Source organism: Cyprinus carpio, chromosome A12 (genome assembly GCF_018340385.1).
Source record: "Cyprinus carpio isolate SPL01 chromosome A12, ASM1834038v1, whole genome shotgun sequence".
NCBI lineage: Eukaryota > Metazoa > Chordata > Actinopteri > Cypriniformes > Cyprinidae > Cyprinus > Cyprinus carpio.
This window is the reverse complement of record NC_056583.1, coordinates 14,463,697-14,534,631: the sequence shown is the minus strand read 5'-3', so window position 1 is coordinate 14,534,631 and position 70,935 is coordinate 14,463,697. Positions and strand designations below refer to the sequence as shown.

The window sequence follows — 70,935 nt, the reverse complement described above, 5'->3', positions numbered from 1 at the left end:
GTTCCTCCTCAAGAGTGAGAGAACGAATCACAGTCTCACACACAAACTGGGTCCCACTGATGTCTTCATCTCCTTCCTCATTGCCGGGAACATCCAGAAGTTCATTCTGTCTCTGAGGCTGCAACACTAACAGAGCACAAGCCACAACAGTCTATGATTCAATTACAAAGGCTTTGATTTATAAAAAGATCATTTTAAATCTGTTTGTTAAATGTAAAAAACTAATTGGAGGTCATTTATCCTCCAGGTACATTGTTTGTGCTACTCTATGCAGTTTTAGTAGAAAAGTTAGAGAGAAAAAGTGTAGTGTCATTTATTGGCAAAAGCCACTTACAGTACAAGTACTTTTTTTTTTTTTCAAGAAATTAATACTTTTATTCAGCATGCATGCGTTAAATTGATCAAAAGCAACAGTTAAGACACTCATTTCTATTTCAAATAAATACTGTTCTTTTGTACTTATGAATTAAATAATTCAGAAAAATGCTTCACATTTTCACAGAAATATTAAGCAGCACAATTATTTTCACCATTGATAAGTAATGTTTCCTGCGCACCAAATTAGCATTTTAGAACAATTTCTGAAGCATCATGTGATAATTCAGCTTTGCATTCATATGAATAAATTACATTTTAAAATACATTAAAATGGAAAACATTTTAGACTGTAATATTTCACAATATTACTGTTTTACTGTATTTTTGATCAAATAAATGCAACCTTGAATGGGCATAAGAAACTTCTTTTGAAAATTAAAATCTTACCAACCCTAACTTTTGAATGATCTGTATGTCAAATATTGATTTCCAAGTTTATGAAAAACAAATGAGTAACTCTGCTTTAGTGCAGCTTTATAGGAACTCTCCTTCTATTTAGACATTATTTCGATATAATCTGTAGGGGTTGTTTGATGTAACTACAAATCAGTAATTCAAATTACATTTAAGATGCTCTAACCTTGACTTTTTTTCCTGCCTGAATGTCCAGCCTCGACTTTGCTTAGCCCTGTTCCATGCTTTCCAAACAAGGCTCCATGATGAAGAGGTGAAGATACGAAGGGGGTCATATCTGAGGAAATTACACAATTACTCTAAAAATGAGGCCAGACTAATTACGCACATGACGTTGAGGAACAGAGCATGAGGAAATATTACATAACTGAGACCAGAATGAGGCCTTACCAGCTGGAGTGTTGGCTGGGACTTTCTCCAATTCTTGCACAATGTTTATATCCAGCAACTCAAAGGACAAGAGATCCTGGAAAATAACAAGACTTTGGACATTAGTTATTAAGCACACATCACTAAACAAACATATAGTGTTGTCTTTGAGTCCATCAACGCCCATACCTGTGCCGTCAATAAGTCCACAGAGGGGATGTAGTATTCTCTCCGAGAGCTGGTAGACACTTCACAGTCTCTGGTGCCTGACCAGAACATGCCATCTTTCCTCATAAGACAAAGATCGGTCCTCTATAAGAGAAGATATTAAAGTATTTAATCTCTCGAAATACTGTTATAACATGCAGGTAACCCTTTAAATAGCGATATTTGAAAACCTTAAGGTACTGTGGTTATAAGTTGACTCACTAGTGATTTGCTGCAGTGGGTGGGTTTCCGCTCTGCACTTGCCACCACTATAATGCTGCACCACACTCTGGGCCCAAACTGCACCCCGCAGTGTGCCAGGCGCCAGTGAGACGTGTAGGTGCCCTCCAGCAGGGGTGCCACAAATGCCACGCTCACTACACCAACCTGACCTGGCTGCAGAAAGGGCACTGCGACTTCTTTTTGCTCCCGTGAGCCCAGGGTCAGGTTGCCCCACATAAACTTCAACTACAAAAGACACAAAACACATGCAAACGTAGCCCACAACGTGTGGAGACACATTCTTTTCAGCCTATAGTGAGTTTCAAAAAGTACCTTGGTATCCGAAGTCCAGCTGATGTTGCCAGTGTTCCTCATCTTCCAGTACTTGATGAACTTGGTGCCTGGCTCCAGACAAGTGCCATCTGGTAGATTCTCATCCAGAAACAAGGCAGTCATTGTGGGCACCAAGGTGGAGCAGGAGACCTTGGGACCCCTGGTTTGAGTGCACAGAGGATCGTCAGAACAGCTTTGTTTCAGTGTCTGTCTTTTCCTTGAAGCTCATATCAAAAAAAGTACAAAAAGGACGTAATACATAAAGGCAGCGGGTGCATTTTGAGGTAGTTCCATCCACTTGCCAGCGATAACTCAACTATAACAGACAATGTGATAATCTTGCTAATGATTGTTCTGGGCTGGGTAGTGAGGTCAACCCAGCCCTGACCCCTCTCAGTGTGGCCCTTACTCTGGACTGGATGTTTGAGGGTCTGGGCACAGGGCCGGAGCTGGAGCTGGTCCTGGGCCTAGAGATGTGGCGGGAGCGGGGGCAAGGCCCGAGCTGCCGGTCCCATTGGAGGCTCCACTCCACAGCAGACCTCTCTTCTCCAGCCTCAGCTTCTTCTTGATCTCCTTCACCTCGGCCTTCAGCTGCCTCCGCTCAGCTTTCAGCCGCTGTCTCTCCGCCTTACGCACCGTCCTGTCACCCCGCCTCAGAAACCTGAGAACGAGCCAAAGTTAATCAAATTAAATTAGTAAGTGGTGTTAAGAGATATAACTACATTCAGACTAAGTAGAAGATACTAGGGCTGGGAATCATTTCTCGATTCTGGGGTGCTGGAAATCGAGAATCAATTCCAAATCGATGGAATCGATTCCATCAAAAGGAACTGACTCCACCTTAATAGTCTTTTTAAGTTCAGATTAATTGAACGAACACGTTCCCAAACAACAGTGAGGAATCAATTCTAGAGTCAATCCCAGAAACAGGAATAGGAATCAGAGCCACTTCCTAAAATTTTGGATTCCAACAGCCCTAGAAGACACACAACATCTTGATTATTTTGGCTTGCCTGGGTTCTGGAGTGACTCCACGTTCAGGAACAGACAAAGGAGTCCTTGTTCTCTTTAGGTTGTGGCTGGGATCGTGTTTATGACTACATGGCTCACATAAGATGCAAGATGGACAAACGCTGCACATAGAAGGAAAATGTTTCATATTGAGCTTTACATTCAACATCCTGTAATTCAGTTTTGTTTTTTTGTTTTCAAAGAGTGTATGCTTATTAAATATTTATATATATAAGTTTTAGGACATTCTCACCTGCACTGATATCCTCCTCCAGTGGCTGGTCCTTTGCAACTACTGCAATTTGGAGTTGAACTAGAGGCCCTTAGCGTGGTGGAGCTTGTAGCTTTCTGAGTGCCAGAGGTGCTTGGTTCCTCTGCGGGAGGATCTGAGGCTCTGTGTGTGCAACACTGGCCAGAAAACTCACTACACATCCTGTCCACCACCTCCCTTACCACTTGGTCTTTGAACTGCAAAGATGATTGAGAACAATTTTGCAACAATTAGGACCAGATTCAACAGAAAGTAATGTGTTTATTAAGAGATGTTAGTTTCTCATGTTTTCTCAGGTGCAATTCTATTGTTATATGAAAAATAATAAAGGCAAAGATCTATACAATTATAAGCTTGACTTTGTTTAGGACACAGTACCCGGTCCATGTAGGATTTAAACCACGCTGGTACTGCTTCCTCATCGGTTTTCATCCCTTTGTTTTCTTTGGCCACAACCTGTTTAAGGAAAACAACTCAGTCTGTAATGATCTCAGCCTGTAATAAGTCCAGTCCATTATTATTCACAATGTCTTATTCAACAAGATATGCATGAACTAACAAGCAGCTCACACTATAATGATGGCATACAGTATGTTTTATTAAAAAAACTACAAACTGCTTACCGAGTCCCGCTCGGGGGTCACCTGGGTCTCCTTGTCTGCCATCTTGACCCTTGCTCGATACGGCGGAGCTGGTCTAGGATCAATCTTTAGTTCTTTCAGCTCTGCCTTCACTGCACCACCCTCTGCCTGACCCTTCATCTTATAGACATTCATGTGAAGCTGGTTGGCCTGCTTAAATGCAGTCTAAAAAAAAAAAAAAAAAAAATCATTTTTGGCATAACTTTTAACAGCATGGCTCAGATTTAGCTTTTGATTGAAAAAAGATTGGTGTTCATACCTTTAGAGCTTCTGTATATTCATCTGTGATAATAACAACATAAAATAAAAAAGAATATAAGCAATAATATTTTATATTTACTATGATTTCAATATTTGAACACTATACAGATAACATATTTGGTGACTGAATGTATTATATACCTTGACAGTTTATGCACACCTGTAAAAATAAGAAGACAATATCAATAAGTACTTTTGAAAATAGATTTTTCAAATCACAGATATATTAATATAATCTCATTATTTAACTGTTATTATTTACCTCCTCGTTGTCCTCGTCAAAATATTTCACTTGAAAATGGATCAGGCCGAATGTAGTTTTAATCTAGGAGTTATAAAAAGGCACTGAGTCAGCTAACAATGTAAACAAACACCACCAGGAGCTGCAGACTTTGTTAAAGGCATCCAATAGTTACAGGCAGATTAGAGTGAAAATCGCTGTTCTCCAACGTTACTCTTTATTTACAAGCTGTCATCTGATTTATGGCCAAGAGCAAGAAAGGTCAAGAGCAAACGACAGGTAGAGTTGCAATTTATATCACTGGGGTTTGTATAAAGGACTCAACTGTGATATATGTTAAGACCTATCTACTATAATAGGATTAAATATTTTGACTGAAGGTTAAACGTCTTATACGTTACCCCCCGGTTAAGGTTTGTTTATGTAGGCCTCGGCTACGGCCTTCCAGAACCAAGAAATGTAAACGTCTCCACATAAACGCCACCCAGCAAGGCTTAATGACTCCTTACCCAGGCCTCCACAGTCTCCCACTGTGCTTTGTTCGTGTCCAAGACTGGAAATTTCTTCACGTTGCCCCTAAAGTTCACTTTGACAGTGACGGGGAGGTTCATAGCTGTCAGCCAGAGTCAACTAATGCGTTTGATGCGGGATGCGACGCTCTATAAATGCCCGTGGTGCTGTCAACACTGTCAGACTTGTCTTTTGCGTTCTTGTTTACATCGCTAGATTTGTACACGCCCCCAACACACGTCAGAGGAAGTGTCTCGGATTTACTTTACGTCCTAAATAAACAATAACATTAAACATATTTGAGGGCCCGTGAAAGTATTTAACAGGTTCTTGTAAGTACTTATATTGTAATTCCATCAAATAATATTTTTACAGAGAAAAATATGACGCACGCATACACATCACGTCTTTCGAAGGCGTCCCGAGCATAGATGTAATAACAGGTAGACACCGTTTTTAGCATTAAAGCTACGCTGATTACAGCGATACGTTGGTGTGTACACTATATTGTATTGATTTGGTTTTGCAATGAATGTCAGATGACTCTGCATATTCCAGATGATATCAAATTCAAAATGAATGAAGAGTAGATATTTCCACACGGCAGAACAGATGTGAAAGCTATGTATTCACATCTATGGTCTCGAAGCGTTTACGTCATCTAGAAGCGCGCAAGTGCCTTGTGGCTGACAGCAGTTTAGTGAGCCACACGGTTAGTTAATGCTTTTAGGACAATCCATTATTTTTCTCCTCTATTGAATTAAGACGATGTCTTCGCTTCTTAAGGTGGACAATGAAATCAAAACAAAGGTAAATGTCTCGCCGCTTCTTTTATTTAAATAACCAGCACTCAGATGAGCTGATTGTAAATGTTAGCTTGCGGCTAGCCGGCTTGCGCGTGTCACCTCGTGAGCGTGTTAGCTAACTTTTACTCGCACATATGCCTGTGGAATCAGTTCTGTTTTAAGCAGAAAATGAATATTGTAATAAAGTATGTGTGGATTATACATATCAAATCTCCAGGGTGAAGCCAGAGCTCCCACATGCGCGTTAACCGCGAGTGTGTGGATGAAGCGTGTTTTTAGCACAGCAGCATGGCGCTGCGGGAGAAGTGCATTGTCGTTTCAGCACGATTTTAACATCAGTATGCTAAAAGTATATAATAGTCGGTGATTATGTTGGCAAGCGATTACGGTGAAGATCGCGAGGCTAACAAGTCACGGGAGAGCGGGAAACAGCTCGATTTCACGGTAACATTAACGTTAAGTGTTGTAAACATTCAGCGTCTTAAAATAAGGGCGGTTGTATTTATTTCTGAAAGATTGACTTTCAGATACACGACATTATAAACTCTGACAACAAAAATCAGATGTGCATTACATGTCTTGTGCTTTATAGTTAAATATGAATATTTCTTGTCTTGCTAGGTTGATGCTTTCAGGGAACGAATTACAGCAGAGGTAAACTAAGTTACTGCACTTACCCAGATATATATATATATATATATGTATATGTGTGTGTGTGTGTGTGTGTGTATATGTATGTATATAATGTGTGTGTATGAATATTTATGTGACTACTGGACAGCTTATTGTTTAATTATTCAAATTTAGGCTGAAGACTTGGTTGCAAACTTTTTCCCAAAGAAACTGTTAGAGCTGGACCAGTTTTTGAAGGTACGTTTAATAAAGAAAAAAAATATGCATTTTTGACATTTTCTTCTTCAGATGTGCTAATGTTCTTAACTCATCAATTTGTATGATAGCCTTGTGACTACAACTTGATTTTTTGTTTAAGGATCCCACAATTAATATTCGTGAGCTGAAAGAAATTCATTCAGAGATCAATCTGACAGTGCCAGACCCAATTCTACTTTCAGACATCCATGATGGACTGGAGGGGGTAAGAAGCCATTTTTCCTTTAATAGGATAGGTTTCTGCTGATTTGTGCAAAAGATTGTCTTTTTGGCATGGAACAAAAAGATCAGACAGTAACCTTGAATTATTTTCTCAATAGCAAAATGCTAAAAAGAGGAAACTCGAAGATGGTGCAGGAGATGACAAAGGTGAGTTTTCCTTCCTAATAAAATCAGTGTCTTGAATTTGCCAGGTGAATAAAATTAATTTGAAACCTATATTGATACCAAAACATCTTGCTCTCAACTCTTCCCTTCATTATCCTGTGGCCCTGTTTATGCCTGGTATTAAGATGCATTTTTGTCAATCCAATCCATAGCGGACAACACTAAATACAGGTGTAAACGGGGTCTAAAACATTTTTGAGCTTGTCTACTTTTGACCACTTTCAAAGGTAGCTGAAAACACATTAGGTTGGATTACTTTTGTAGTGTAGTTGTACCAAACCACACAAATTATGATCACATTCGATCTCATTCACTTGCTTTCCTCTTCACTTGTTGTACATTCAGTAATACTCATGTGTCACACCGAGTGCTCATGTGAAAGTCATGTTGAGTGTGAAATCTGAACACAAGTGGTCAGAAGAGCATTTGAATGCATATTGATTAGCAGGTGAAAAACTGTAATGCATTAGATAGAAACAGGGCCTATGATTTCTGTTTGTAGTTGGCGGGACCAAAGTCTTTGTCATGCCTGGTGGAATGATGAAAAGCAATGGCAAGCTGGTGGAGCTGATTGAAAAGGTCAAGCCTGAAATCAGAACTCTTATAGAAAAATGCAACACGGTAAGACCATGTAACCATAGTCTCAGACATGCTCTCACTCTTAATAGTGCGTTGGATAAATGTCATTTTCTTTGTTTTCTAGGTCAAGATGTGGGTTCAGTTGTTAATCCCAAGAATAGAAGATGGCAACAATTTTGGCGTCTCAATTCAGGTGCAGTGACAAATTTTCAGTTCTTCATTTGAAGGTCTTGCAACAACATAAGCTATATTTGTTGTAGGCAGACATAAAGGGACAAGCAGTGATTTTTCACAATTTACTGTATTTTTTTTTTTATTGTTGTTTAAAGAAAAATGATTTCTTATGTTTGGTACTGTCAGGGAATGTCAAATGAAAAAAGACTTTGTCAGCCATTTAGCTGGAGTTATGATTGTTTATCTTCACCATCCACAGGAGGAGACGGTGGCTGAACTCAGAACAGTGGAAGGGGAAGCAGCTTCTTACTTAGATCAGATTTCCAGGTACGAAATGCTAAAGGTGATGATACACGGGGCAACTTTTTGACCAATGTTGATTGGGCACTTTCCCATTGAGAATGGGCAACAAATTTCTAGATAGAATTTTTTGTATCATCATCTTAAGTCAATGTTAGTCAAAGATTTGCACACTTTATTTTACCTTCATATTTATAACAAAAAAAAAACAATCTTTTTTTTACAGGTACTACATCACAAGGGCAAAGCTGGTTTCCAAAATAGCAAAATACCCTCATGTTGTAAGTCATATCTAAAGTACATATAGCATTTAGATCAGGAATTCAGTCATTATTTTGTATATGTATAATATATATTTTGACTATTATAGGAGGATTATCGTCGCACGGTGACAGAGATTGATGAGAAAGAATACATCAGCCTCAAGATTATAGTGTCAGAACTGAGAAATCAATACGTAAGTATTGCTATAACAGTATTAATGCAAATGATCTTAAAGATTCTTTATTTTGATGTACAGAAAGAAGTCAGATTACTGTATGTATGTGCTGTCTGGGAGTTGTTGTGATAATTGATTTTAATATTATGTAATTGTACTGCAGGTAACATTACATGACATGATCCTGAAGAACATTGAGAAGATCAAGAGGCCGAGGAGCAGCAATACTGATGCTCTGTACTAAGATCCCCCCCTCCGCCCCTTTCATTCTTGGCCCATTGTTTCACCATTTGGAGCTAGCTTTAACCTTCAGGTGGTTCTAGAGCAGTCCTGTCACCCATTATACCCGGGCCAAGAGAAGGACCGCTCAATCTGGCCTGATAGTACATGCCACTTCAGATAGAATTGTAAAATATGGTCACTATTTTAAACCCTTTAAAATGAGCCCTTTTTTTTCTGAGAGGACAGAATAAATGGTTAAAGGCAGAGCCTGAACATGCGTCCCAAGGAAACTGTCTCAGATTTGTTTTTCTTTATTTAATTAAAGAAATGTTTCAACAGTGTATTTCATTTTTGTATCTCTTGAAAAGCCAAATTTCATGTAGTTCTGTTTTTGAATCCATTTCAAGTGTTTCTGAGCCTCCTTGGGGTTAAGTGATTATGGATCTACCCATGAGGGTCTGTTTCTCTGGTCGAGAAGCGGAGGAGCTCTTATTGATGCTGTATTTCACTTAGGCAGGTTATGTTGTTCATCTGAAATGTACATGTAGGCTGAAGTGAGAGCAAGGCAGTTATTGTGCGAGATTTTATTTGGAGTGTGTGCTGACAGTTATTACATGATGGAATATTATATTTTCATCTGAAATAACTGATTCATCAAATTCTGGAAGCTTTATGGTTTCATTTTGACCAGTTTTAAGAGTGATACATTTTGCTGAATAAACTATTGATTTTACAGTACATCTAAGGCACGTCATTTAGTGCTGATCTTGTGTTGTGCTTTTTCCTGAATATTGTTTTATTCGTTTTTATCTATATTATAGAAGTAATTTGATTTGCAGTCCCTATATGAATACAAGTAGTTAAATCTTACACAAAGTATACTTAAGTCCAAAGTGGCAAGGCTTTTTATTTTAATTAAACTGGTGTGACAGGTTATTTCCATGAAGTAATATCTGCTGAAATGGCTAGTATTACTCTGAACTAAGCAATTTTCAAATACAAATGCAGAGTTGAGAAGAAAATCAACACACTTAAGAATAACTGATAATTGTTCTTTGCAGTCATAGTCTTAATTGTACATTAAAAAAGGGTAGTTGTATTCAATATTTTGTGCTGTTGAAATAGAACACAGCCTTTAAATGATGATAAATGAGAAGTTCTTACACTACTAATGTTTTTCTTATGTACACCATTTGCATAAATGTGGCTTATGTTTGAACAAATCAGAAAACCATGAATAAGAAAAGTCTCTTAGTGTACACTAATCATGAAATATATAAAAAAGGCTTATATACAAATCTATTTGGTCTCAGATAGGGTTAAGGTTCTAGAAATGGACTAAAATGCCATTTTACTTGAATTCACAATCTAATCTAATCTAATCAGACACTTTTCAAACCATGACAGGTGTTCAAGTGTTATAACGCTGAACATTCTGTGATCTTCACAAAACGCAAACCTAGAAAAGAAAGCAGAAATATTTAACACCAGTTTGAAGAATGTACTCTAAATGTGTGAATCTAAAATAATGCTGTCATATAACTTTGTAGTTGCAATAATTTCCAGCAGGTGTCAGCATGGAGGGACTGGATTTAATGCTGACGTAATTTTGAAAACTTCTGAAACTTTAAAACAGTGGTAAAGTTCATTGATGGGTACATTATGACAATTACATAATTTCTCACTCTCAGTTTAAGTTGTGTTTCTTTGTTCTCGTTTATGTCATAAGCTAAGTAATCATGTAGAATGATTCTGTGAATGCAAGTACCTCATAGAATATAAGCAGGGTGTAAAAACTCCTTGGGGACTATGCCAATAGCTCCATCCAGCTCTCCAACCCACCATAAACCAACATCAAATTACTATATAATACAAATATAAACAAATACAAATACATAAACATTTGTTAAAATATCAGAAAACAACAATAAGACAACAATTAACAATTATTAGTCAACTGATTTAGTTCAAAGGTAATACATGGAATGAATTTCATTGTATTAGATACAAAATACAAAATCAATTCATCAGCAAAAAAAATTATAATAGACAAACTTTTCTTAGCCATTTTTGCATATTAATCGTCTCCAAATATGTTCAATCTATATTCATACGCAGTCTTCTATCACAGAAACATTGAGCTTAGCCACTTAGGAACTGGTGCATGTGTAATGAGGGATTTTATCTGCAGAATCATAGAAAATGAAATGCTGTGGCGAGAGATGGGTGTTTACTTAGTTGTTTGGATCATCAGGGCTTTAAAACCGCACATAAAAACAAAGTATCATGATGTTTATAATACAACCAAAATTTCATGCACCTGCATACAGCCATTCGAATGCAAATGTAAATGTTCATTTCAATCTTGAAACACAGATTTACTGATTTCTATGGTAATTAAAGAAGTGTGTGGTGAATCCGTTTGAAGTTAGAGACAATGATTGCCGCTACTGACATAAGTTAGGTGACTAATGTTTGGATAACACTGGTTATTGGATGCACAAAATTATAATATCAAGGTGCTGGAAATGTATAACAACATGTTATGCCTTGAGGGAAGCAGAATAAATCTTTATTATTTTCTTGAAGCTCTTTTGTTTTTCCACCATAACATTCTCTTGATTCACTCCTCTCCAAATTCAAATACCTTTAAGAGCTATTCCAGGCCAAAGCTCTTCAGAGTAAGACTGGAGAGAGCCCTAGATCTGGCCTTTAATGAATAAAGACAGATTCAGGTGGACAGGGGTTTATAAATGAGGAGATTAAAGAACGTGATACACTGATAGTGAAAGACTGAAGTGTTTTAAGAGCTTTAGTATTCTAGCAGCACACACTGTACATTTAGACATGATGAACATGTCATCCATCCGCTGCCTGCTGAGGAGAGTAGGAACTAATTACCTTCCCCTCTTTAAGCACACCCACAGTGCTGAGAGCCTAATGTAGTCCTCAGCCCATGCAGATGAGCTGCTTTAATGATGCTATATGGAATAAAATCCATCTGGACGGTGATCTGAATGCCGCTGTGGCATCAACGCCTCGGTAGCTGTATATCCAAGAAATTGAGCTCTTTGTCTGAGCATGCAGCTATGCAGATGGGGATTGTTGGAGGTGTAGATTGATGTTCTCATACGACAGTTCAGTAAACAAGAAGTTAATATTGAATAACTTACATTTTAGACCCAATATTGCCAGAAGGGTCCATTCATACAGAGCGCGTTTTGCATTTTAGTGCACAGCTTTTCCATTGTTTTACTATGCTATGATGCACTAGACAGACATGTATGACTGTTGCGCTCACATCATGCCTTTTCCATTGTCTTGTTCATGTCACAGTGTTCTAAAAATCTGGCACTTAAGTTGAATAAATCTTTGTTTTGAACAAATTGGTTGCATAAATGATTCAATGGTTTGTTCATGAAGATGGTCTGTGTCCAAAATCACCCTCTATACCCTGACGCAATGCACTATACGAAGGAACATTTGTAGTTTGTAGTGGTGTTCAAAAATCATTCATTCCCATAATGCACCTTAGTAATGCATGCACAATAAATGTACACTGAACAGCTAGCCACTATATTAGTGGAGTAAAATAAGGAATAATTAATGAGGGAAAAAGGGTGTTTTTGTATGCAGTCAGTAACTTTTTTTATTCCTAAATGAATCAGTGATTTGAACAAATTAGTTGAGGAAATTATTCAATGAATCAAAAAAGCCTCTTGTTTTGTTACAGAATGAATCAGTCGCTGCGTCCGAAATTGCATACTCTCATGAGTAGGTACTTATTTTGAATAAGTAATTACTTCATGACTGCTAAAAAAGCATGTTCTATATAGTATGAATGTGTGTAGTGTATAGTATAGTATCATAGTAAGTGTCAATTGTATACAAACTTGAGAATCTTGCTGGAGGTAGCAGGACATCCAGCCTACTCTTGCTTGAGTATTGTGAATTCAGACATACTATCTAGTAGGGAAGTTTGCATTTTTTTTTTGGATGCAGCCCTCATTTCAGAAAAAAATTGTTTGAGTAAATGATTCAATGACATACGCATATGGACCATTTAATGATTCATGTCACTTCATTAAGTGAGTCATTGAATCATTCAATCAACCGATTTCTTCAAAAACACTGCTTTATTCAGGGACAGACTGTTGTGTGTCGCCACCTACTGGTGTAACGAAGTAACCTGCAGAAACAGTCACTGAAAAATCCCTATACTAACACAGACTGACAGTGTTTCTGGAACACAGACAAGCAGAATGTTAAAACAGTGAAAAGTAACCTTCTGAATTATATTAGCAATCTTAGAATGGCAATCAGTGTCGAGGACTGGAACACACTGCTGTATAATACTCCTCGAAATCACAGGTGCGTCCATGGCTGATCAAGCCATTTTGAACATGCTGCACCTCCTCCCATCCAACACGCCTCCTCCGCCCTGCCTTCCTCACCCCCACACTCCCCAACATGTTGTAAATGTGGGTTCAAACAGAGTACACACACAGTACAAGAAAGAGAGTCAATACATTCCAGTGCAGTCTGTCCCATTTCGATGACTCGTGTCCTTTTCATTCCTGCCTCATTTTTCCTGCCTCCCAGTATTAGCAATCTGCTTTTCGGCAATGCATCTATCAGCTAGAGGCATTTTGGAGACATCCAATCTGTGCCTGACCGTAGAAAGGGTTGTTACAGAGATTTACCCGAAATAACTGCATGGGGCAGGGATAATGGGTGGCTTTTCGGGAAGCTTCTCTGTAACAGGACAGGGTCTGGTACATCTCAGTTTGGTCTAGGTCTGGTGGGCAGCTGCTGTGAAAGTGAAGTGCATCGCTACAATGGTGCTGACCTCCGCATGACCTTCTCCTGAGGAAGGCGGAGTTGGCACAGGGAGCTATCGGGAGTGTGCGTTGCCATGACAACACCTGCAGTGTGCCACTAATATCATTTATTTCACACTCAGGGGGGCAGCAGGCAATGGTATTCAGATGGGCCCATTGCTCTCCAGCGACCAGGGGACAGATTGACAGCTAATGATGCCTTAAAAAGGAGTGGCTTAACTTGAACAATATCATGACATGGATCAAAAGTGACTCTTGTCTATATTAGCACCAGAATACCAATCAACTTTTTTTCCCTCTCCCCTCTATAAATTTCCCTCTAAGACGACACACTTTGCATGCACGCCTCCTTCCTCAATTGTGTTTTAATCATTTCCCTTATTTGCAAACTCTCCCTCGGTGCCCATGTGCATTCATTTTTTTTCAGTTACGAGTAGAAACACACACACACCATGGAGGCAGTAGACATGGTAATAAGAATGAGACATGAGGCCTCTGCCCCTGGCCACCAGCTGACTGAGGTAGGCCTTGGGAGTGATGGAGCGCAGGAAGTCTCTCATTGCCCTGCTGCTGAACCCGGCACTCGGGTGCTACAACCCCCTCCTCCACTTTTCCTCTCCTGCTTCTCTTTCCTTAACTCGCATCGTAAAGCATCGGCTCCATACGCTCAGTGCTGCACAGGGACTCACTCATCCAGCCATCTTAAAAGACAAACACCGATACATCACGTTGTTTGCTAGTCCTAAGCAGCAGACACAGCAGGTGGCGAACAGGTATTGATCTGCTGCTCGAGCAAAGACAGCCGTCGTTCAATTTATCTCAATCAGTGCATTTCATTTGCATGTCATTTTCATCGTAGCTAGCCATTAAGAACTCGTAATATTAATATTTGTTTGGCGTAGTCAAATAAACCGGTGCGGAAACAGCACATGCCTTATTTAATCCCAAACCCTGGGCGTTCGAAGGTGTGACATAGAGTAAAAATGTGGATGACCAATAATCTGCCGTTGTAAAAGTACACTTGGGGATTACTGATGGCACTTAAACTTAATAGGCATTTAAAGTGGATTGTGTATGCTGCTGAGAGCCTGTAATGATGGCTGTTTATGTGGCCTCCCATTTATAATAATTATGCAGAGTGTGAGGGGGGTGGCCGCTGTGTAGTTCTGGACTATTGGCTTAGGCTGAATAATGACCTACTGTAGTTGACCGGGAGATGACCGTTGCCTTCTGCATGACCCCAGAACCCCAGACTCACCCCCTGATGCCTCTGCTGGTAAATAGAAAGCTCAATATGTCTATACAGCGCCTCTGTGCCTCTGTTGCCACAAAGAAGGCAGGTCCTTAGATGAGTGTGTGAGAATGAGTTAAAAAAGGAGTGTCTATTTCTACTGGATTTTCCTTTTCTTTATGACACTTTTTCCTTTTCTTTAGACATTTTGTAGGAGACTGACCCCCTGGGTGGGAGGCCAACTGGAGCAGTCATCTGTCTGAAGTTTACGAGGATGTGTCCCACAAGGGAGGAGATAACAGTCACAATCACCCAGTTTTGTCTGTGAGAACTGCACATTCATATGCAAATTCACATTTATGTCTACCTGTAAAAACCTGCGCAGTGGAACATGAGAAAATTACACATTTACATATTTTTATCAGATTAAATGGCAGTCTAAAACATATATAAACTATAAATAAACTATACATAAATATAAATAATGTATTTAAAATATGTTTATAAATATAAAATAAAATATATATATATATATATATATATATATATATATATATATATATATATATATATATATATATATATATATATATATATATATATATATATAATGCGAAATGAGCCAGATTTTCAACACAAACCATCAAGTATTTGTTTTAAAAACCACTCGCTTGAAAAACCTTCCAATCTTCAACCAGAAGGTGGCAGTAGTGTCCACAGCCATACTGATGGAGCATCTGGATGTTAAAAGTAGGTTGGACCTACTTGTCTAGACTGGCATCTAAGATTCCTGGTTTACAGCCCCTAATGGTGAGAGTGTAAAGCACATGCTGTAGAAAGGCCAAGACAAACTGAAAGAAAGGGATATCAGTGGGCTTGCATGTTAAAAGGGTCCTGGAGAAGTTTGCCTCCATCTTCAGTGCAATAAATCTCTTTGCTTCTCATTCCTGGATTTTAAGGGGATTCCAGTGGGAATTCTGGCATGTGTTGGGTCTGACCTTTGGGAGTCATGTACTTTGAATTTAGGAGCATAAATTAAGAGTTTGGAATGCAAAAGGATGGCATGGTCGAAGAAGGAAAAAAAAGAACAGTTCAGGAAAAAACCTCTCCATGGGGCCCTTCAACTGCACATTTAGAAAAAAAAAAAAAAAAAGAAAGAAAACAAACTATAATCCAAAGAAAAAAAACAAGAGTTACAAATATTATACAGATTAAAGTATAGTGTACATGCAATGTGATTAGAGCAACAAGAAAAACATCTCCAAATATCCTGCTGCCGTGATTCTTCAGCCTTGATGATTCAGCAGGCTGTACAAAGCTGGCAGATGGATGTTAGCCTTTGCCACTATTTCATGTTCAAGTGTTCTGAACTAAGGCACGAGCAGGGGAACGATGGTTGCAAGGGAAGTCTGATCTGAAGGAAACAGCGAGCCATATTGCAACTATTATGGTTGCACACTAAATAAAATCTGAATAAAAAAAAAAAAAAAAAAAAAAAATGGAACAAAAAATATTGAGATTGTGCTGAAATTCAGTGTTGGGTTTCGATGAATAACAAGGCAGTGCAGTTCAGAACTTAAAGGAATAGTTTACCCTTATGTTTGTTCCAAACCAGTATGAGCACAAAAGAAGATATTTTGAAGGACTCTTCTGTCCATGCAATGATAGAAAGTGGGGTCAAAAAAACAAACAATTACAAATCCATTGGACTTTCATTGTATGGACAAAAAAGAACTTTAAAAAAAAAAAATTGGTTCAGAATGACATGAGGGTGAAAAAAATCATTTTGTGGTGAATTACCCCTTTAAATTTATTTTCCATGTTCCATTTCAGCATTACCAAAATACTCTAATAATAACCATTAATAAAGCAACTATATTGTACATGTGCTCACACTCTAAAATGCTCCCACATATTATAGATACGTGTAGTGATTTGTGTAGATGAGCCGAATAGCTGTTTATAAGTGGTGGATCAATAAAGACTGATGAGAGAGCTTTTTTTAATCTGTACGCTCTGCTTACACTAATGCTGTGACAGCGCTGTCGACCTCTTTGATTTGTGACTTCACAGCGGTCAATCATAGCACTGCCTCAAAAACCTGTTGGTTAGCGGAACTGATTTAGCACTTTCCACGTCTTTATCACCTTGTAATTACGCTGGGTGTTGACACAAATATACTTGGCCTCCCCTCCATGCCTCTGTGCGGCAGAATTTATGCACTCACGTTTTATGACCACTGTTTTATGAGTGGGACCTCTAGAGTTAGGCTTGAGTTCTAGCCAACAGCCTATATTTCATTCAGTAAGGTCAACGTTCCAGGGAAGCACCTGTAAAACGAGAGCGGCAGCCCCACATTGTCTGAATGGATCCGAGGAGGTCTACAAGATTTGAGCGATACAAGTGCAGCCATTTCGAAAATACTGCCATCAATAAAATCTATTTCAATTACATGTCAGTCACAGAGGGATTAAAAGTAAGAGCTGATAAATCTACTTGTCTGAATATAATAACAGCATGATGACAAAATCAGAGACATGCTCCAGCTATCTGAGATGGTTAGAATCATTGTTTACACAAATTAGAAATATGGCATGAGATAAAAACAAATGACCCATGCGCATCCTTACCGGGTTATGATAACCAAATACAGCGGATGTAATATATATTCACTGTTTTTTGAATAACTGAATCTGATAGTTATTTAATTCTGATTTAGGGTTCATAAGCTGTCATATGTGTGTGTTATATGAATATCAAGAGTGCCAAAATTAATGGTAGAATTCCTTCTTTAACTTAAAAGAATTGTTCACCCAAAAACTAAAGTTCTGTCTACATTTACTCACTTTCAAGTTCCAAACCTGTATGAGTATATTTCTCCTGTTAAATACAAAAGAAGATATTTTGAAGAATGTCAGTAACCAAACTGACTGCCATAGTATGGAAAATAAATACTATGGAAGTCAATGGCTACCAGTTTGGTTACCAACATTCTTCAAAATATTTTCTCTGTATTCAACAGAAGAAATAAATCCTTACTGCAGAACACACACACACACACAAAAAAAAAAAAAAAAAAACAGTAAGATATAAATATATTTTTGTGTGTGTTACAAAGAAGAAAGAAGGTCATACAGGTTTGGAACAACAATGACAACAGTGTTTTCATTTTGGACGAACTATCCCTTTAAGCTAACACTGAGCTCAGTTAAAGGCAAAATTAAAACACATTGATTCTTTCAGTGGTGTATCTTTTAGAAACAACTACACTATGTGTTCCTGCTAACATCCCATTTGTAGGACACAAAAATATATGGATTAAACCGAATACACCAAATAAAGTGGTATGCTTGGCTGATCACTCAATTTTCCAAGACACAACTACAGCAATGAATCAAGAGCATATTATTGAAAATGTGCCTCTGTGAACACAGTATTGCAGTGGTCTACAGACCACAGATGTACAAGGAGTTTTCTATTATGTCAATATGACATGCTACAGGTTTAATCTGTTGCCTGTAATTCTCTTGGATATCTGTAAGAAAAGTCATTATAAATGAATCTGCTTTGATACAAAGCTGATGTGTTGCTGATGCTATTCATTTCTTAAATTGTGTGATTGAAACAGAATAATCAACAGAAAAAAGCAGTACTAGAAATAGAAGCCACAAATCCTGATTCATTATATTTTGGCTGAGACCTTCTTTTTATAATGCTGCAATAAGAATGTACTGACTGAGTGAAGACCATCCCAGCTTTGTCATTTAGAATACAGTAAATGAATAGCTGCTAAGAGAAAGTCAGTGAGTATTGACCGATATGACTCATCTTATGGCCAGCTGCATATTATTCATCATTAGTGAGGAGATGGATAGAGCGAGATAAGAAAAAAGAAAATCAAAATACATGAAGAGTGCTTCAACTAACAAATCAGTGTGTGTGTATGTGTGTGTGTTTATTTGAGAGATTGAGTGAACAAACACAGACCTTGCTGAGGATGTAGATGACATCTCCCCTCTGGAAGGCCAACTCATCGGGTCTATCAGCTTCGCAGTCCCACAAGCCTTGGTAATAATTAGCATAATCCGAAGACGCTTTATTTAAAACACAGAGATAAAAAAATTATATTTTTTTTGTCAATTTATAGAATCTCTCTATCTATGCACACAATCTACTTACCAGTCTTTTCACTCCACTCTTCAGCATTGTCAGTATTTTCATCATCTGAAAAAGACAGCGGGTCAAAGGTTATAGAAATACAGGACAAGTACTGCTGCTAAGCTTTAAATATTCATTAATCTTTTGGCACCAGTCTACTGCAGCTATAATGCTACATCTTCCTTGCAAATTCAACTTCTGGAACAACTTTGTATACCTCTGAACTTTCATAAGTATATTAAACAATATCTGCAGTGATGGCAGAACAGCTAGCTCCTGTTTGATTTATAGGGGAGGTGCCAGGCCGGGTTAGATGGCTAGTGTGTTTCAGGCAGACAGGCATTGATTCTGGGCGTGGCACCTCTAGGTCTATGAGGTGACAGTGATAGCCCAGCTTTCTGTCTCCCACATCCATCCTCACGCTGTCAGCCTGCCGATAAAACCACCGACCAGCAACCCTATACTTCCCACAGCACAAGCTTGCCCTGAGCTTCCAGGAACAGCATGAGGAAAAAAACCTGTAAAGCTAAAGTAGCCTTTTACCATTTGCGCAAGTGCAAAACTTATATCTAAAATGTATTGGAATCTGTTGCACTAACCTTAATAAAAAAAAAATAATAACAATTGAGAGATCAAAATAAGCTATTTCAAAGCGTAAACTGACATGTGCATTCTGAATCTAAAACATTTGGCAGTTAAAATCTAATTTTCTGATTAATTTCCGGGATAATGCTGAAGCATTAATGAGGAATACAGATATATATACACTACCATTCTAATGTTTGTGGTCAAAATGTTTTTGAAAGAAGTCTCTTATGCTCACCAAGGCTTCAATCATTTGATCAAAAATACAGTAAAACTGTAGTATTGTGAAATATTATAACAATTAATAATAACCATTTTCTATTTTAAAATATTATAAAATAAAATTCATTCCTGTGATGGCAAAGCTAAATTTTCAGCAGCCATTACTTTAATCTTTAGCGTCACATAATCCTTCAGAAATCATTCTAATATGCTAATTTGGTGGGGAGGAAATATTTCTTCTTGTTATTAACGTTAATATTTTTGTGGAAACCATGATATATTTTTTCAGGATTCTTTCATGAAAAGAAAGTCTAAAAGCACAGCATTTATTTAAAAAGGACATTTTTTATGACCATATAAATGTCTTTACAGTCATTTTCAAATATTTTAATGCATCCTTGGTGAATACAAGTATAATTGTTTTTTTTTTTAATCTTACTGACCACAAACATATGAACGGTTGCATACACAATTACATACACATTATTTTCTTAACAGATTAGTTAATATATGAGACAATGTCATAAAAGACCTGCTCAGCACTTTTCCAAACTGAAAATCTGAGAGGCATAAGAAAATGAGAGAGAGATGAATGAAGGACAGAAAAGTGAGAGAGGTGGTCACTCGATCCGCCATATGTGGCCAGCTCAGCTGCCCAGCACACATGGCAAAGTAAGGTGAAAATGACAGCACTCCAGAGTGATATATTTCTCCTCAGAGAACTCATTAAGTCCTCCGAGGGTCCTGCTGTCACTTTGGGTGACCGGATCTTGATGTATTTGCTCTTATTGATGGTGTTCAACACTGTAGGGTTGATGGTGACAACCTCAGTTACTTTGCTCCAAAATCCCATCAAAAACTGATGTCAGTGTTTTAAGATAGCGATCAGGGTAAACAAATTCACAGTTGTGTAAGTTTAGCTATCAGGATAATCCAATATTTAACTCTGCTGTGTTAAAAGGGCCAATCAATGAGATACATTGTTTTGTTTTTCTGTACCTGGAAGCACTTCATAAATGTCCTCTTCATCCTCTTCATCTTCTTCTTCATCTTCTTGAGTCCCTGCTCGTTCATTCCATTCCTTGTGGCTGCTTTGGGGGGTTTGTCCCAGACTCGGGGTTGTAACTGGAGCAGATGCTGGCCCAGGACGTGGTGGTGGTGGTGTGGTAGCTCGTTCGATGTCATCATATGTCTCTTCCTCTTCTTCCGCCTCCTCTTCCTCATCATCGTCAAAGGGGATGAAGTTAGAGCTCAGATCTGGAGAGAAGCCATAAAACAAACATTAACACCTAAATAAAGAAAATGACAGCACACAAATTATATGCATTCCTTGTTCATGCAAACATACTTGGCAGTAAATCTCATTCTGATTAAGTTAAACAATCTACATGTGATATCTCAAAAGTCTGAGACCACTAGTGAAAATGCTTCTATTGTAATCAAAAATTCAGTAAAAACAGTAATATTGTGAAATAGTATTACAAGTTAAAATAACTGTTTTCAATTGAATATATTTTTAAATGTAATGTATTCCTATGATGGCAAAGCTGAATTTTCCTCCAGTGTCACATGTCACCCTCCAGATAATGGAGAGAAACCATAAACGCAAACATTAACACCTAATAATGAAAACGACAGCAGACAAATAGCCGATCTACACTCGGTTGGTTCCCAAAAGTCTGAGACCACTAGTGACTATTTTGCAATTTTCTAATTTAATGCTCTTTATTACAAATTACATTACCAGCATAATTTAATTTAAATGAAAAGCTGAATTAATAACATGATTTTCATATTTTCATAGCCTTTTCTTCCTGATTTTTCACATTAACTCTACACATTTGCACTGATGATCATGTGATCCAGCACGATTTGAGAATACTCAGTGTCACAAATTTGCTTTGTCAATAAGTGGTACATAAAGAGTAAAAAAAAATCAAATATTGAAATAATTAAACTTTTTTTAAAATCCAAAATCATTAAAATATTGTTTGTTTCATTGTGTTCCAACATTTTTGGTCCTCGTTGTAGCTTTGAAGAGTTTATAAAAAATAATACCAGAAATGTAACTGTGCAGAAATCTGGAGAAAAAAAAAGAAGTGTTAAATTTGACATTTATTACAGTGCTAATACTAAATGACACTTGTGCCATTTGGCTGTATGTACATGTGCGAAGGGGGGTGGGGTGGGAGAAAACTATCTCAGGAGTGTCCATTACTTCCCGCAAATCAGAGGGCCGCATTGAGCCCACTTTAGAGTGGCGAGGTTGCCTCAGATCTGTCTCAGATGAAGTGAGGGCCTGATTGCAGGTGACTGAGCTCTGTAACACAGGCTATCATATCCTCACTGCCTCAATGCCAAGCAGGACCAGATCGATGCACCTAAAGGATGACCGGGCAAATCCCAATCAATTTCCTGTAAAGAGCGCTGTGCTACGGGGAAGAGGAGGCAGCCTGAAGCACGTTGGACTCAGAAGCTCAGTGACGTGCTGCATGAGGAGGTCTAGACCCTATCTTATTGGCTGAGCCAGAAAGAAAGTTATTGGTATGCCTTTTTTTATATATATAAAAAACTGCCCTTTTCACCTCAAGATGATCACCATGGTGCTTGGATCAAGTCAGATGCATTCAGCATAATATATGTTATGTATTCTAATAAAAATGTATTTCATATCTCACATACCCTTAAGAACAAAATTGATCTGGTCCACCCATTCCCTGGCCTCACGGGGACCGCTGGCAGTGAACTGCAAAGAGAAACTATCATCGTTGATTTGGAGGCTATTCTCATTCTTCATTGTAATGACAGCAAGATAACTGAACACAGCTACAGAAATCAGCAATGTGAGTGTGTTGAACCTGGTAAGAACGTCTTCCAGGAGCACTCATCTCGAAGCATGAATTCTTCTTGGAGTCCTTGCGTAAGCTGGGCACGAGCTCTGCACTGTAGCCATTGATATAAAAAGAGCCCTTCTGCTGCTTGTCTGAATTTAGAAGACAAAATCCAAGTTTCTCAATATCTCTGTCTTTGAAGTTCATGAAAAGACTTGTATACATGCTTAAATGGGGTGGGACTCACCTTTCTCACTCCCGAAGTAATAAAATATGGTGTTGTTCAGAACACACCATCGCTTTTGCCATTCCATGCTGAAGAAACTGTGATCTGAAAAAAGACAAAGATTAGAAATGCTTGTGGATTTTATGTGACTTTTGATGCTATGATTTCAAAGATTCCTACCACGTCTTTTTTTCTCCAGGTAGCCTTGCTTTAGAATGTTACTCAGGTCCTGTGGAGCCACCAGAGGGATCTCTTCAAAAACTGTATATCAGAAATCAAGGGAAATCATGTGAAATAATGTGGTAATGTGACACATAAGAAATATAAAATGAGTAACACATTTACTCTAACATGGAATAGAACACTTATGCTTAAAACTAATAATTTATATATAAAAACATACAACCATTCAAAATGTTGTGTTCAATAAGATTTTTTCAACAGACTTATTTTGACTTATGCTCACCAAGGCTGAATTATTTGAAAAATATAGTAAAAAACAGTACTTTTGTGAAATATTGTTAAAGTTATAAATAACTGTTTTCTATTGGCACAGCTGAATTTTCAGTGGCTGTTACTGCAGTCTTCAGTGTGACATGATCCTTCAGAAATCATTCTAATATGCTGATTTGGTGCTTTAGAAAGTAAAAAAAAAACTGTTTTTAAACAGTTTAAGTATTTACTGTCACTTCTGGTCAATTTAATGAATCTTTGCTTAATTAGAGAAGTCATTTCTTTAAAAATAAAATTTTACTGACCCCAAACTTTTGATATATATATATATATATATATAGAGAGAGAGAGAGAGAGAGAGAGAGAGAGAGGTGTAGATGATGCACAAACATGTACCCTTGAGCTTTTGCACCCCTAAAATGACGATTTTTACCTGTCATTATAAGGTGGTCTAGGTTTAGGGAAGAGGGGGCCCACCCATAAAAAATTATCCCAGGCCCCTGATGGGACTGCTAATATGATGACAACTGTAATAAGAATATATCAAAATATGTTGCAGGGCTTGCTGCACTTTAATCTGCACCCACGCACCTATTTTTAGCATGTTTTCTAGGGCATATTAGAGTGGCAGCGCAGGCGAACAATTTGCTGCAAACAGGGAAGCGAGACACAAATCCTCACCCTTGCGATCCAGCAACTTCAAACCTCAAGAGCTAAAAGAGAGCGTAGGCGACAGGTGGGCCTCTGGGCATGCTACCAGACTTATTTAAAACTCATTTAGACACGAGCAGATGCTTCCTTCCCTGCACGCTGATGTTGATCTCTGTGGTATCTCTTCTCTTTGAGCTAAGGCTGCAATTCGATTGCATAAAACAGACAGTGTAATGCAGTCAACTGTGCAGTCGTCTCAAGAGGGCTGTCTTGAACTTGTCATTGGGAAAAAAAATGTCAAAAGAACAATGATAAACGCAGCTGTGATGTGTGCAATGGATATAACAGCTTGGAGAGTCTAATACCTCTATAAATAAGACTCAGCTCATCAAACACACCCAGCCTGTGTGACATCACCACTGAGCTCTGTAGCCCGCCATGCTATGTGTCTAGTTTATCAGACAGATGACCATCTTGCAGAGGAGCCCTTTGACCCTCACTCACATTCACAAACACACATGAGCCTTTTCCGTACACACGGTCACATCTACGTCGTCATAAATACAACTGAACTACACACTGTTTGTCAAGGGTAAGTTGATGTATCATCAAAAAAAACGGAGGCCTCGGTCCAGCCACTTCTCTGTTCATTTTTCTCTTTGTGTGCTTTCGTCCCGACGCCTTTTACTCCCCTCATCCATCCACATCCCCCTCTTTTCATTTATCTAAAAGGTCAAGCCCCAGTAATAGTTCAGAAGAAACAGAATAAACAGAAGAAATGTGAGATTGGCGTACAATTAACCGTGTCTCTAATCTTCACACACCTACTGACAACCTTCTTCCTCAGGCTATGCTGTCTGACCCTATGGTGCGGTCAGAGACTTAAGCAATGGTGAATGGTGAATTTGTGTTCAGTCATTCTTCACAACCTACGACCTGCCTTTCTGAGGAAACCAAACAGTGGGCGTTTCTAGCCAGTCACTATATTCGTGAATCTTCCACAGGGTAGCAGTGTAACCAAACATTTCACCTACAGAAATGGCATGTTTTTCTATTCTGAACTGTCTCCAAGGAAACCGAAGATTCTGATTGGCCGAACAAACGCAACATTTAACTTCAGCCATTTCCTTCAAACCAATCAGAGCTTGATATATTTAAAGCCACAGAGGACAAAAAGCTGCCAAAAAATGCAAGGGGGGAAAAAATCAAGAGCCCGAACTATATTATATTCCTGCCTGTTTTTACATTGTCCGTTCTCTTAGATTCTACATGTTTTTAAAAACATGCACATTTGAAACCATCATAAACAAAATCATTTACCTCTGGTTAACAATTAAAGTGACATAAAAAATGCACGTAGCACCGGTCTTGAGGATTTTCATTTCGCCTATAAATTGCATTTTTAATTATTCAGAGCAGTGAGGTTTCTTAATTCTCAGCCCTTGCATTCTCCCTCCTTAATTAGCATAAAGCCAATCATTTCCTTTTAAACGCGCTGTGGATGTTTATGAATATTTCAGTGTGTTACATCACCATCATTCTCAGAGGCTTTGTGCTGCTAGGCCTTTTCCAACTTCATTTATTTTGTTTTCTCATGTTGTTCGTTACCGACATCAATTATTATGAAGTATTCAAAGGAAAAAAATGGAGCATCAAAATGTATCAAAAGAAAAGCATACATCAGAGTACTTATATACTTAGTTTTCACTAAGTAAACGTCCAATTCCAAGCTTGATTTTTGTCAGTAACTCATGACAAGAGGCACACAAAAACGAGGAGATGTGGGGAGAGGAGAAAGGGAGCGACACAAAGCTAATGACTTTCCTCCAGGCGCTCTCCGCGGCTGCTTAGACGCTTTGTGGTGATGCATGGCACGGCCTCTGCGATGTGGCAGGACGAGATTGGTGGAGTGAGGCATTGAGCGTGCCACGCAGAGGGACGTTCATCAGTGCCACAGCAGCAGGAAAGCGGGGACTGATGCCACGAGTGGAGCTCGGCGGGATACAGGAGAACCAAGACATGGCTGGCCCAGCCTCCCTCCCCCTTCTTCTGCAACATTGAGGTAGGCACAGCTCCAGGTCACACTACTCCTATCACTCCGCAGCACACTGCCTGCCACCACCAATGGGCTGCTGTGTTTACCCCTCCAGACTCCTTCTTCAGAAAATCCTTTTGTAACAATGACATCGAAAAATTTGACAGCGAGAGCTGCAAGTCTCAAGTGAGTGCCGAACAAACAACCTCATATACTATTTAATTAATTACTGTTAATCATAAGCTCATATCAGGTATTCATATCGGATAATAAAGCTGGGCTCTGTGGATATTTTTATATCCTCACCAACATGCATAATACTGCGCTCAGAGGTGATGTTATGAGCACAGCAGGTGATCCAACTATAAAAATCTGATTGATGCTGTAATGATCCGGGGAAGTTAATGTAAAACACCATTAAATAGCATCACAGCTGAGTGGCTATGAGTCAATGACAGGGAACAGTCAGCTGTGACAGATGCAAAGGTCCGTCAATGACATAAATGAGGCTAAATTTATTTTTTTTATACATTTAAGTATGTTTTCTTACATTTCTTAAAATGACAAATGTCAGATACCCAAAATGTTCCATTAAATATAGTGTTTTTGCAAGTCTCTCTCTTCTCTGTATATCTGTTTATGGCATTTTAATTATTCAAATGCACATAATAGATCAAATTATTAAATATCTAGGGAAGATTGCATGACTTCATTACAGGTATACCTTGACATTACCGAATGCAACCCTGCGACACAATGCAATGATTTACTGTAGATTCACAAAATTCAAGACCACTAACATATTTACACTATTGGCTAAATGAGTCCATGAAAAATTACTAACCAATCATGTGATCACATTTGCATACTGAAGCATTCTGTTATAATGAACCACATTTTACAAATAGGGATACACTGAATTCTCAATAAAGATAAGCGGATAATTATTTTCATATTGTGGCTGATATCCGTTAACTGGCTGATTTTAAAATTTTATACTAATTTGTCTAAATAAATTTTGTCTAAATAAATTTTAAAAGAACACACAATTTTTTTAATGTACAGTATGAAAATTAATATTATTTTTGATGATATTTAAGTGTTTTATTAAGTTATTAGCATGTACATTAAACATATACACATATACAATACTGATAAATGAAAGAAAACTATATTAAGCAATAAGCCAAAAAACATGAAGATGCCTGCATATACAGCATACTGTATAAACAGTGCAAGAAATCTGCATCAGATCAATGCCCTATCCATGTCTTCTAGTTACACGGCGTGTGCACGGGACACACGGGCCTGCGGCTGACCTCGGCATGAACCTCAGAGATGAGGTGAAACAGAAGGCACGAGGGTCCCTGGGGGGCTGACGGGAGAGGCAGGGGAGGAATGCTGATCAGGGAGAGATGGAGAGACCGGAATTACTGCGCTCTCCTGTACAGCACTTGATTAGAAAAAAGGAGCACTCTGAGCATCCTTAACCCCTCTGTACAGCACTCCAATACACAAACTGCATACAGAGAACAACAAATTGACACATTTTTCCTCATTAAAAGCAAAGGCAGTGGCTTCTGTGCGATGCCTGCACATAGCAAACATTAGGAGGGTGAGAAAAAAAAGAGGGAATGGCATTAGGGAGGGGGAGCAAAAGACTGAGAGCGAGAGATCCCTAGGTGAATGGCTCAATTGAACATCACCTCTCTAAATTGTCCTTAACAAGAACTGATTCGATTTGAATGAAAAGGATCTGTTATTCACAACATGAGACCTGAAATCATGCAGCCCCTGAACAGTTTTGCAGTATTACTTATTGTTTACAAGATTCCAGGATGGACCTTTAGCCAGCCTCTGTTTAAAAGCGAAATCGTGGGCTTCACACATGATGTGGGAAACCATTTAGCATGCTTTAGTGCCACAACATTGTTCCTTTACTGGCGAGCTGCACCGTACAAGAGGAAAATTTATAGTCTGGCAATGAGCAGGGAAAGCAAAGGGGGTCCTCCGCTGAGAGACCGGAGCTCTATAAATTTTACCCCCATATATTATGACATCCATTCAAAAGTTTAACTGCAAATACTATAATCCTGAGATGGCAGAGAGGGGGACTGTGGTGCGACAGCCAGAGGAGATATGACTCGCAAGCAGTGTCATCATCACACACGGCTGCGAAGAAAAATGAGTTTGCCGAGATGTGGAAATATACTTAAAATATTGGAGCTGAGGCATGAGAAAGCTTGGAATTCGGTGCTGTCGGCTATAGCCAATTCACAAAGAAAACAACTAACTAGACATGAATATACAATAAAAAAGAGTTTGTGTTTATTTCAACAAGAATTATGAGCAGGTTCCTATTTTCTTTTTTTATATATAATAAATGCTACAAAAAGTTTTAAAAAATATATAAAAGGATTTTTTTTTACTAAACTAAAAATTACTGGATATACAGATCTTCATCTAATACCTTTGTATTTAACAAAATTAAGATAAAAACAGATTAAAGGTTTTAATTAAACTATTTACATTAGACAACATTGTGGCATTAAATGTTTTGGAGTGTATAAATCAGGAAAGCAATTGTTTTTATTTAATTCTTTTTCAATATAGCATTCCATTGCAGCTGCTGTATCTGTTAGCCATTCAATATCATTTTGGATCCATTTACAAGACACACTGTCACAAGCGAATGTTTTAAATGTGGGGAAAAAAGTCCTATAAGACATTCCTATAAGAGAAGAAAAGAGGGTTGAGATGGGGAGTGTTGTATTTCGGAATGAATTATAAAAACATCAGTTTAACCAATTAGAGAGTAACTTCAGTGCTAAATGATATGCCCACCACCCTCCTGAGGTGACAGTGCAAGTTGTAAGTCTGTACAAATATAAGGGATTTACAGGACAAAAAAAATAAAAAATAGGTAAGGAAGTATAATTTCTTACAACTCCAATGATTTATTGATGCTAAATAACAAAACTGGTATCATATCAGCAGGTAACTTTGTTTCATTTAAAATATAATATCACACACAGCTTTTTGTCTATATGTTTAAAAAATAGGCCTATATAAAAATATATAAATATCATGGCTAACCAGAATGGTTTGTAACTTTACACTCGCCTATTTCAACTGGACCCACAAAGACTGCACAGAATAGGACAACAGGCTACATTTATCACACTGCCTGTTTTGTTACAACTGCATCACTGTTTTTTTGCATTTCTTCTACATTTGTTTCCAATTTTATATGCTAAATAAAATGTAAATATTACTTGTGTAGCATAACAATAATAAAATAAAATAAAAATCCATCTTTTCCTGTACTTGACATTAATGTTAAATTAAAATATTTTATAATACTTCCTGATCTCCCTATTGCAGCTATCGATTTATTCATTTTGAATTACATAAGTCCAGATGATCATTTCGACGGTAAAAAATAACAAAATCATAAAAGTCTGTATAGAATAGCCTACTATTGGACAATTGCGCAGTTTTACGTCTCTTATCTGTTTGTTCGTTATTTTCTCTTTGAACAGTTTTGATACAAGAGCGATGAAATATGCCAGCGGACACGTGTCGACTGTCTGTGGACGGCAAATCAAGATGCATGATATCGAGCATCGATCACACGAGGAATGCAGCACGGTCGTAAAGTTTGACGTGTTTGTTAGCGCTCACATTCATGTGTGCCACACAGGTATTTATGACCGTCTGATAAACTCCAGAAAACTGCTATTGTGGGTCTGGTTTATTTAACTGAGAATGAGTGAGAGAAAATCATCAGATTCGCTTTTCAGAAAAAGATTCGATATTAGCCTACTAAGCGATAGCCTAAAAGTGTAGTTTAGTATTTATAAAACGTGTAAATATCAGCAGAATTGCTTTAGTTTTGGGAAAATGGCAAAAGATTAAAAAGTCCACCAGGTGGCGCGTGTTAAGTGAAAGTGAATGGTGTTCTCTGAAGAAACCTGAACTTAGACTGTTCTAAAATTATTCAATCTAAAATAAGGATGGCAAACGTAAAAACAGAATCCAACATAAGATGACAACAAATAAAAAAATAATAGCCTAATTAAACGACATCCTAACAGTAGGTAGTCTTCTAACATTTCTGTTTCTCACAAATGTTTATATTTAGTGTGTTTATGGCTTGTATGATATATATCGATTTTTTTTTCAGGTTTTAACAAATCCCTAGTTGTATTTATTTTTGGTAGGCCTATAACTATTGTAGACACGTTCACATTAAAACGATTTTTAATTTAATCATTCATTCTACCATAAACAATCAATAAACTTTAACTCAAGATCGTGTTATATTCAATTCTACTGATCACCGGGAATGTTTCGACCTGTGCAAAAATCAGACATCACAAAATAGCCTATTATTTTATTTCAGTATGTAAATCGAATTAAATAGGCTAATCCATTGATAAATAGCCTACATAGCATATAGGCCCATATTAGGCTAAATTAAATGCTATATATTATTACACATAAATTGAGAATTTAGGTTCTCAAAATAATTAATTTTATGCCAGAAAAAAAAAAAAACATCAGTGACGTTATTTACTGCATTCTTTATAACTATTGCTCTGTTAAACAACTTTTGTTTCCACATAACAGGCTAATTTAAAAAATAGCCTACATTTACTATACCTTTTCCGAATGTTATATTTTTAGGCCTAGCCTATATGATTTTCGAATTCTCTTATTTTTGAGAAATTCGTTTAGAGTTAAATAAGCTGTTTCAATGGGTATAGGCCCGTGTACATATCAGAATAATATTCAATAACCAAAACTTACAATTCACATTCGAAAAATGTTCTAAATACCTTTATAGTAATTTGCCTGTAAATGTTGTCTTTGTGGAGCAGCACGCGCAGTATTGCCTATATAGGTGCAGCACGTAAAGACCCGCGCGTGTCCTTAAGTAAATAAATAGAAACTTCAAAGGCTTCAGCTGTTAAAGGGTAGAACTACAAGAGCCAACAGTTACACATCTGTAATCTTAATCCAGCCATATATGAGCAATGTCCTCTTTATAAAAATAAAACTTGTGCTTAATTTTAAATAATTTATTATATACACAACACAAATCTGGAGACAAATTTCCATCTTATGCTGCTCTTTAAAATTTAGGAGAGCAGGATAAGTTAACTTGAAGTGTTTTTATTGGCTCAAGATGCTTATGGACTGCAGCCAGGCATTGTTGTAACAAAATTCGCTTTTCGGAAAAATCCTCATCTTGTGATAACATCAAGAGGATTTTTTCTGTTGTACATTAGAATCTGTCATATCATGGCCCTGACGGTCATTATGAAAATGATTTGGTTCAGTGGTTACCAATGGTTGTGTTCTATCACACACACACACTGCAGTAATGTGCATGACCAGACCAGAAATCTCCCAAACTTAAATATAGCCTCTCACTCGTGGAGCTCCTTACTCAAATTCAGAACCATATGGGAGGAAAACGCTTTTATGATTATTACATGTTTCAACACTCAATTTAAAACATATGGTAAATTAGGCAATTAGCATAATATTTTCCATTTTGGACAGATAAATTATACCTACACAGGCTGACAAATCATAGGGCAGAAAGACATTTCATGGAAAAACAGTTCGTCTGGTCAGATATGAAAACATTCCAAATTCTGCTGTAGAACAGACCTCAAAGAGTCAGAAACGTCAAATGGATTATGTCAGTAAATATAAAGACAAAAAAAAAAGCTAATGTTCATTTCTAGCAGAAAAACACTCCACAGATGCCCTTGTAAAACACAATCATTTGTAAATATTAAGAATGCAAAAGACCGGTTGCCAAGAGCAAATCTATATTTAGCTAAAACTAAAAAAGACACATAGAAGACATCTGAACGGGACTCCTTCCCTGTGGGTGTACAGGCGGACACACCTACACACGCTTTCATTTGTTTCCCAATGAAAGCATCAGGCCACCTGGGCCTTGCATCGAAACTTCATCAATCTCCAGAAATGGAATCCAGTGGAGAGAAAAATCTAATTCTCATTTGCAAGATGGGTAAGGGAGAGAGAGGAGAGAGAGAAAGAGAGAGAGAGATGGAGGTACCTGGGAAGGCTAACCTCTAGCTGAACCCACAGCATTGAATCGTTTCGCCATTTGTCTGCAATACTGACAGGCTGCAAAGAAGATTAGACACTCAAGGTTGTGACTTCCTATTCTGCTTATTTCATCCCATGCAAATCATGAAAAACTTCCTCTCCTCACCCACGCTAACTTTTACTAGACCGAGACATATTATATCAAACACAGAAGCAATATTTTCCTAACCAATGAAAGAAAATGCATGATGAATATAGTGATGTACGCTCTGTTGACTCATCATTGCACAATGAATAGACTGACAATGATATGACATTAACAGTTGAAAATCTCTTCTGAATGATCAGTATACTGGGCAGGAGGCAAAGTGAGAGCGTGTTTGGGTGAAACAGTGAAATTACAAATGAGCGAGAGATGGAGCAAGAGCAAATATCAGCATTTTCTACAGCACCATAGCCTTCTGAGAGTGAAGTGAACTTTTGAACCCGTATAGCAGAAGCAGCGATGCACTGAGGATGCTCGCGTCTAATATGTGTGAATTTCAATTAATTAATGCAAAGGGAAACAGAGGATGGGAAAACGACAGCGCAGAGGAAAGATGGTGTCATCTTTGCCAAAGTCATTTAACGTGCCCTATGAAGCCTGCCATTGCCATATACTTTACTCTTTCTAACTGCACAAAACCGCATTAGAATATTAATCGCGATTGGAGGAAATTAATGTAGGATTACTAGTAGAATGGATGGAAGCTTTGGGGGGGGGGGTTGAAAACTGTGATCCAAATACTGTCCGAGCCAGTGAAACTTTATTTGAACTGTGCTGTTGCTATAGCAGCTGAGGTCAATAATGTAGACTCAGTTGCCCTAGACAGAGTTCAGACAGGTCACGAAATGACCAGAATAAGACCCAGGGGTCAAAAGTTTACTGTAGGGGAGGAAGAAGCACTCACAGTAAATGTATAAAGTTAAGAGGCTACGTGGATGAATACCAGCTGAAAACGACTCAGACACAGGTCAATTAAGGTGTTTATGATCACATGACTTCACCTCGACCTCGGTGTGGCCACATGCCACTGCATTAGGATAAATTTGACAAGATGAGGCTGCAGGAGAGAGCTCTGCTGAGATCCTTGACAGTAACCGTGATGGGGACGGAAATGAGATTTGCATGTTAGGCTGGTCACTTTAGGTTGCTAAACTAAGGGTTGCTTAATTGCCAAGCTAAAATTCATTTTTCATTGATGCAAGCTCTTTTTGGACTCTCCAGAGATTCATTACAACAATCAATTTCCTAACCAACACAACCATTAATTTAGAGGCTCTAAGATCTTGAGAAAGAAATCAAATTTACATCTTGATGATCTAATTTGCGATAAAGAAACAACTTATCTCTGAATCCTTGGCCTTTCTGATTGGCTTCTCCAGCTTTGCCTGTAGAGCTGTGGTGGGGTAAGATAAGAGGAACGAGAGGGGCTTTTGTTTCTGAACATAAATCAAGTCAGTGCACACAAAGAGCCCAGAGCATGTGCAGCCTTTGATAGGACATGCATTGATATTAGCCTCTTAAACACACACAAACTCCTGTCAGACTGACAAACCATACACCTTTTCTGCTCTATTTGTTATTACTGACATGATTGGTGGGTTGGAGTCTTGTGTGCAATATTTTTATCATTTTAGCAATCACCCCAAGCAAATATCTACTCAGCCCATTCAAAGCGATAAGAATGTTTTTTGTTTGTTTGTTTGTTTGTTTACAACTTTTGCATTTCCTAAACTTGACCTGGCAAAATATCCAACCCACTGTGAGGCTCCCTCTTCCCTGTGCTTCCCATCCTCAGCTGCAGGGCTGCTGTCATCCAGACGAGGCTGCAGGCACGGTGGGGTCAACCGTGCGGTCTGCGGGTGAAACTCAGTTCACATTACCATACAGACAGGGGCCCTGACAATAGAGCACCCATCTGTTCCTGTCAGCTATAACAAATCTAATGTCAAACCTCCCTCTGGAGACAGGGAAGCAGCACTGGCTAAATGAAATAACACTGACTCCACCCATCGACGAGTCAATGGCTGCCTCATCCTCCAGTCAGGTTCGAGCACAAGCAGACACAGTCAATTTCCCTTCCTCACACAGGCGAGCATGTGACATCACGGAGCGAGTAACGGTGCAAGCATTGAATGCCTGAACTATATTTACCCTCCACTACAATAGGGTAAATTTGAAAATATCAGCATGCAAGGACACCAGCTCATTCATATCACATATGCATTTTGTTTTTCATTCACTTGAGCTAAGCAAAAAAAGGTGCTCTCAGCATGGAGCGTCCTTATTGAATAAAAAGCAAATGAGAAAACAAACTAAATCCGAATTGCTGGAAAATGTGCACATTTGAATCTTAATCTTCATGATTACATTCCTCTCTCTAATTTCATATGCTCCGAAATCCTCTCCCGCTCAAATTCCAAATGTCCTCTCATAGGGTTTGATGTGAGATTCCCAAATAGTGAACTAAACATGAACCCTGAACTGCACTTGCCCTTGCTGGTCATTATCTTTATTGAAAGAGCGACATGATGCGAATCTTCTTCGAGTTACTCTTCTTTGAGTTATATGCCTTTTCCGGCAAAGAAGCGAATCAAAAGAGCACATCCAGGTTTGACCCCTTTTGTTGCTAAATTACAAACAACATATAAAATAAATGGAACGATGGAGTATTCATTTTTACCAGGGTGGTGAGAAGTTTCGTGTCAGTGAACAAGGCGGCGTATTCAAGATAAAAACAATAATTTATGGTTTTCACAAATGGCAGTTGTGTAGATATTTTTTTTCTGTTCAATCTGGAAAACTGTTAAAAGAAGAAAATAGTTCTATGAAGTAAAAATCTAGCAAAAAAAAGAGAGGATTACAGTATCATCTCTGAGCTGGTCGCTACGGATCAATGCTATTGACTTGAATGGCCCTTAATTATTTTCTTTTAGCTCTTTTCTGCAAAGCTGCAGGCTTTTGATCCCTCTTAGAAAACTGTCAGTTGTATGATGAGTGATAAAGACGAGAAAATGGATAAAACGCCCCTCAGGTACAGGGTTGGGTTTCAAGACCAGCTGGTTACAGAGGAGCCGGGGATGATCAGTCACAGATCTGGCCCGAAGCAACAGCAAACTGCCCACATTAGTAAAATAAACAATTAACAAAAACAAAAAAAAAACAGATTTTGACGAGCCATTTTCAATCTGCAGTACATCCTGTTTTTCTCTCTCTTTAAACTTTTAATTTTTTTCCAGTTTGCATTTTTCAAATTGTAGTAGGCTATACACATGTAAATATACTTGCTGTCAGAAGGACAAGAAAGCTAACATTTAGACACCATTGTTAAACACAAGCAAACATGCCATAGCTTAACCCCAAGAACCTCAGCAGCACACATGCCCAAACATCCAGCTCGCCTGCCACTAGAGGGAGTTCTTCATCTCTTTTGTATGGAGGGTAAAGACCACCCTCCCATTCCCCCTCCACACACTCCTCAATGCCAGCAGCAGAGTTGTGGGAATCCACTAGAGGGTGATCTGTTACCAAACACCTCCACTGGGGTATTTCATCACTACCAGTGAAACCCCCACAACAAGAAATGTGCTTAAGATGCTTTAGACAAGTTTCCTGTCTCTACCTATCACAGCTTACATGCATTAGACATATGAGTAAACACACTCATCTGCACAAAGAGTGGCTTGAACTCACGTTCAGAAGCACCTTCCTCCTGGTAGTCAGAGGCCACTGACATATCATCTGAGGGGGCAGAGCGTCCCAGACTGGAGCTGCGGTTGTCATCTGAACTATCCTCAAGATTGGATTCAACTAGGACAAAAAAATAAAAACAAAAAAGCAAGACCTTTATAAAAGTAGAAACTTTGTTGAGTTAATTCGACAGACATACATAAAATGAAAATGCTGTGGGAGGGAAATCGAATCATTTTTGTAAAACGGACTTTTTTTTTCTAAAGAACCATTGTTCCGGGAAAGACAGAATCGCAACGGAAATCTCTGTGGGCAATTAATTAGAATCATGAAACAGCTGTTCACTTACATCTGTGGGGGAATTCTTGTGGGTATCTGCAAAAAAAGAGGATTTAAAAATGCTTTTAGAGAAGAACATTTTGTAATGGATAAAATAACCTTCTAACCAAATGGACTTTGCAATGTTAAAAAAATAAATAAAAAAGGATTACTGTATAATGCTTATAATCAGATATAACCGAGGTTCATAAAAATAGTTTGTATTGTTCCACTGTTTTTCTTAGTCTGGATAAACATTTCTGATCTGCAATGAAAACAGTACTACAAATTCTAAAAGAATCGAAGAGGCGTTAGATTGATAGCAGCTTGGGTATCTGTAAACACATGCATCTGTGAAGCAGTGCACTGCAGCGTTTGCAAATGATGCAATAACAGCTAAGTATTCATGTAACCCAGTGCTGAAAAAAATATGCTTTTTCTCCTTGCAAACACCTTGTTTCAGTACAGCAAACCACAAAACCACTCCAGCTGGCAAGTGCTGTAATTGTGCTCCTTGCTTCTAAAAAGACAACAATAGAAGAACTGTGCAATTTGCTTCCTGTCTGTTTAACTGTTGTGTTTTATTTGTAGTTCAACTGGGAGCACAGATTCTCAAGCTGCAAATTTGCTCCTATAAATTTACTTTTTGTGGTATTCAATGTGCAGTAAAAACAAGGAGGAACAAGTATGTGTCAGCTCTAATAGTCGCACATGAATAAATCATACTTGTGACATCCCTCACCTCTTTTGGATGATATGAAAATTTCGTAGGAGAATTTCCCTGGCCTCTTGAGCAGGATTACTGAGATTCTCATCATGGAGTATCTCAAAAACAAACAGCTCACAGTCTGAAAAAATGAAAAAAGTATAAAAAAGAAAACATCTCAGTAATGTTACATTAGTCTGTTTTGTAAGAAACAAATATGAGCAAACAATAATGAAAAAAATGCCATTGTAAACTGTTTTCGCTCCAGAACTAACATAGTAAACGTGTTAAAACTTTTATGTTGTATTTTAACATGTGGAAAGAGAAAAATCTGATTGTTATGAATATGCAAAGGATTGTTCTATTCATGCAAATTCCATGGAAGCCAGAATGTGCAAATGACAATAAGTCATTCTGTCTGTGTGTCAGAACAGAGATAACATCTCACGATGGCATCATTCATGAAGTAGGCTACCATTTTGTACAAAATGTTTTAGGCTACTCTAGGGTAAACACAGCAAAGCAAAATAATTAAAAGATAAAATAAAACTAATGAAATCATAGTCTGTAGTCAAGGTTAAAGAGCTTAAACCACAGTATGTTTACAATGAATTAGAAAACTAACTCTAACTTGTGAAAGCGCATCAATTGCAGACACTCCCAATTCTTCCGGAAAGAAAAATAAAAGTTTTCTGAATTCTCATTAAAAGTAATTTAGCATGTAATTGAATAACAAGCAATCTTTTAAGTCATAAGTTCACACATTTTTCAAATGTCAAATTTACCTTAATAAAAACAAAATGACCAACTACAATCATACAAAAATAGGCAGGCCCTACATATAAAGCCTATTTTATGCATATTGAAAGAGCACAAAATTCAATCAATAATGAAACAATGGAGAATACCTTTTATTAGCTGTCTGATGTCATCAATGACCGTCCCCATCTCTCTGAGTAAGAATCCAGCAGAAATAAAGGCTAATAAAATATGCTGATGTCAACGACTAAAGGTCAAATAAATTCTGAATGAACTTGTTGGTCACTTGTCATCCCACAGCATGAATGCAAAATGTGAAATAAAAAAGGAATCGAAAGATATCCACACACACATGAACCGGTTCGAGGAGGGAAGAAGAAGAGGAAGTGCGAAGCACATTGTTGTAAAAATGAAACGAGCCTAAAGAGATGAAGGCGAACTACTTGTGACACAATGAAACCAGGCTTAAATTAATGTCGAAATAATTTCAAAAATATTAGGCTACTAGCATACTGAATGTTATTATGTTATATTTTTACACCATCCACCAAGTTAAAATACTATTGAGTAGCCTACACCGTTATCTATTTAATATCATCGCTTTAAGTGTTGACGTTTGCAACGATTTGACAGCAACGGCCGAGATCAAAACGCTGCACTTTTTTAAAATCTCATTATTTGCCCTAACCACTTCTCTTATCATGACTCCACCATCAGCGGTCTAATGTGCAAGTAGTGGCCAAGATATCTCCACTTTGAAAGACTCAAAATGTTTAAAAGAGGTAAAGGCCTACACATTTCTTTTCTAAAATGATCGTTGCTTGGGTCACGTGCGTCTACTGAAATATTACCATTTTATGCAAATGTTTACGACTTCACTCTGTTTTTAAAATGGGACAGCCCTTCGCACATCTGCCCCATGGCAACCAGTAGCTTTGATATTTGTAAGCAACAAATTAAAGTACTTTATAAATCTGAACTGTATGAATTAGTATTAAAGAGTGATGTTGTCACTATAATCTACCTCGCTACCGGGGTGAACCGTGACACTGAAAAAACATTCAAATTTTAATTAATATTATTTAATATTTTCATTGTGATAAGATTTAGCCCTGCAGTTCATTTTTGTTGGTTAAACTGTTGATTGTAAGCTGTATTGTCTTGTATAACAGCACGGTCTGCCCTACACTTCCTCAGTTGAATGACTCTTGTTCATGCAGTGCAGTCTCTCTGGTTCATTTGCATCATATCACAAAATCTTTTGCTTACCTTTCACAATTGTTTGCAAAGTTTCTGGATCAGCAGTTTGATGCTGAGAGAGCACTTAATGCATGTGAAAGACGAAAGACTGCATCACACTGGGGCAGCACAATCTCATCTTTACATTAAAGTTATTACATTAATAACTGAATTTAATCAGAGCAAGGACATTTTATTTCAATTACGTTTAGGGTAATATATATATATATATATAAGAAAAAGAATGAAGAGAAGAAAGAATTAAAGAATTTTAAAAAGATAGTTAAAAGAAAAACATATTTTAACTTTTTACATTTTAAGGAGGCCTCTTTAACAAGGGAGCTTTTATCCCCTAACAGTTTTTTTTTTTTGTCTCAAAATATATATGATAATTTAATGGATTCTCATTAGCTAAATAAGTGTGCAGTCAAAAAAATGATTAGCCTGCATGTTAGATCTAATTTCATCAAAATCATCATTGCACATGATGACTTTATGGTTCATTTTGCATTGCGACAAACAAGTGTATAGGAAAGTACTATTGTGTATTTTCCTGTCATTTAATGTATTTGGAGAAAAAACTAATCAAATGAATCTTTTACCTTATAGGGACCTTTATACAACATACATAGGCCTAACACAACTAACAACTAACACAAGCCTTGCCTTGAAGACCAAATTCTAACAGCCTACTAGATTTTTTATTTATTTATTTTTATGATGATTGCCTATGAAAAAAGTGGTTGCCATGATGGTGTGGTGTTGTGGGATGTTACCAGTTGCTTGGTCGCTTTCTGGCCAGTTCAAAAGAGCTCACTCAAGTCAATAAAATATCACTTTTTCTTATCCCCTTTGGCTTTAGTTTATCCTTCAGTAAAAGTCTATTTTCCACCTTCTAATCCCACCTTTTATCATCCGTCTAGCTGTTTGAAAAAGTAGTTTTACTAACAAATACAAACAAGCCACACAATTTAAGGTGCCATTTTTGCCGATGGCACACAGGGAGAGTTATGTACATAATACTTTGGGTTTTATTTAGTAGGGTTTGGAGTTTGTTTAAAGCGAAATCTACTGTACAGCATCACCGATAATCTGAAAAAAATAAAAAAATAAAAACTGTGGAAGATTTAATTCAATGTGGCTCTAAATGTTAGAGCTCATATTCAATATTTTGTGGTATTTGTCAGTTAGTTAGGTGTAAGACGTTGTGCACAGGTAAAGGTTGGAGGGAGATCATGAAAGAAAAACATCTGAATGTAAAAAGGGGAGCAGAATTCCAAGAAGAGGACATGACCGAATGACCCCTGCGTCACTGTCCCTGCAGCTATGGCCCCGTTGTGAATGTAGATAGAGGAATGAGCGTGGCCCTCCATTCCAGCATGAGCACTGCCTCCTGCCTGCTGGGCACAGCCATATGAAAGGATCTTGCCTTTGTAATCCGCCCAGGATTACACCTCCCAACAATGAACAGCTGAAAGAGCGACAAAGACCCAGTATCAAACACAGGCCTGGGCTGATGAGAGGAACCTGCTATGATCTCTTACCACCAACACTGCCATCAGCGTCTCTCATCTCCCCAAGAGAGCTCTTTTAGCATTCGCCTTCTCCTTTCTTCTGTCCCCTTATCTAGGAACAGAGGCTTTTTTATCTCTGCATTCCTTTTCATTTGCGTTTCACTTGGGGGAGGGGCAGAACTGTCATCTGAGAGTCCCCCCTCAACCTGACAGAAATCACACTCCAACATCACACATCCCTTGAGAGACCAGGGGTCAATATAAAGGCACTGGAACAGTTTCAGAGTTTGTCGTCTTTTCCATTATGAGATTCAATTACTATCAACTGGCTTATAATGCCTTTCCTGTTAAATGGTATGAAAACAGTTCTGGTAGTGCAAAGCCTTGGGCTCATCTCTGTCGCTGGTTTGACCCTTTGAACTCAGCTTCTTGCTGCTAATTAACCTCCATGCCCAAGACACTTCAGGCACTTACAGGCAGCACTTTTAGAAGCTTTTTTTGTGGGTGTTTATGGACCTGTGTGGTAAATTTTTAGATTGGGGGAAAGTACAGTTTGTCAGAGAGTTTCCATGGTATCAGTGTATGTCAACACCCACATGTCAATCATGGTGAACTTAGAGGAACGGTTTTCACTACAGCTCTTGAGTAGAATAAATTCAGTAATTAGTTTTTCTCTTATGCTAATGGATAAATTGTATAGGTCTATTTGAAATTGATGAAATGGATAGTTTTGGGAAACTCTGAGCCAAAAAAGATTGAAATGAGAATTTTTCAGAGAAAACTATTCATTTGCATATGCTTAAAGGGTTAGTTCAAAAAAATGTCATCCTTATGTTGTTCTAAACCTACATGCTTTTCTTATTTTCTGTGGAATTCAAAAAATATATATTTTGGGAAAAAATTCAGGGTTTTTTTTTCCCACACAATGAACATCACTGGGGTCCGATGCTGTTTTGGACTCCACTGACTTTCATTGCATGGTCAAAAAGTTAAAACATTCTCTTTTTTTTCTTTTGTGTTGAAAAGAACAAATAAAGTCATACAGGCTTGGAATAAAATGAAGATGAGTAAATATTGACAGAACTTTCATTTTTGTGTGAACTATCCCTTTTAAACATAATTACAGTCAATATTTTCCTCATGAATCCACAAACACAAACTTTCACATTGCTTAAGTGATTTAACTGTGGAAAGGAAATATATGAATCAAAAATAATATTATGTTAATTTTATTACTGAAATTTGATACTTTTTTGTAGCTTCAGTGTGTCATGCTGCACTCTTTGGGAGCCTTTGAGATTCAGAAGGGGGCGGTTGGTTGTATCAGTATCCACTAATATTCAACCTTCACCACCTTCTAAACGAGACCAGGGAGGCAGTCCATGAGATCTGTTACTGATAAAATGACTGTCAGCTTTCATTTGTCTCCCTCTGGCGCGCACTACTTGCCTCTCTAAATCATATGAGTGACGGAGCACTGGTTACACTTTGCCAAGCTTTAAGATCTCTACAAACAAAACCACATGCAGGATATTTGTCAATTCAATTATGACAAAAACACTGTAGTGTTGGTTTTGAGAGTAACTGGCAATTTTCCAAATCGCCCTTTCTGAGCAGGTGCAATAACTTCACTTCTCTCTTTCATAATCTACTCAGTGTTATTCTATAAAAAAATATTGCACATTTTTGTTTTTACACTGCCTAAGCCAATATCTGTTGGTTGCTTGCTGGCAACAGCCCAGCTTGTGTGCTGCAGGGTTTTTGAAGCTTTCCCTCTCGGTTACTCAGCTAATAAGGCGGTGGACTGATTATATGCCCTCGTGAGGACATGGATACGATTGAGCGAGAGGGGGAGGGTCACACGGGTCTGTGTGGAGAGTGCAAGAGGAAGGCTTCCTGTTCTTCCTGTTTTCACCGAGAGGAGGTGGCTATGCATGTGGCCACTGTCTTATTTGTTGACTGTATGTCTGTGAAAGACAAGAAGACATAAAATGACCCCCCACCCCTGTTTCAAGCCCATGAATAGTGTATACAGTATTCTTTTTATTTCTTTGAGGTCATGCACCCCAGCAGAGTGACATGCTTCAGAGGGACTTGAACAAGACTCAGGAAGTCAAGCCAGGCATTTGATTTGTAAAAGACCCTCTGACAAGCACACCCAGCAGGGAGAGTATATACCTTGCAAGCTTCAGATCTGCCCTAAACATCACCTTAAAAAGTGACCTGAGAGCAAAGGCGGTGTACCTGTCAATATGATTTCTGTCATTGAATTTTAAATATGAAATTTCTTCTGTTTTGCTCATTGCATTTTATTAAGTACTGGAGGTAACTGTTGTTGTTTTTTTAGTTTAATATATTGTGAAATATAATTTATTCATGTGATGGTAACACTTAGTTTTCAGCAGCCATTACTCCAGTCTTCATTGTCACATGATCCTTCATAAATTATTCTAATATGCTGATTTTGTGCTTAAGAAACATTTTTATTATTATCAATGTTGAAAACAGTTGTGGATGGACTTTTTTCAGGATTCAAGATGAACGTAAAGTTAAAAAAGCATTTATTTGAAATAAACATCATTTGTAATATTATAAATGTCTTTATTTCTGATTTCATTTCTTCAAATCTCATCAATTTAATGCATCCTTGCTGAATGAAAGAAATAGTCTTTCAAAAAAAAAAAAAATCTTACTGACCTTAAACTTTTGAATGGTATATGAATATATTGTCCTTGCAGGGAGATTTAAATATCTATATTTTTTTCACAAAATGATCAAATCTATCAAGTGAATTTTGCCAGCAAAGTGATATGCAATACTGTGGCATCATTTATCAGTATGTACAGTGCATCTTTTTTGAAATATTTGCCAATCTTACCTGATGTAATCTTAAAAACAGTCACTCCACTATTTCACAAAATTACCGACTTTCTGATGACTATTGCTGACTGCCTCTTTCACAGATGCACATCTATTTTCTCTCTCCCTGTCTTTCCACACATAGCTTATTTCTTTCCTACATATTACTGTTTGAGAATGCTATTTTTATCTTCTCTTAATTCTCGGGTGTTTCTGGACTGCTCCCCTTGCCCCACATTCTGCAGAGTGAGCCTTTTCTGCACAACGACAACCTGGTGAAAAACAGCCTCCTCCTCCAGGCTGACTGAACATCTGTCTCTGCAGCACTGATGCCCACAGATGGGAGACCCAGTAGGAGCCCAGAGTCACACAACCCAAAAGAGCAAGCAACAAACACAAGATACTTAATATATTTAAGTAAACATGCAACATTGTAGCTTTTTTCCCGTTCTGGCTGACCAACTGATATATTTGAATGGATTTTCCAAACAAATTATCATTTGCATGGCCGTTTCAACATTGATGTTTGTGTCATTATGGCATATTTATGAATTTTCATAGATGGAATGAAATAAAGATGTTTTTAATCAGCAACTTGTGCTTACCACAAGTGTTTGTAATTTTAGTTAGTTGGACTGTCTTGGGATGGATTTAACTAAAATTGCACATACTACAATATACAGTCAAACCAAAAATTATTCAGACACCAGATATAATTTCTGATATTTTTTTTACTAGTGGGTGCAGGACACTATAGTTGAGGATAGCAAAATTAAGTAAACTGTGACATATTATACCCACAAATTCTTCATACAGTGGACTACCAGTAAAATTGATAAACATTTGGGACCAAAAATTAATCAGACACTTTGACCTGACCATGTTTTGCTTAATTGTTATCTGACATCATCAAGATGAATTTATTCTGACACATGTCATATTTTATTACAATTTTCTAAACTATAGCTAATAAACTGTGATTATGTATGAAATGTTGAAGGTGTATGAATACATTTTTTGTTTGTATCTTAAAGCATAAAAGTAAAATTAAATGTATGCAGGTTTGCCATTTTGTCATGATTTCTCCTTTGTATTTAAGTGAAATTGCTCTGTGAAAATTTTCAGTTGAACTAATATTTAAACCTCAATAGCAGTTTCATTTAATTAATTCATTTAAAATGTATTTTACTATCTATTTTTATTAGACATTCAATTCAATTTTCAGTTTATAGTAGATAATTCATTTTGGAGAGAGATAGCACTGTAACTGACCTCTGGGAAGACACCCTTCTCATCCCCTGCTGGACAGGCCCATGGTTTTGTGAATTAATTTAGGCCTGAACTCTGAGTGAACCTGGTCAGTGGAGAGGGTGCTGACAGTGCGTGGCTGTTGGGGCAAATACTGTGCAAACCCAACACCCTGGGTAAATATTGGAGCAGTCCATCAGGTGATCAGGGAAATGAAACAGAGTTGTCAAGCCCTTGCAAACTTTCTAGAAGAATTGAGGCAAATGGAGATAGTATCTAAGGTTAAACACCCCCACCCCACTCCGTAACTGATCACCTCTTCGCATACATTCTAAATGTGATGCCCCCCCCCCCCAAAAAAAAAAAAACATTAAATGAAAAAAATACACAGATTTACAGTAAACTGTTTCTGCAAACAAAGGCCATTGGTTTTATTTCTCAGTACATTATTATAATCTACAGATTTTTTTCAATCTCTATCACTCTTCTTTATGGCCTTGGTTAAGAAATTGTTGTGCTATGCCAAGTAGGACTGAAACCTCAAATCCAGTCAGTGAGTGTTATACTGAGCACCAAGGAGTGTTTACATGTTTAGAGGGAATGTAGGCACAAAAAGGTGAAAAGGTCATAGGAAGCCACCTGGTGTGTAATGCAACATTCCTCTTGTCAAACTATACAGACTAGAGCAACACCGATTTAAATTAGCTCCATTGTATTGCAACATCCTCTGACAAAGGACACAATCATACCAACATCATGAAGAGCCTTTTAATTAAAAGAAAATCAATAAATTGATTTAAATTGGATTAAATCCACAAACATGTTTCAAAAAGTTACAGGCCAGATTGTTTTCTAAATACATAAACATGTCAGTCTTTTCAGTGTTTACTCTTTCAACAAAGGAATCAATCAGTAGTGCAAAAAAGGATATCAACCTGATGACAGAAAAAAAAATGACATTTAAACCTTTTGCTTTGGACTATTAAGCATATACCCTGTTAATGCATTTTGAACCATGAATTCAGTAGCTCTAATGCAGCAAAATTTATTATATATATAAAAAACACATGCACATGCTAGCGCATATTTTATGCTTTGTTTAAGACAGCAGAATAAGTTAAGAAGTTCTCCACATCACAGTGATGAAATATAAGTTCGTTTGCCACAAAGGCAATTAATCATCAAATAGCAGAAGAGTCTGAGGTAGGCGAAGCAGCCGGAGATGAGCTGTTTGAGTTGTCTGCGCTTTGACCAGCAGAGCAAAGAGTCGCACGTTTAATTACCGGGGATGTTCCTTCCTTCTCGCGCTTCTTCTGTTTCATTCTGCGATTCTGAAACCAAATTTTAACCTGCGTTTCGTTCAGCTCGAGGGTGGCGGCCACTTCCAGTCTGCGCGCCCTGGTCAGGTACTTGTTGAAGTGGAACTCCTTCTCAAGTTCGGTGAGCTGCTTGGTGGTGAAATTGGTGCGTATTATGTTCTGCTGTCCGTGGATCCCATATTCGGCGACTTTAACTGATAAAGACAAAATTATGAACAAAAAAGACAGATTAGAAACCTCATTTGACATCATTTTTAATATTACGTACTTTAATTTTTACAGTAGCCATTGTAATTAGACTTAGCTCACCTGTTTTAGGAGGGTTCCTCTTGACTTTCATCCAGTCAAATGTTGGCGCTTGTTTGATATTCGTCTTGGAGTCGCTGTCACTGTCAGGGGAGACCTGGTACTTGCTTAACGAACCATAGCCATGTGGTTCGTGTTCTCCAAAGGGATAGACCTGATAATGGCTTGCAGAGACCGAGCCAGGCCTGCAGCTAGATTCACTATATGTTCCCATGTTGGCTCCCATGTTCACGACAGAAAACGCAGGGGACTGAAGATGCATGTGGTCATCTGCTTGAGTGAGAACGTGTTGATGTCCATAGTCCGAGTGAGGAGGTCGGGTTTGCTTGCAAAAATTGGTGTGTCCAGTTTTCCCCATGTCCATATTGATGTGGTATTGCTGCGAATGAAATTGTGCGTAAGTTGTGCCATGAGTTTCGTGCGGTGCGGTTGTAAAAGTGTTCCCTCCGACTGGCCGTCCCTCGGGAACGTGACTATTTGTACTTGCACAAGCACTTGGCAAGTATTCTTGCTCCATAGGAAAACAGCCAACCTTAGAACTATAAGTGTTAGCACCACGGTTATAAATCGTATAATCTAAGTAGGAATTCATTGTTGACTGACCAAGCAAAATTGATTAAGCAGGGTCAATACAGGCTGATGTGTGGTCCCAGTGCCCCTACAACCTCTAAGCTGTATGTCAAACCACACAAAGTTCTATCCAAGCTCATATCAGTTAAGTGACAGATCATGTGACTAATTCTGCACCAATAGTGTGCGACCTGCGGTAGCACTCTGGGCGTTGCAGGTGTCCATCAAACGATTCGTATTTACATGACAAACACATCAATCGAATCCACCCATTAATTTGATATACTCGCAATGTAGGTCTAATGTGAATTAAAGCGAGCACAGCAGTTATAACAACGAATTTATAGTGGATTCATGACGGCGAAGAGAACGAGCTATAAATAAACAGGCCTTAAATTCATTTTAGGCATAATAACTTACACCATTTAATTGAAATAGTCAGCCTTTGAGTTTTTTTGTTTTCTAGAAAGTTTCTTGAATCAAATCTAAGTTCCTGATTTAACTGCACCCCATATACACCAATTGCCTGAGATTGGTTTTATATCTCTCTCGAGATATAGTGGGCCACCATACTTTTTAAAATGATGCTTAGATATAATCTCTCATTAAAATAAGTTCGTGTGATGCTATAATACTTTGCTCCTACACAGAGGGAGTTTGGGAAACGTGTCTTTGGTTTCTAATTATAGGATTCCTTCCTAAAATCTAAAGATACTTTTAATACATGTGACAGACATTCTCCATTCGAATACAGAACATTATTAATAAGAGTTGTAAATGGTCACAGATAGCCTAAACTGATTAGATCATTTCAAATTAACATCGGGAGAAGCAATACTTAGCCTAAATAAAAATAACACGCACTTAAATGTCAAATTCGGCTATTAATTTTCACACAATAATTTTACTGATTTGTTAACCATTGTAACGTTATTAAATTAATCAGCTACTTTACTATAATGCTTATTTACCATTAAACTTTCATTTTGGAAATGTTACATGAAAGTGGCATTTAATCATTTGAAGGGGACTTTATTATAATATGCGCTCTGGGAACATGACAGAATGGTTTTGTGGAAATTGTCCAGAAGAGACAGAGAATGCCATTAATGTATAGACTGGATACTCAGCTATTCTTCTCCAGTCATATTTGCGAAAGGACGTTTCACCTGAGGCACTGTAGATGCCATGCATAAATCTCTTGAAGCTTCACTCAAGACGGTGGTGGTGGGTGTTGGTCAGAGATGGTCCAGCTAAGAGAGACATTCTTTTCAGCCTACAGTCTTTTCTCTCTCTCTATCTCTCTCTCATCCTCCGGTTCTGAAACCAAATTTGAGTTTGAGTAAACTGACCACGCGTCTCCGCTTGCACAAATAGGGGCTGAAGTGGAAGTTCTCAGGCTGGTCACTTGTGTAAAGCAGAAGCCTACGTGCTCTTTTTGATGCAATGAATCCCAACCGGGGTTTCTTGTCGCTCCTGCGCTGTTAAAGAGCATATGCATTTTATTACTCTACATTTGGATAATATTTGCATCATCAATACTTGAATAAATGTATTATTTTAATAACTACATATTGATATGATTTTCGCTAACAATTCTTATGCCGAATTTCTGATATTGTTTCGTTATTTATGTTACTGGTTATTTAATTTAAATTCTAACTGTATTTACTCACCTCCAAATAACGCCGCGCTCCTCTTTGTCGCGTTTGCTTGAATTCTCATCCAGTGAAATATGGGCTGGTGATACAGTGAACTTGCTGATTGCTTAAGTTCAGGAAGAAACACTGATGAGTTAGTAGTCTTGATTGAGGATGGTGTAGTCTACATTTCCCTCTTGTTATAACGTCCTCTTTATCTCGTTCAGTATTCCATAAGTTGGTCTTTTGCGTCACTGACCCAATATGTTTGGCATGACGCATTTTGCTATAAGTTCAGATGCATAACGACTTTGTTACAAATAATTCCGCGACATTGTGAGACAGACGTTCTTGTTGTTGTTCGTTATTTGCATTTTCTGGACGGCTTTCATCAGTTATGCTAGGTCCTTTCTGGGGGTTTAGCAAAACTCTGGCCTCTCGTGTCATGTGACAGTATGGTTCCGGAGGCCCGCTGGAAGATGACCTGCAGGGTCAGAGCAACACGGTGTGAGTCAGGGAACATGAATCCATCATCGCAACTAAAAGGAAAAAAGATATGAATAGTGTCTCTTTTGTGGAGCATGCACTACCAGAAATCAGAATCTTACTGTGCTGCTGACAAAAAAAATTGTCCGTTTTCTTCTTCATGATATAAGCTGCAATTTTTTTTAAATAGGCTATCCAGTGTTATTCAGTGCGAACAAATCACAGACTCAAAATAGGCTAAATGCAATAAAAATGTAGCATATTTTAAACAAGTTTAGTTGACACTCGGCCATTAAAAAAAAAAAATGTGAAAAATAGAATATAAATGCATGCACAATTGTATAAAAATATCCAGCGATTCATGAGAAAACTTACAATGCCATTTAACTTATTTGAGAACGTTTTCCTGTTCAATTTTTTTTTCTTTCTTTCTTTTTAACTGGTAGGTACACCAAGGTAAAACAAATTGAATTCAGGGTGTCGAAATAATTTACACATTTATTGTGTGTATCAAAATTAAAAGAGCCATGTGCACTTCTTATCTATTTAGACGGTATAAGTTTCTGCTTTTTGTATTTCTGGTATATTGTTTTTTCTTATGGCAATTAGAAAAGGGAATACTTCATTCATCCAGAAAAAAACGTTTGGAAAATAGTTAATCACGAATCAGGGCAAAACAATAATGCTCTTGAATTAGGCTATTTTTTCACCGAATGTACAGCAAGATCCCCATTTAAAAATCACTTAACAATATAATGACGTCAATGCTTATGAAAAATAAAAATTAAAAGCATTTAAAATAAGAAAATGGTGGGAATTTGAAATTACAAACTGCACTTCACTGTATTTATTTTTATTTGTAATTGGGATGATAAAAACAAAAATAACGAAGAAAGAGATAGTTGGAAAAAACAATGGGAAGGGTACAGAAAAACGCACAAAGCCCAGTGAACTCGTCTTGAACCTTAGCCAAAGTACTAGGGTGATTAATCACCCGGACAGATCCTTCGCCATTCACAAACTGTGAGCTTATTCTTCAGCAGCTTGATTCCGTGGAGAACTGGAATCAAGGCACAAATCATTTACTAATACATATATTTTATGTACATGTACAGGCTAATTCAATCTAATAAACAACATAAAAAAATAATTAAAAACCTTGCTGATAACAATAGCCAATGATCACTGTATATTTTCAGCTCCACTCCGAAGTCCTACTGTAAGTGTCACTGAGTATGAGTTATGTCTTCTTTAGGCTATATGTAGAATTTAAATCAAAATATTTACCTCTCCATGATATGACGATAAAAGCGCAAAAAAAAAAAAAAAAAAAAAACTTACCTATAAGTGATAAAAGCCAAAGGATCGAGTGAATCAAATTCACGGGTAAAAACTGCATAAGACCCCAGTGCAGTTACAAGATAATGTGACACAACACTAATCAGACACACTTTAGAAAAAAACACGTCATAACGAAACAAAAACACGCTATATTAAACTATGCATATTCTTTTTAAATCCAACAATATCAGACTGCTGAAAGGATAACTTCGTCTTCTGGAAGAGGATTACAGATGTCTTGAACGTAAAAGCTGATGGAGGCAAAGAAGGATGTCTCTTGGAGTTAGCAATCGATATAAATTGAACTGCGAAACAAACAAAAATTAAGCAAGATCAGGATGTTGCTCTGAAGCAGTATTGACGCGGTGTAGCCTACACGTACCAAACGATCATGAGCGTTTACCATAAACCAAGAATGGAGAGATGTGTGCTATTTTCAATTAAATATGTTATTAATGTCTTCTGTAAATTGGAAGTGTAAGTATATGTAAATACTGATACAGATGCTGCTGAATATGATTTTTTTATAGGCTATAGCTTGTATATTTTGTATACAAGTATATATTTTATATATATTTACACAGAGAGAGAGATAGAAAGAGAATGGTTATGATGGCAACTGAAACGTTTTCTCTGCAGAAGTATTATGAGTCCTGATTCTGAAAATTGGTTTGGAAGGTATCCTACCTTTGCAACCAAATTTACAAGAACCATAAAATATTTAAGGTGCTTTAATATGTCAGCTAACATCTTCACCATTAATCTGATGGAAACGCTTGTAAAGGGGACATCTGTTTCGAATTATTCGTGCATGATATTGTAATTAGTGATGTTGAAGATGAGAGAGTGCCGCTGTCTTGGGACGGTCCTGCGATCAATTCCCCAAAGGTCCAGGGGCCTTTGATCTCTCAAGTTGATCTCTAGTCTTCCATTACTTTGCTCATGTCACTGTAGCACTGGGTTCGTCATAGACGGCCTAAACTGGGTATAGTCACCAGCAGACGAGCCAATCTAGGCCTTAACAATCCTAATTTAAACATTTATTGATATTACCAGTCCTTAACCCATGATGTACAGCCTACTACAATATAATGTAACGGCCACTTCATTGCATTAATCATCGAAAGTTTCTTTATGAGCGCAGTCTGTTACAATACTACGCCTTATAAAATATTGAACAGCATACATATAACCAACAATAAAATAAATAAATTAAAATAATAAAAAAATTACATTCCTAACATAGATTATAAGAATAAACGTTTAAGTAGGTTACTTAAGGACAATGTCACATAGACAATTTATTCTGTAACATTTTTTTTGCAGTGAACAAATGTTAGAGGGACACTAGTTCCTTACATTTGTAATCTAGTTTAGTTATCACGACAGGCTGAATAATAAAGTGTTTTCATACAAAAATATTGAAATAAACTGATGAATTTTTATCAGTGCAGTATAAAAAATATGCATCTCAGTATTGGACTTTACATGTTTTCTTCGAGTCAGGAGACAAGACCGCTCCCAGCAACTACAGTATGTATCTACAAGATTTAGATCTAAAATATAGGCTTACTCACAATGTGTGGTGATTATGTTGTGCGGTTGCTCCTAGATTGTCCCTCTTGACTGTTCACAGTAGTGAGGATAGCCTCTTGCGAAGGAAATGCACCAATAAATTTCGCCCAAACTCAAACAAGTTACGTCGGCGAAAAGCCAGTCTTGACGAATTGGCTGCGTTGCCTTTCTGCTCTGTCTGCAGCCTCTTCATTAATTATTTAATGAATCACGTGATATGGCAAATAAGGGATGCGGAACCAATATCTTTTCAGTTTTTATTTCATCCACCTCTTTATTATTCATTGTGAATTAGCTATACCTTTTTGTATCAACGAAAGAGTGAAAAAAGATGCCAATTCAAGCAAGTAGACATATTAAGCCAAAATAGTAACCACATCACTACAATAGAATGACTTTCTAGTTCCTCATTATTCATTCATTATATAATCTAAAAACAAAGGTTAATTCAACTGACATCTGACAGTATTTCCTGATCTAAAAATTACCTGTTTCTTGTCATGTTCCTTCGTCTCATTGTCTACAGCTGTCCGCTTGAAGAATAACACGTGGAAAACGTGTCCTCAAAGGGTCACGTGTAGCCTCATTGGGATACACTTGTTGCTAGAAAAATAAAAGAAAGTAAAATCAGCATAATAACAAAATAACAAAAAAGTTACACAACAAAATAGTTTGTCAAACGACATAAACATCCTCAAGTATTTTAGATCGTTTATTTTAGTATTCTTGAATCGTTATATAATTGTTTCAGAAATGTTACTGAGACTTTGCATTAAGAAAGATTCAGTTTTTTTGCGCGATCTGAAAAAAAAAGTAGGCCTATTGTAGGCAACTCTGAGAACAAAGGAAATTACAAATACAAAACAAAATGGTGACCAAAACTTTTACGTGAATGATCCTGAAGAATTGGAATAAATTTCGCACGTTGTCACAGGACAGCATTTGTCACCAAATGACAAATGATGTAGCGCCATCAGGTGTCTAATTTTCAAGACCATCACATGTTTAGTTTTTTTTAAAGCATGTCTCCAATAATGAGATAGATAGATAGATAGATAGATAGATAGATAGATAGATAGATAGATAGATAGATAGATAGATAGATAGATAGATAGATAGATAGATAGATAGATAGATAGATAGATAGATAGTAGTCAGTATGCTGGGTACAATAAAAGTGCATCACCTATTCCACTATATGGCGTTGGGTTTATGTCAACTACATATTCCCCAAGACACGAATTTGCGACTATTTATCCACACAAATTCGGATCTACAGGGTATATATAGATGACAGACATCATCGTTAGACATCATGTTAAGCAAAGAAACGTTACTTTTTACTGTGAATTTGTGGAAAATAACAACTAGCCTATAGCCTACTTGAGTAACAGACACGGTTGATTTTTTTCACATTTTCACCCAGTATCACCAGTACATCATTGTGCATCATCCCCATTTCAGTTATTTACTTACTTCAATATTTCTAATCCAACTTCTTTAGCTCTGCATTATTAACTATGCATTACTAAAATTTGCCCTACCAGTAGGATCTGTCTTCGTAATATTAATAATATCTGTCAAAAAACCAAAAGCTATCCAGCAAATCTGATTCATTTCGTGTAGTTGGATGAAATTCTAAGATCATGTAATGAGATAAAAACTTACTACGTGCCTCACTGTTTTGCACAAACGGTGGTCCCCGTCTTGTTTCACGTTGTCTTTACATTTTCTTTGCCTCCAGTAAACACTTTCACATTGTAAATCCATTTGTAAAAATGTTACGTATTGAGCATAGCCTATAGCTTTTTTTCTTTCGGACTTTCATTTCGTGTGTCTCTGCAGGTCTAGCCTTCCAACAGCTTCACTAGACACATCACACAACCTTTTGGGCGCATAACGATCGATTAAAGAAGAAGAATTCAAGATTACCTTAAGCGAAATACCGTTTTCAACTTCATTAGGCATCCTGCTGCTGCACACTTCGATTAGTGCTTCCTGAACGTGGATCGCACTACTATCGAGTAATACAGATATTCACCCAGAATCCTTTTTTAATTCAGTTCAATTAAAAATAATTGAAAAATCATTCAAAATATATATATTTTTTAATGACTAGATAAAATAAGCAGTGTGTTATTTATTTGTATGGTTATTTTATATTTTATTTTCGAACAAAAAATAGCATACCTTGAAATACATCATACAAGAATTTTATATCTTGGATTTCAGTCACTTGTTCAAATTTTAATTTATGTTTTGCCATAGCAACAAAAGCTGAGAATGGTGCCTGCAATCACAGAACATGACCTCAGAATGAACTCTGATCCTTAACCATGCCCCGCAATGTCACGGTAGGCTATGTTTTCTTTTTCAGTACTCTAATAATAGCGTTGATATTTTCACATTTCCACCATTAATATTTCTACCATAAAGCTGTTCGTTTTTTCTCATAGGTTTCATGGCTATTTTATGATTACACCCTTCCTCATAGTTTATTTAATAGGCTATTTTAACAATATTGTTTAGACCTGGATCACACACCAAACCCAAGAAACGAATAAAATATAAACCTTTGAGCTTCCCAACTGAAAAAGCTTTCCATTTTCGTGTCTAATAGAATTTTTGTTTTCATGAAAAACCCGAAGCTTCCGAGTGTCCAGCTGTGCAGAATGAGTAAGAACAGATCGGGAGCTCGGTGTGAGGCGGGCCCTGCTGGTGATGAAGCAACATTACATCAATCTAACTAACAAACAAAATTAGCCGTTCACAGACATGGTTTTTATTTATGATTCAAGCAAAACGGGATTCATAATAGCAGGACTTTTAATATAATCAAATCTTTTTAGCGCTGCCTCGACTAATCAATTTACTTGCTCGTACAACTCTTCCAATAAAGTCTGTCCCTCTCAAAGATGTCGTTTCAGTACAAAAAATGCCTTTAGGAGAATTAGACAGTAGTGACTGTTGAGCGAAAATGTATTCCAGAAGTGCGTAGGATTACCAGCTAGTCGGTTTGGCATGCACCCTGTGCTTCTCTGGGAAGGCATGTGTGCCACTCTCGTCTCCTGACCTCGGAGTGATCCCTTCCCAATGAATAATTGATGAGAACAGCGCCCAGATTACCCCCTATCAATATGCAAAACACATTATAGTGGTAAAATGGGACTTTAATAGTCATGAATCGAGGAACCGTTTCTATCACAAGCAAATTGTAGTTACATCCTTACATCCACCCTATCTTCTTAAAAAAAACACACAAACCTAATTCTCTTATCTCCAAAATGTTACACTTATTTAAAAGTCCAGACATACAATAATAGGCAAACACATCAAAGGGGGTAGAACAAAAAATTATCTGTAATTTTTCAGATTGCTTGATTGATAACCATTACACAGTTTATGTAACACCTCTCTGCGTGCGTTATTGTTTAAGCAGAGAAAATTCTGAATTTTTGGACATCTGCTGTGAAGTATATAATGTTGTAAAACTGAAAGAATTTTTAAAACTATTTCTGCAGGTATTCAATAAAATATAAAGACGATATATATTCCATAATCCACGCTAAATACATAGCTTCGCAAATACAAAATTCAGCCGGTCCAACCTTGCACTTATTGGTAATATATAGCCTGTATATATATATATAGGCTATATATATATATATATATATATATATATATATATATATATATATATATATATATATATATATATATATATGCAGCAACACATAATGATTTTTTTTCTTTTATGTCCGAGTCAAAATTCATCGAAGTTTACAAATGTATTTTTATCGTTGAATAATATGTAAACTAACAAGTCTGCGTTATCTCACACTTACAATTCTTTGAAAAAAAAAAAATGTATATTGGCTAAAATATGTGATCCTTTTTTGAAAACAATTAATTAAATGACCATCTGTAGCTAAGGAAGAGACTTACTTGAGAACTACAGCAGACTTCTTCAGCAGAAATATTATGAAAATGATTGTTGACAGAAAAGTCAGCATGGGATATTACGACTGTCCAGTTTGAGAAGACTCCGCATGCTGCCCACAACCTTTAGAATCCCGCTGAAGCAGTTAAACAGTCAGTTACATTCAAGAATGTGAATTATGTAGCACATTCTCAACCCCCCTAAAACCATAAAACTAACTTTATCGACCTCACGTGACTTTTTTAGAGCTACCAAGTGCTACATGTTGGTGTTATGGACAGGACTTCAGAAGAAAATAGTCAGGGAAGATGATTTATATGTTGTGTTTCATTCAAATAATGCAGATTGTTAAAACAACCTGTAAAGATCGTTTTGTTCATCCGCTTTGAGCACTGCGAGGTAAGTTGAGGGGTTGAGTTATTGTTGTGATGTGACACACAAGAGCTGAGTTTGAATATTGCCATATTATAAGACATATTATTCAGTAACGTCCAAAATGTCCTCGCAGAGCGCAGCAAAAACTGAATGGACTATTCTTTGTTTTATTAGTCGTACGCAATATGACTCATTAACACCTATAGCTTTCATTTAAGAGAAAAATAATTATTTAAATTGTAAAATATAAATGCGAGGTACTAGTGGGTAAAATGAGAACTAGTTGCCTAAGTAATGCATGGTCCAGCATTGGGATCACTCACCAAACAGGCCTACAGACAAACAGTAACATTGACTGAGAGTAAACTTTATTTTTCTTTTTGAATCAATTCATTTTCAGTTTAGACACAAATACAAATACAAAAAAAAAAAAAAAAAAATGGCAGAGATACCATCAACATGTCAATGACAAAACATTTTTCTCCAACTTTTAACACAGAACGTCCGTTGTGCACTACAAATAACATATTGGTCACTACTGTATAAAGACATTCTTCATAGGACATCTTATGAGCCCAAAGTAATCTTGTGCTGCAGCCTAAGTACACAAATGTAAGTGCGAAAAGATTATTTTTCTCGCAGGTATCAACTACGAGAACTCAAAAAGCCCGGCACATAACAAGAATATAGCATGTTGCGTGAAGAATACATTACGATTCAATACAAGTTCAAGGATACAACAAAAGTTTATCTTTTTTACACTATCATTTAAAATAGTTAGGTAGTGCGAGTTGTACTGTACATCATTTTTGAAACATGTCTAGAATAGGTTGCACGAATAGCTCACATGGAACATGCTTTCCTCCACGAATGTATAAACTTGACACACTTGACATTCACACTCATTTTATGGCAATTGTAACTAGTTTAGCATATGTGATAACAATATTCAAAAGCTGACCATTTTGAGTTGCATGGGGGAATCACACGTCGTCAGGTGATGTCAACAAGCTGAAAGGTGCAGCGCTGTAACAGTAGTCGAATTTTCCAATTATTATGAAATGATTTGATCAATTTTGAAATGCGCTCCCCGCCGTAGCGAGACTCATACTTTTCAGTTTATTGTCCTTCTTCCATTTCATCCTGCGATTTTGGAACCAGATTTTGATTTGCCTCTCTGAGAGGCAGAGAGTGTGAGCTATCTCTATTCTCCTCCTGCGCGTGAGATATCTATTGAAATGGAACTCTTTCTCCAGCTCGAGCGTCTGGTAGCGAGTGTAAGCTGTTCGAGCCCGTTTTCCATCAGGTCCAGTCATATCTGGCATAAGCAAGGGCAAAGAGATAATAAGCAAACATCACCAAGCCATCAAACGGAAATAGACTTAAATGTCCGTTACATTTTGGATGTTGGACTGCTGGCTGTTTCTATATTCAAGGCGACGTGCAGTTTAGTTCCATTGCATTTTATGGCTTTACTGCTGCACAATAGTTCTACATGCAGTCACCTCCCAAAGAGTGGTTATCCTCTATTTAGCCTACTTAGGTGAAACTAATGGTCCGTCGAAGCATTACTGTTTTGTAAGACAAACATTAGCAGGCTATTAAACGAATATGAAAATCAGAAGAGCAAAACATGCATTTAATCCACGCATAACCTAAACTTACTATTATAAATTATTATCATCATAATAATTGAATTTTATCATGCCTAAATAAGACATAATAGAGATGTGTATACCATGGCTAATGTGCAGCTTCCTCATCCATGGGAATATCTGTGGAGTTTGACCGTCGTTAGGTGTTGTAGTCGAGCTCGCCACAGATTCTTGCTTCTGCGTACGTGTGGTGGTGGTGGTCTGTGCGCCATCCTCGGTCTCGGACGAGACGTTGGTCTCGTCTGTGTCCGCAAAATGTGTGCTGTTGCTGCTGGTGAGATTGTTGCTGTTGGTAAGTCTGCTGTTGCCGGTTGGTGTGCTCTGATCAGATGGAGGAGAGGAACCCTTCAATTCCAGAGATTCGCTGGTGGCACAAGACAGGGGATCTGGAGACGAGAGCGAGCAGCTCGACTGTCTGTACTGGGTCTCCTGACCCGGATTTTGGAAAGCGCGAGAATTATCTCCACCTGCTCCGAAATGGCCATTGTTGGGACGATTTACACTAAGGTCTATTCCATTGTAGTTGTAACCGAAAGACCCGGAATGCATGCTGGTGGAGTCCCTGTAAGAAGCGTTCATAGCGCCGTTAGTACCATAATTTAGTAACTGATAGTCAGACCCATTTGGATAGCGCCCTGAGAACGAGTTTAGAAAATAAGAGCTCATTTGGATGTTTTAAAATGTCTTGATTTGTAGATCTTGGTCGTTAAAATCCAGCGCCGCACAATTTATGATGTAATAATGAATTATAGCAATGCACTGTACTTCGTTTTTGCCATGTATGCGGCCAAATATGGGAGAGCGTTAGGGCATCACGTGCCTTTGTTGACCAGTCGTAAATTCTCTCTGATGACTTCAAGAGGTAATTCATGCTCTATGGTTACAAATGATGACGAAATGATGATCGTTAGGTTCAACTCAACGGTGCCTCCCCATCGTGCGCCACATCCCACGTTAGCGGAGGGCGTCACCTACTGGGAGAACTGTAAAATGACCAAACACCTGCCCATTTCGTGAAGCCTTTTCACTGCATAATTCTGTAACACTTTCACTGAATACAACGAAGTCGTATTTCCTAACAAATTTACAATAAATTAAGGCAAAGGGTGAATATTTCACATGGTTTGTAAAATTTAGTTTTAGGCTCTCAAAGCAATATTGGGTGCGTCAGCGACTTCATTTAGTCATTCAGTGATATGAATATATGTCTTATAAACATAGGTTAGTCAACCTAGATATTAATCGCCAAACCAATATGTAGATCTACAAAAAAAAAAAAAAAAAGAAAGAAAAAGAAAAAACTAGCGGGACTCTTAAACAAACTGGCCCGTTTTACCAGCAGCACAGCTTCAAGGAGCAGTGAAGAGATGGAAATTTTATATATATATATATATATATATATATATATATATATATATATATATATATATATATATATATATAGCAGGTGTCTATCAGATAAAATATTTTGTGTCTTGAAGAGTGCCTTACACCAGCGCAAAGGCTGATTATGAAATGTCTCTGGCTCATTATACAATAGAAGATTCCCAGTACACATAAATAAAAATAAACCACATTAATTGTTAAACAATCAATTTTATTGACAAAATGACATTGCTAACAAAGTATGATTTTAGGCTACTCTTAGTGCATTCACATACACAAACACAAAAGTGACGACCCAATAAATTAAGCATCAAAATGTCCCATTTTCTTCTTTTTCTAGCACACAACGGACTGAAATACATTCTCAATGTAAGACCTTTAATCCCAATCCCAAAGTTTTAAACTTTGAATTTATGTTTTCTTTCAAATTATAGACATTATAATGTTCAAACAACAAGAAAACATTTGTCTCATTAGTTTAGATAGGCCAAATAGAGCAAAATATATAAGCACCTCCCATATCTTTTACCGTCTTTACAGAGGTGATTCAGACGCCTGTTTTAATGAAAAAGAAAGTCTTCTCTTGAAGCTTTTTTATGTCAACATAACACTTATTAGGGTAGCTTTTTTCTTGTTGGACAGACCAGTACTTATTAATTAAAACTAAAGGCTACATGTTATGTACAGTGTTTCTAGGGCTTCGACGTAAGCTGTTTTTTTTATTTATCCCGCCTTTCCACCATCCTCCTCTTCGCTGACCTTTGCGGAGTTCAGCACTTTATTCTCCTTTTTCCATTTCATTCTACGGTTCTGGAACCATATCTTTATCTGTCGTTCCGTCAAACACAGAGCGTGCGATATTTCAATTCTTCGTCTTCTGGTCAAATATCTGTTAAAGTGGAACTCCTTTTCCAGTTCAAGAGTCTGAAACCGAGTGTAGGTTTGACGACCCCTGCGGCCAGTGCTGCCAGGCATTCCTGTCAAGAAAAAAAAGTGGAATAAAGACACACTAAATCAACATCCAGTAAACATACAATCAGGCCAACGTAAATAATAAAACAACACAGCTACAATTAGCCTACATCATTATCATTATCACGATTACTGTTATTACTGCAGTGACAACAGATTTGACATCTGCATTTTATCTAGCCTACATGTGAGAGTGGACATTTCTTTTAAGAAATTATATTGATAAACGTCACTTAGATATATTCAGTTGATTATCTCTTATGTCTAATAATAACGTGTAGGAATATACGCATCGGTTTGTTTAAAAGCGCAATATTCAGGATGCAGCTTTCTGCATCCATTAGGAATTTATTTTGCCTGGGTATAACTTTTTCTAAAGGGTGCAGACTGTCTACTCATTACATATGTCTCTTCTTTTATGTGTTGACAGAGTCGTAGTGGAAAGTCATGTAAATTACGCCCCTACTTCTATGACATGCAAAACAGCGAAATTGCAAAGGGGTCTTACCATTACACGAGTTCATCCTCTGCATCCACGGGTAAACCGGGGTACACGGTTTGTCTTCACTGTTAAAATACCTCTCTGCACCCTGTTCAGTGCAGTCCGTCTTGCACTGGTCCTGGGTTAGGACCAGCGAGTCTTCCAGACCTCCGATAGCGCACGAGCGGTCCGCGGTTCGGTAAATGTTGGGTGTTGTGTAGTCACAAGCACTGGTGGATCCGCTTCTCCCAAAAACGCCCCCAGCTTGCTGGTAATACGAGGAGGTGTAAACCTTGTCCTGGACATTGGTAGCTCCGAACGTAGCGCTTGGATAATGTCTTAAAGGATCTGTATATCCAGAGGAATATAGCGGTATCTGACCCAAGAAAGACTCCTGTCCTCCGGGTAGAGACACGGGAAAAGTTGAGTTGACGAAATAGGAACTCATGGGGTGGCCAGTGTTATTGTCCGAGTGTTATGATTTGTTGTGTTTTATAGTCCAAGTGGTTTTTGCCATTACTTTATCTGAGATTTGGTTTTAGCCGAAGGGGGGTGGCGAGGTGCCAATCTGAGACCGCGGGGAAACGGACCAGCTGACCAGGGCCTGACCAATCCTGAGCGCTTCTGACTACAGGATAACGTGTAAGGTGGGGGCCCTCTTGTTGCACTGAATGGAATCCCCAGGGCATATCAAAACACTCAGACTGAAGTGTTATTCTCCGTTTACCGAAATAAAAAACATCTAGGCCTATATAAAATGCAATAATATTTAATAAATAATTACTTTATATAATTAATGTTTATATAATAATTAATTTTCCCCTCCACATTTTCTAATTTTCTCAATCGAAACATGCTGCAAACATCAAATATGTTTGCAACTGCACGTCATTTTAATTTCGACGTTGACTTCATTCAATGTCAGTTGCTCAAAATGTTCAAAATTTGTATGCAGACATCTAACTGTGTACAAGAGAATTTCAATGAAGCCCAGACGGACTTTCACTCGAACTTATACTGACCTTTACCCTCTTTATCAATTAAATAATACCGTACGATACAGATGTTTACGCATAGAGCGCACTCTTTTGCTGAAAAAAATAAAATAAATAAATAAATTATCCAATTAGACAAAACTGCAATACGCTATCTATCTATCTATCTATCTATCTATCTATCTATCTATCTATCTATCTATCTATCTATCTATCTATCTATCTATCTATCTATCTATCTATCGGTCATAATGGCTTTCACGTGGTATATCTAAATACAGTGCAATTTTCTGCAGAGGCGCAACATAGTCAACGTAGACTGTTTAGAGATATCATCATGAAAACCTGCTTCAACAATACATTATCTAACCGCACTGGACATATAAAACAAGCAATTTCCTATATTAATAAAACAATGCATGAATTGTAAATAGATAAAAGATAAATTTTAAACTCAACATGAATCATTTAGATAGAACATACACCCACGTCACTAACATTTAAAATTCAGCCCAGCCCACGTTGCTTTTGTTGTCCTCTTGTTTGAAATATGCAACGTTAGTTATATAACACGATTATAGAACGGATTTACATAAAAAAAAATGTAGTGTCTAGTGTCAGTGTAATACCAAATTAATAAAAACAAATAAATAAATTAAACATTCTTTGAATTTAAATATTTCAGTAGCCTATAACAGTTAAGCCTTTAGTTAAGACAAAAGGAAACCTCTCAGAAAAAAAGCTAACATTAATCACAATTTCGTGTTTTAAATGAATAAAAATTGATCTTTAGAGGTATTATTGAATATCGATAGGCTGCAGTAAGTACACGATGACGTTATTGTTGTGAGTTTATGCCTTAAAAGGCTGGGACATCCTCATATTCTTAGCACTGCAACGAGACTTTTTCCCTTATAATAATAATAATAATAATAATAATAATAAAAGTCAGATTATGTAAATGCTATTTATGATTTTAGTTTTTCCTTACTCTCTAACTGAATACAAAAAGTTCGTTCTTTATTTCCGTATTATATTGTATTGTATTATTAAAATAATAACGACTGACCCGAAAGAAAGAAAGAAAGAAAGAAAGAAAGAAAGAAAGAAAGAAAGAAAGAAAGAAAGAAAGAAAGAAAGAAAGAAAGAAAGAAAGAAAGAAAGAAAGAAAGAAAGCTTATTAACAAGGACATCACATAATTTCAGTGCAAGGTCAATAAGAGTAGAGAAAAATAAAATATTGTTAAATAATCAAGATCAGCAAGGACCATTCAAAATTACACCCAAGGCATTAACCATTCACAGACTGCATTGTCGATTACTTGCTCATTGTAGACATAGTCTGGCTGAACACAGTATCTAGGGATGCTAGAGGTCTTTGAGTCAGTCAGATCACACGCAGAGAACACCCAAACACAGAATTTCACCACAGTTACCAAATCTCGTCACTAGATGACATCACAGAGCAAGAACTGAGAAAAGGTGTGCTTCTTCAAGGATTCACCAGAACAATTACATATGTTATTGTAATTCCAGATCAAACAATAATGTGGTTATTCAGATTAAGAATAACCAAATTATCCAAAAAATAAAGGTGCTACTAAATACTGCATTTTTGTTTTCCCAAAACAATGACCGTCAACATCAGTTAGAAAGCTGTTGATGCATTTGATGCATAATCGTGCTCACAAATGTCAAAAACATGAACCCATCACCGATAAACTGAAAATGTTATGGGTTTAAGCAAACATTATCAAAAACCCACGAGAAAGAAAAAAAACAATGACAGAAATACCAACATTTCACTTTTTAATAAAAAAAGCCCTTTAAATGCAGAAGGCATGTGCTGTAATGCAGATTACAGAGATGAGGCATGCCTTTGCTATTCAGAAACTAATGCTGATTTTAATACTCAAAGTTAATGTAGCCTAAATCTCATATAATCATTTGAATGCAGCGATCATCTAGCAGCTAACACTAATACATCTTATAAATAGCTAATATAATACTTCCTTTTAAGCATATATATTTCCGCATTTTCATTGTCAGTATACAATTAGGCCTATATTTGCGATGTTCGATCTTTGTAAACCATCATACGGCCCCTGAAGTCTTACTCAGGCTACGATCATGCAGTTCTTATCTACTTGTCTAATCTAACTTTAATTTGTTTGTTTTGCTATGGGTACAAAATACATGGTCAAGAAAATATTATTTTGAAAGTAAATCTGTGTGCAACGCTTTGCATCATGACATCGCTGGAATAAGTAGAGGAGCTACAGAAGCCTATAGGTCCAGTCCTACCTTTTTCTTCCCCGTCCATCATCGCTTCACTGGAATGATCCAAAGCAATCACGCAGATTCGTCGATTAACCAGGATTACGCGTCGTGTTATTGGATGTACTGGTAAAACAGACATAGCTAAAACTTGACAAATTAGAAAAGAATGAACTAAGGTCCTCGGTGAATCTTGACCCTTGCACTCTAAGCTCCTGTGAAAATCTAAAGACGCTTCGCACTAGCGTGACGTCGAGCTTTCCATCCATATTAACGCACACAATCCGCCCAGCTCAGGAGAATTTTTCTTTCCCTCTGCTTTAACAAAACGTAAAAAACATAAAGGACAGAGGTGCTACTGACTGCGCCCTGACCAAAAGAATGCTGCATTATAGCCACTTGGGAAATCATAAAAAGTTCATGTTCACAGAGAGCTGCTCACGTGACCTCTGTCAGCCAATCCACTGGCTGAAACACACATAAAGTTCTATCACAAAGTTGTAAATTTTCATAAACAGCTGTGAGTTTATTGCTTTGCTTCAGCAGCAACTCGGTCGCCGCCATCTTTATTCGTTAAAAGGAAAAAAAAGAGTTCACTTTATTAACAGTCATAGAAATATAGGTTTATTGCATTATTTTTTACTCGATGAAGAAGTGTATTAGGCCTACTAGAATTTTAGATTTCAATTTTAGACATGGTTCATAGCTAAACTGCACAAAGGTTTTGCAACGTCTAATTAAACACGTTTTAAAAATGTGTAATAATATAAAAGGGATAACCATTTACAGAAATAGGCGCTCTTTTGACCAATGGCTAAAACTGAAATAAACCATACCCTAAAATAAAAGAGCACCATTCTCTTTTTGTCAATAGTGTGCGTTCTTTTGTCAGGTGACTTTAAGAGAAAAATAGACAAATGGAACGTGAAAGCTTTTTACAGCACTAAACATGCGTGGAGGAAAGAATTGCTTCCTGTATCTACGAACAAACACTTATTTCCGACATTTATTGGGGCAATAAAACAGTATAACCCAAAAGTGACCGAGCATGGTCTGTGGGTTTTACCTCGAGAAGGACATGCTCTTGAAGCTCACCAGTGCATGTTGTCCAGAAAGGCCCTAAAAGCAGCATACGAGGTATTCATTCAGAATTATTTCTATTTCTTAATAACCTAGTTGTTAACATTTTGTTTGTTTGTATCTAAATTAAAATAAGAGTGTAATATAATAACCTTTTTTAACGTCGCGTCCAATCTAGGCTAAATTCGTTTAATTTTTAGTTATTTTTTTATTGGGATTCAACTCACCATATTTGAATTTGTATAGGAAGCTACAGTTTTGATGAATAGACTGCTAAATTTTATTCATAATTATGCATTGTTCATTTAGTGTAACAAACGACGAACTGCAAAGTGTTTTTTCGTTATCATATTCTCAAACTTAATCATTTCATCTTTATAAGCTTCTCCATTTTATGTTTTGAAATTAGTAATTTCATTACACCCAGTCTACACACTTGCTTTACACAAATAAGAGAAAATGAAAATCAGATGGAATAGATTGAGAATTATATGGAATATACACATAGCCCAATTGCTGTCATAAACGATTTGAAATTTACTCGTGTATTTGTTAACTGTATATTGTAAATAGCTTAAATATTTTTTATTTAAAATATTTAAAAGTCCTTTTTACATCATATAATCTTTCAAAAGTATTCTCGTCATTTAAAGCATTCAAATAATATTAAACACGTAGTGGGACGCTGTAGCTATTTGACAACAAGATATTATGAAAGGCCAAACGAACTGTGGTATAATATCTTGGAATTTTTATTTTATTTTTCTATTCATTTAGGATTTCATTACAAAATGAAAAAAATATTTGTATATTTAGTTGATCACACGAGATCCCTTAGATTTTTAGATTATAATCTTGATAACCTCAGAAACGTGAAAAATAGGCAGCTTTTCATAATGGATGAAAACGCCAGAAAATATCTGATAGAATTAAAAATAGTTGGAATGGTACTGTTTTTGAAAAGTCTATAAACAACGTGTCTTGCTGATTGGGCCTGTCTGAGCCCACACCCAGCCTAAAGAAAATGCTAACTTCTGCATAGCCCAGGCCTCAATATCGGTTTTATCCGGGGGTTTTTTTTAGATATAAAGGGCTTTTTTTTCTTCTTCTTCTTCTTTTTTTTTTTTTTTTTATAAAAAAGTGTGTTTTCGAGATATCTTCATTTCCTGCTCATTAAAACAACAACGAAAGAAATCCATGCATTTTAAAGCATTATAAAAATAAAATTTATATATAGCTTCAGAGAACTTAAAGAGCTCTTCTTGATCCGAACTGGAAGCCCGTCCACATCAAGAGTAGTTTCATATTTTGTGGACACAAAGAAAATAATTATTGGTTCCCTTTTATTTAGAACCATTTTTGGTTCTGTGGGGTTCTTGGGTTGCTATGTTGTTTTCTTATATTTAAAATATTGCTAATTCTTATTACATATAAGCCTACATTTTACATTAAACTTTTTTTGATGTTTTGAGTGGATTCAATGTTTTGAAAAATAGCATGCAACATTAATATGCCAATTATTTCATTATTTGTCTAGCACAGGTTTAATGTGGCCTAGGCCGCAGTCTCTCTTTTTGAAGAATATTCTTCGTTGGTAGTGATCGGCTCAGTGGTCGGTTCGTTTTTACACAAATACAAACGCAGCTCAAATATAAAATTAGTGAAGGCTACCTCTGAACATATACAGTAAAACGATAAAATTAATAAAACAGGTCTACAATAATAATAATAATTAAATATCTGGGCGTACATTCAGTTTAATTAGACCTATTTATATTTAATTTAAGGGGAAAACCTTAAAATACGAGGAGATTTGCAAAGCTTTGAGTCTTTGTTTAGAATGCAAACTTTGATTTTTCACGTTGTTATGGCTTGATATTATTGGTTTGAAATGATATATATATATATGAAAATTAAATCATTTTAGATCTCTTTCCATGTAATGATGTTTCCACTTTTTATTTCAACACATTTACATGTATGCATTTAGCAGAAATACAACATATATATAATATTGAATCAACTTCATATTACACTATACACCAGAGTAAATAATACACCCAATTTATAGACCAGAGTGCACAGAGGAAAGCTCCGAGTTCAGTATCTTCAAATATTTAATCTCAGTCAATGAATATCCTATAGACTGAAGACAGTCAAAGGCTCTGAAGGAAAGGTACCATAATTAAGAGGCATCTGGCACTTGCTGTCCATAAACGACGAGACAGAGATTGAGACCAGACTGCTCGGGAATCCAACCAGAGTAATAAAAGCCTGGAAACTGCCTACATGAAACGAAGTGCTCATATTGAACTTTTGGCTTGGGGTCAAATGGTTTTGGTCGACACTTTGTTGTCAATATATGTGATGCGTAAATAAAAAAGTAGCCTAGATGTCCGATATTTGTTCATTAATATTATTGCTTTCTTATGCTTGTAGTGGATTTAAACATAACTCACCATAATCATTTTAGGTAAGCTATAATATCGCCAGATCCAGATGCTTAAAACAGCTTTAAAACTTTTTACCAGGCGACTTAGAGAACGTAGACCTCCCATGTTTATTGCAATGCATCTCACATAAGAGAATGTGAAAGATCGTTTTGTGAAAGGTCCTTTTAATATTTGGGATTTTAATGTGATTGATACAATCTACGTAATTGTAGCCTATATTTTATATGATTAATTTACAATACTTTTTATGTGATTTATTTACAATTTACTTTTTTCTATTATTTTATTATTCATTTAAAATTTACTTAATTCTATTTGAGGATTACAGATTAAAAAAGAATTCCAGATAAAATACATTATAGGCTATATACGTGCAATCGAAGCTTTTATGTTGGTTTACTTTGGTTGTAAAGTGACAATAATTTGGGTCCTTGTGTTCCGGAAAATAAAATAAAGAAAAGAAAAAAACCTTTCAAGACAATCCAGTGGAAGAGGAAAAAGAACAAAGACGAAGGAATTCTTTTCTTAAATTTTATTGTGGCTTCTTTCAGGAACCACTTCCAGTTAAAGACAATAGAAAATACAATAGAACAGTGCTTCACAGAACTGCAATATCAAATATTTACACAGCATTTTTTTTAAGAATATCATTGTGCGTTTGAACCATCCCATCTCAGGAAAGCATAATGCATGCTCAGAAAAAAATGATTGACGCAATGACCCATAGCTATTAGGTAGTTCGGTTGAAGATCTGTAAACCTGAATAATAATTTTTGAACAGTAATTAACAATCACAAAAAGTGCATTTTCTTACAGTTAGAAATACAGTAATGCACTCAGTAATGCTGATTCCTCTCTCCATCTTATAGGCTATAACAGAGTTACAGAAGAGAACATATCTTGGATTGTGACTCCCACGGATAGGAAACTGACCCCATGCAGACCATACAGCCTTCGCCTCATATGCCCTCACTGCAACATAACCTCAAGAGTAATCTACTCGAGGACAAACGCACCAGTGGAACCTTACAAAACTGAGATTTATTCATCAAATCATATTAAGCAGAAATAATCAACGTTTGAAAACAGAAATGCCTTATAAGTTTGCAGGAGCCTAAATGGAATATATGATTGGTTTTGTATTCTGCCTTTGCGTGTCGACAGACGTCATTTTGAACCTCAGACTTTTATATAAATTGCAGTTGATCGATTGCAGTGATGTAATAGTCAACAGACTATTTAGAATTACTGGAAGTCTCCGAGTCCTCTTCTCCTGATGTGTGTTTTTCTGATGCCTGGCTCCCCTCAGGTCCCTCTCTCTCAATTTGCTCTTGTTCCGCTTTGCTGCTGGGAAACTTGTCTTTGTTGTGTTCTTTTTTCCACTTCATACGTCTGTTCTGAAACCAGATCTTCACCTGCCTCTCAGTGAGGGCCAGTGCGTGAGACACTTCGATGCGCCGCTTGCGGGTCAGGTAAGGATTGAACAGGAACTCCTTCTCCAGCTCCAGCGTCTGGTAGCGGCTGTAGGTCTGCCTGCCTCTTCTCCGGCCGGTAGCTGTGGGGAAAAAAGCGTTATTTCCAGTGAAATTTCAGTTTGATTTCTCATATATATATCTGTATAAATAAAATAAAGTCATAAAACTCTCACAGCTTCTAGTCATTGGCATTTAACAACGTGTATACGGAGCAATCAGGATTTTTTTTTAAAGGGGTGCTAATTCCTCAGTAATCTATAGGTGCCATAAATTGGGGGTCCATTATTATCTATAGCGTTTTATATGGGACTATTACAGACTAGGTGTTTCTCCTCACTCATCTCACCTTGTGGTCTCATCCATGGGAAGAGCTGCGCTGTGCATGGTTCTGCACTTTCCAAACCATCCCTGATACTGTTGACCTTTAAATCACAATCCCCAAACTGCGTAAAATCCGCATCTGGTGCGCTGAAGAGCGACTGTCTCTGTAAACCGTCCTGGCCCAAGAAGTTTCCTGTGGCATCTCCAGGGTAAGCTACTGCGCACGGGTTCTGTTGGTAAGACGCGTGGGAGAAGGATGATGTACCGTGGTGGTAGAATTCCGGGAACTGAGCCGCGTGCGTAAACGCAGGTCCTGAGTTGTGGCCGTACAGCACAGATGGTCTGCCTCCAAGATCCGGCGCGTACCCTGAGCAGTCATAGTAGTTGGAGCGCAGAGAATCGCCTCCTTTAAATTTAGTGAAGAGGGAATTGACGAAGTAAGAACTCATTGTCTGCAAGATCAACTCCCGGAAGAAGGACGTTTGACAACTATTGAGATCAAGCAGTCTCTTGATGAATAATGTTAATTGAGCAAATGCAGGCCTGTTGTTACAATAAAAATGAATTCAGCCAGGTGGAAATTATATGCATAAGATGTCGTAAATATTCAGGAAAACAAATGTATCCGTAGCTGCACCCACATGACTCCTTAGTGATGGTCCCCGAGCAATAAATAGTTTTCCGTTTTTACTCTCTTTGATAGTGAGTTGCATTTCATATGGGCTTTAGTTATTGATTCCTTATATCACTGGATGGGCTCGACATCTCCAAACAGACAAAGCGCGATCTTGCGATAGGAAGAACAGGAGAGACTGAAAAGGAGAGATGAAGAAGGGGAGAGAGGGAGCTCTTGGGGAGGTAGAGGGGGAGGCGGAGTAGGAGTGTTATATTGGTAAACCGTTTCAGTGCCAAGAGCACATACGCACGACTAACCAAATGTTTCCGGTGGGCAAACAAAAATAGATTTATTCAGGTTCATCGTATGATGAAATAGACCATTTGTAATCACATTCATGTTTATGGTTTGATGATTAAGATATTCGTTTAAGTCTAATGCAATGTATATTCTACTGAAATTATTTCTATAGCCTACTTTGTTTAGTAAACGTCACCAAGTGTGTACAAACGAGTGGATACAAAGATGGAAAGGATTTTTAGCAGTCAACTCAGAGAAGCTAAGAACACATATATATACACACACATATCAAATTGATATTTTTGTAAAACGAGTAAAGCGTGTGAATCTCTCTTCAGGTCAGATTGGGTTGTCCTGACTAGAGTAACGCCGCCATCGTGTGGTGAACATTGTAAGTTTCCAATTTATTGAAGGACGACAAAGAATCTGGGTGTCTTGAACAGGATAATGTAATACTCTTAACGAATCCACGAGCACAGAAACATTCAGCCAACAATATATTTTGCTTTTAAATGTAATTATTTATTGGACTATCGAAAAATAAAAAATAGTTAGAGTGCAAGTTACTTTGGGTGTTTTTTCCCTCTCTGTGTGTTTGCACCATGAGGGGGTAAAACGGAGTAATTTTCTGGAGAAAATAAGAAAGCAAACAACGCGTTGCTGAACAGCTGCAAGATATTTTCATACCACATTTGCTTTAATTTTCTGCATTCACTTTATGAGCAGAGGAACAACTAATTAGTTTTTACTGCCTTCATTTTATGCACTATCAAGCCACGGGAAATTAAACGTAGGCCTCCTCTGTTTCAAAAAGACAGCCCCTGCCTCTGCATTTACCCCGCATTACGATGTAAAAACAACTACTTATTATGATGATGGTGATTATTATTATTATTGTTATTAAATAACCAGTTAAATATATATATATATTCTTTAATAAATTCATATTCTTTAATAATAATAATACATTAATTTGCAAACGTATAAAGTGTTTTTAATATTATAATTCGCATA

The 70,935-nt window shown here is 37.2% G+C and overlaps 6 protein-coding genes and 1 long non-coding RNA gene across 11 annotated transcripts in view; 1 reads left to right on the top strand and 6 right to left on the bottom strand.

The window, feature by feature from the left end:
• Positions 1 to 5,092, bottom strand: part of LOC109058435 (next to BRCA1 gene 1 protein-like) — a 9,037-nt gene extending 3,945 nt beyond the window's left edge. The window contains exons 1-15 of one of the 2 annotated variants that reach the window (XM_042767756.1): positions 4,858 to 5,092; positions 4,370 to 4,432; positions 4,249 to 4,267; positions 4,106 to 4,128; positions 3,829 to 4,011; positions 3,584 to 3,661; positions 3,188 to 3,402; positions 2,937 to 3,056; positions 2,333 to 2,584; positions 1,924 to 2,083; positions 1,591 to 1,836; positions 1,351 to 1,473; positions 1,183 to 1,258; positions 959 to 1,069; positions 1 to 126 (exon numbers count right to left, since the gene is read on the bottom strand). The exon at positions 1 to 126 is cut by the window's left edge and continues 51 nt beyond it. In XM_042767756.1, the coding sequence (XP_042623690.1) occupies positions 1 to 126; positions 959 to 1,069; positions 1,183 to 1,258; positions 1,351 to 1,473; positions 1,591 to 1,836; positions 1,924 to 2,083; positions 2,333 to 2,584; positions 2,937 to 3,056; positions 3,188 to 3,402; positions 3,584 to 3,661; positions 3,829 to 4,011; positions 4,106 to 4,128; positions 4,249 to 4,267; positions 4,370 to 4,432; positions 4,858 to 4,959 (1,897 nt within the window). In that variant the 5' untranslated portion in view covers positions 4,960 to 5,092. Of the gene's footprint in view, positions 127 to 958; positions 1,070 to 1,182; positions 1,259 to 1,350; positions 1,474 to 1,590; positions 1,837 to 1,923; positions 2,084 to 2,332; positions 2,585 to 2,936; positions 3,057 to 3,187; positions 3,403 to 3,583; positions 3,662 to 3,828; positions 4,012 to 4,105; positions 4,129 to 4,248; positions 4,268 to 4,369; positions 4,433 to 4,749 lie in introns of both variants that reach the window. The other variant, XM_042767757.1, reaches the window with a different exon arrangement.
• Positions 5,093 to 5,513: 421 nt separating this feature from the next.
• Positions 5,514 to 9,394, top strand: LOC109058391 (proteasome activator complex subunit 3-like). The gene is made up of 11 exons (XM_042767759.1): positions 5,514 to 5,668; positions 6,286 to 6,318; positions 6,472 to 6,534; positions 6,656 to 6,760; positions 6,876 to 6,924; positions 7,445 to 7,563; positions 7,646 to 7,714; positions 7,955 to 8,022; positions 8,222 to 8,276; positions 8,366 to 8,452; positions 8,598 to 9,394. The coding sequence occupies exons 1-11, from the start codon at positions 5,627 to 5,629 to the stop codon at positions 8,676 to 8,678; spliced, it is 771 nt and encodes a 256-aa protein (XP_042623693.1). The 5' UTR covers positions 5,514 to 5,626; the 3' UTR covers positions 8,679 to 9,394.
• A 144-nt stretch (positions 9,395 to 9,538) lies between these two features.
• Positions 9,539 to 10,507, bottom strand: LOC122147018. Its single transcript, XR_006161362.1, has 2 exons — positions 10,425 to 10,507; positions 9,539 to 10,115 (listed from the first exon to the last, which is right to left on the bottom strand). It is a non-coding gene; the product is annotated as an uncharacterized LOC122147018 (long non-coding RNA).
• A 7,963-nt stretch (positions 10,508 to 18,470) lies between these two features.
• LOC109058390 (src kinase-associated phosphoprotein 1-like) lies at positions 18,471 to 38,329 on the bottom strand. Its single transcript, XM_042767758.1, has 11 exons — positions 37,648 to 38,329; positions 36,776 to 36,881; positions 36,065 to 36,090; positions 35,719 to 35,835; positions 22,931 to 23,011; positions 22,772 to 22,855; positions 22,552 to 22,676; positions 22,376 to 22,439; positions 20,693 to 20,950; positions 18,908 to 18,952; positions 18,471 to 18,822 (listed from the first exon to the last, which is right to left on the bottom strand). The coding sequence occupies exons 1-11, from the start codon at positions 37,685 to 37,687 to the stop codon at positions 18,659 to 18,661; spliced, it is 1,110 nt and encodes a 369-aa protein (XP_042623692.1). The 5' UTR covers positions 37,688 to 38,329; the 3' UTR covers positions 18,471 to 18,658.
• Positions 38,330 to 44,772: 6,443 nt separating this feature from the next.
• Positions 44,773 to 64,061, bottom strand: LOC109058403 (homeobox protein Hox-B1b). Of its 4 annotated transcripts, none has more exons than XM_042767753.1 (5): positions 63,704 to 64,061; positions 52,084 to 52,198; positions 48,230 to 48,677; positions 45,987 to 48,034; positions 44,773 to 45,871 (listed from the first exon to the last, which is right to left on the bottom strand). In XM_042767753.1, exons 4-5 carry the CDS (start codon positions 46,573 to 46,575, stop codon positions 45,540 to 45,542), a joined length of 921 nt encoding a protein of 306 aa, XP_042623687.1. In that variant the 5' UTR covers positions 46,576 to 48,034; positions 48,230 to 48,677; positions 52,084 to 52,198; positions 63,704 to 64,061; the 3' UTR covers positions 44,773 to 45,539. The 4 variants fall into 4 exon arrangements, 3 of the variants coding, with proteins under 3 accessions (XP_042623687.1, XP_042623689.1, XP_042623688.1); XM_042767755.1 differs by having other exon boundaries at positions 45,987 to 48,029; XR_006161358.1 differs by lacking the exons at positions 44,773 to 45,871; positions 63,704 to 64,061 and adding exons at positions 55,541 to 57,228; positions 57,649 to 58,815 and having other exon boundaries at positions 46,576 to 48,034.
• Positions 59,024 to 62,481, bottom strand: hoxb6b (homeobox B6b). Its single transcript, XM_019123178.2, has 2 exons — positions 60,432 to 62,481; positions 59,024 to 59,928 (listed from the first exon to the last, which is right to left on the bottom strand). Exons 1-2 carry the CDS (start codon positions 60,850 to 60,852, stop codon positions 59,675 to 59,677), a joined length of 675 nt encoding a protein of 224 aa, XP_018978723.1. The 5' UTR covers positions 60,853 to 62,481; the 3' UTR covers positions 59,024 to 59,674.
• Positions 64,062 to 67,729: 3,668 nt separating the features above from the next.
• On the bottom strand, positions 67,730 to 70,046 carry LOC109110012 (homeobox B8b). Its single transcript, XM_019123084.2, has 2 exons — positions 69,031 to 70,046; positions 67,730 to 68,764 (listed from the first exon to the last, which is right to left on the bottom strand). Exons 1-2 carry the CDS (start codon positions 69,452 to 69,454, stop codon positions 68,445 to 68,447), a joined length of 744 nt encoding a protein of 247 aa, XP_018978629.1. The 5' UTR covers positions 69,455 to 70,046; the 3' UTR covers positions 67,730 to 68,444.
• Between the last annotated feature and the right edge of the window lie 889 nt (positions 70,047 to 70,935).

Coding starts and splice junctions, on each gene's coding strand:
- LOC109058391 (XM_042767759.1), top strand. CDS start 5,627: ATGTCTTCGCTTCTTAAGGTGGACAATGAAATCAAAACAAAG. Junction 7,715..7,954: donor ATTTTGGCGTCTCAATTCAG/GTGCAGTGACAA, acceptor CACCATCCACAG/GAGGAGACGGTGGCTGAACT. Junction 8,277..8,365: donor TAGCAAAATACCCTCATGTT/GTAAGTCATATC, acceptor TGACTATTATAG/GAGGATTATCGTCGCACGGT.
- LOC109058390 (XM_042767758.1), bottom strand. CDS start 37,687: ATGGGGACGGTCATTGATGACATCAGACAGCTAATAAAAG. Junction 23,012..35,718: donor GGAGGAAGGTGCTTCTGAAC/GTGAGTTCAAGC, acceptor TCTGATATACAG/TTTTTGAAGAGATCCCTCTG. Junction 22,856..22,930: donor CCTGGAGAAAAAAAGACGTG/GTAGGAATCTTT, acceptor GTCTTTTTTCAG/ATCACAGTTTCTTCAGCATG.
- LOC109058403 (XM_042767753.1), bottom strand. CDS start 46,575: ATGAATTCCTACTTAGATTATACGATTTATAACCGTGGTGCTAACACT. Junction 45,872..45,986: donor GAGGAACCCTCCTAAAACAG/GTGAGCTAAGTC, acceptor TGTCTTTATCAG/TTAAAGTCGCCGAATATGGG.
- hoxb6b (XM_019123178.2), bottom strand. CDS start 60,852: ATGAGTTCCTATTTCGTCAACTCAACTTTTCCCGTGTCTCTACCCGGA. Junction 59,929..60,431: donor GAGGATGAACTCGTGTAATG/GTAAGACCCCTT, acceptor TTTTCTTGACAG/GAATGCCTGGCAGCACTGGC.
- LOC109110012 (XM_019123084.2), bottom strand. CDS start 69,454: ATGAGTTCTTACTTCGTCAATTCCCTCTTCACTAAATTTAAAGGAGGC. Junction 68,765..69,030: donor CCCATGGATGAGACCACAAG/GTGAGATGAGTG, acceptor TTTTCCCCACAG/CTACCGGCCGGAGAAGAGGC.